This window comes from Ranitomeya imitator, chromosome 6, assembly GCF_032444005.1.
Source record: "Ranitomeya imitator isolate aRanImi1 chromosome 6, aRanImi1.pri, whole genome shotgun sequence".
Lineage (NCBI taxonomy): Eukaryota > Metazoa > Chordata > Amphibia > Anura > Dendrobatidae > Ranitomeya > Ranitomeya imitator.
In genome coordinates, this window is record NC_091287.1 from 393,268,406 (window position 1) to 393,340,494 (window position 72,089).

The window sequence follows — 72,089 nt, forward strand, 5'->3', positions numbered from 1 at the left end:
AGGGATTGCATACATTAGTTAGGACTGCTCTGATAAGGGTATACCGTGAAGATTGGTAGAGCAGCTTAGTATACTTTTTTTGCAAAAAACGTATCAACCAAATACCCTGTTTTTTACATCTTTTACTAGCACTTGCGGATTACTGCAACATTTTTTCAAACTGAGTGTTTTTGGTTTTACTATTCTCTTTTGTGTCTTCAGGTTTCTTGGTGGTGTGTGAACATGATCATACAGACTTGTTCACTGTGCAAGTAGTCCATGTGTTCCTGTTTCCTGGTCAGTGTAGTAGTAGTAGAAAGAACGGACCGCAGACAGGCTTCGAAGGCCTAACATAAAAAAATTGGGCTGGCTGTAGGCAATTTAAAATTGGTTCCAGGGGAACACGTGCAGCAGTGGTCTGGTCAGTGGAGGCCTAGTGGAAGGAGTGACCGCAGACAGGCTTCGAAGGCCTAACATAATAACAGATGGCTGTAGGCAATTTTACATTGGTTCCAGGGGTACACGAGCAGCAGTGGTGTGGTCAGTGGAGGCCTAGAGGAAGGAGTGACCGCAGACAGGCATCGAAGGCCTAACATAATAACAGATGGCTGTAGGCAATTTTAAATTGGTTCCAGGGGAACACGGGCAGCAGTGGCCTGGTCAGTGGAGGCCTAGTGGAAGGAGTGACCGCAGACAGGCATCAAAGGCCTAACATAATAACAGATGGGTGTAGGCAATTTAAAATTGGTTCCAGGGGAACACAGGCAGCAGTGGTCTGGTCAGTGGAGGCCTAGTGGAAGGAGTGACCGCAGACAGGCATCAAAGGCCTAACATAATAACAGATGGCTGTAGGCAATTTTAAATTGGTTCCAGGGGTACACGGGCAGCAGTGGTGTGGTCAGTGGAGGCCTAGTGGAAGGAGTGACCGCAGACAGGCATCAAAGGCCTAACATAATAACATATGGCTGTAGGCAATTTTAAATTGGTTCCAGGTGAACACGGCCAGCAGTGACCTGGTCAGCGGAGGATGATTGTAATGAGTGTCTGCCAGTTAGTAGTCCAAAACAATACATCAATGTGAATGTCTCACATTAAAATCCAGCGAAAACACTAAAGGGTGCAATCTTTAGGTACAGGGGTGGGATCCTCTGCGTTGTTTCTGACCTACTAATTTGGCGCAAAGTTTTTACTTGGGTAAATAGAGGACACTGCCCCTGACTATGTTAAGTACCATTATACATGTCAACACAATGGTATTGTCAGTGGCAGGAATGGAAGGATGTCAGCGCATAGTCTAAACATTGGTGGAAGTGTGAGAGATAATTTTGGAAGTGGCAGAGCAATGTTTGACCTGGGGGTGGGTGAACTCTCTTGTGGACGGCGGTACAGGCCCAGGGTCCCTCATGTTACAACAGTGTGTCTGACGTTGGGTGCGCACCACCACCGCCAGAGACACTTTATTGTACTATGAGGGACCCAGTGGCAGTGCCATCGACCAAAAGCGGGCACACCCACCTCTTCAGACAAACAGCACTCTCACGGGTGCTTGCGCCAAGTCGCGATACCACGGCCCTGTGTGGGGAGTTTGGCAATTTAGGGAGGTGTAAACATGTCGTATGCTGGACAATCAGCTGCAGCAAATTAGACATTCGAAAAGAAATTCACAGTAGTCCACAGGCATGACCTTTTCATAGGAAAGCTAGGTGTCTGCCGGGCAAGGTGGGGCAAAAGAATTCGAAATCCAGTTGTGGTTCATTTTAATGAATGTTAGATCATCAACATTTTGGGTAGCCAGACGAGTTCATTTTTCGGTTAATATTGAACCTGCAGCACTGAATACTCTTTCTGATAGGACACTAGCTGCCGGGCAAGCAAGCTTCTGCAATGCATATTCTGCCAATTCTGGCCAGGTGTCTAATTTTGATGCCCAGTAATCAAATGGGAATGACGGTGGAGGGAGAACATCGATAAGGGATGAAAAATAATTAGTAACCATACTGGACAAATGTTGTCTCCTGTCACTTTCAATTGATGCAGCAGTACCTGTCCTGTCTGCGGTCATAGCAAAATCACTCCACAACCTGGTCAGAAAACCCCTCTGTCCAACGCCACTTCTGATGTGTGCACCCCTAACACTCCTGGTCTGCTGCCCCCTGGAGCTCGTGTGAGAACGATCAGGGGCGCTGTATGCTAGCAATGCCTGAAGCAAACGGTCAACAAGAGTTGATTGTTTGGTTGCTAATATTAGTTCCAAGTTCTCATGTGGCATAATATTTTGCAATTTGCCTTTATAGCGAGGATCAAGGAGGCAGGCCAACCAGTAATCATCATCGTTCATCATTTTAGTAATGCGTGTGTCCCTTTTGAGGATACGTAAGGCATAATCCGCCATGTGGGCCAAAGTTCCAGTTGTCAAATCTGCGGTTGTGATTGGTTGAGGGGCAGTTTCAGGCAAATCTACATCACTTGTGTCCCTCAAAAAACCAGAACCCGGCCTTGCCACGCCACCAATTTCCAGTGCCCCCGGGAAAGCTTCCTCATTAAAAATATACTCATCCCCATCATCCTCCTCGTCCTCCACCTCCTCTTCGCCCGCTACCTCGTCCTGTACACTGCCGTGACCAGACAATGGCTGACTGTCATCAAAGCTTTCCTCTTCCTCTGGTGCAGACGCCTGATCCTTTATGTGCGTCAAACTTTGCATCAGCAGACACATTAGGGGGATGCTCATGCTTATTATGGCGTTGTCTGCACTAACCAGCAGTGTGCATTCCTCAAAACACTGAAGGACTTGACACATGTCTTGAATCTTCGACCACTGCACACCTGACAACTCCATGTCTGCCATCCTACTGCCTGCCCGTGTATGTGTATCCTCCCACAAAAACATAACAGCCCGCCTCTGTTGGCACAGTCTCTGAAGCATGTGCAATGTTGAGTTCCACCTTGTTGCAACGTCTATGATTAGGCGATGCTGGGGAAGGTTCAAAGACCGCTGATAGGTCTGCATACGGCTGGAGGGTACAGGCGAACATCGGATATGTGAGCAAAGTCCACGCACTTTGAGGAGCAGGTCGGAGAACCCAGGATAAGTTTTCAATAAGCACTGCACCACCAGGTTTAAGGTGTGAGCCAGGCAAGGAATGTGTTTCAGTTGGGAAAGGGAGATGGCAGCCATGAAATTCCTTCCGTTATCACTCACTACCTTGCCTGCCTCAAGATCTACTGTGCCCAGCCACGACTGCGTTTCTTGTTGCAAGAACTCGGACAGAACTTCCGCGGTGTGTCTGTTGTCGCCCAAACACTTCATAGTCAATACAGCCTGCTGACGCTTGCCAGTAGCTGGCCCATAATGGGACAACTGGTGTGCAACAGTGTCAGCTGCCGATGGAGTGGTTGGCCGACTGCGGTCTGTGAAAGAGCTGTCGCTTCTGCAGGAGGACGAGGAGGAGGAGTAGGGGGTGCGAACGCCTACAGCCAACTGTTTCCTAGACCGTGGGCTAGGCACAACTGTCCCGAAATTGATGTCCCCTGTGGACCCTGCATCCACCACATTCACCCAGTGTGCCGTGATGGACACGTAACGTCCCTGGCCATGCCTACTGGTCCATGCATCTGTAGTCAGGTGAACCTTTGTACTCACAGATTGCCTGAGTGCATGGACGATGCGCTGTTTAACATGCTGGTGCAAGGCTGGGATGGCTTTTTTGGAAAAAAAGTGTCGACGGGGTAGCTCGTAGCGTGGTTCAGCGTACTCCATCAGGGCTTTGAAAGCTTCACTTTCAACTAACCGGTAGGGCATCATCTCTAACGAGATTAGTCTAGCTATGTGGGCGTTAAAACCCTGTGTACGCGGATGCGAGGATAAGTACTTCCTTTTTCTAGCCAGAGTCTCATGTAGGGTGAGCTGGACTGGAGAGCTGGAGATCGTGGAACTTGCGGGTGTGCCGGTGGACATGGCAGACTGAGAGACGGTTGGAGACGGTATTATTTCCGCCGGTGCCCTAGATGCAATATTTCCTCCTACAAAACTGGTGATTCCCTGACCCTGACTGCTTTTGGCTGGCAAATAAACCTGCACAGATACTGCAGGTGGTGCGGAAAATGGTGGCCTTACAGTGACGGAAGGGATGTTGCGTTGCTGACTAGCTTCATTGGCCGAGGGTGCTACAACCTTAAGGGACGTTTGGTAGTTAGTCCAGGCTTGAAAATGCATGGTGGTTAAATGTCTATGCATGCAACTTGTATTGAGACTTTTCAGATTCTGCCCTCTGCTTAAGCTAGTTGAACATTTTTGACAGATGACTTTGCGCTGATCAATTGGATGTTGTTTAAAAAAATGCCAGACTGCACTCTTCCTAGCATCGGATCCCTTTTCAGGGATTGCAGACTGAGCTTTAACCGGATGGCCACGCTGTCCTCCAACAGGTTTTGGCTTTGACACGCGTTTTGGACCAGATACGGGCCTGGCAGATGGAACCTGTTGCGATTTTGATGCCTGCTGCGGCCCCTCCTCCACCTCCGCTTCTGAACTACTGCCGCCTGCACCCTGTTCCCCCAATGGCTGCCAATCGGGGTCAACAACTGGGTCATCTATTACCTCCTCTTCTAGCTGTGTGCAACTTCGTCTGTGTCACCGTGTCGGTCGGTGGTATAGCGTTCGTGACGGGGCAACATAGTCTCATTAGGGTCTGATTGTGGATCAGTACCGTGAGAGGGCAATGTTGTGGTCTGAGTCAAAGGACCAGCATAGTAGTCAGGCTGTGGCTGTGCATCAGTGCACTCCATGTCAGAATCTACTTGTAATGGGCATGGCCTGTTAAGTGTTTCACTTTCTAAGCCAGGGACGGTATGTGTAAAGAGCTCCATGGAGTAACCCGTTGTGTCGCCTGCTGCATCCTTCTCTCTTGTTGTTGTTTTTGCTGAAGAGGACAAGGAAGCGACTTGTCCCTGACCGTGAAGATCCACAAGCGACGCGCTGCTTTTACATTTACCAGTTTCAGAAGAGGAGGCAAAAGAGCTAGAGGCTGAGTCTGCAAGGTAAGCCAAAACTTGCTGTTGCTGCTCCGGCTTTAAAAGCAGTTTTCCTACTCCCAGAAAAGAGAGCGTTCGAGGCCTTGTGTAGCCAGACGACGAACCTGGCTCCACAGCTCCAGACTTAGGTGGAATATTTTTTTTCCCACGACCACCTGATGCTCCACTACCACTACCATCATTACCAGCTGACAATGAACGCCCACGGCCACGACCTCTTGCACCAGACTTCCTCATTGTTTTAAAAACTTAACCAAAGTAACTTTATTTGTTGCTGTCAAACAACTTACACGGTGACCTATAACTTCAGTATGATTTCAATATCCCTTTACAGGTTGGTGAGACCACAAGGAAAATCAGGCACAATGTTACACACTCTGTTTTCTGTGGCACCAAATCACAGAGATGCCACACACGCAGGACTGTCACTTAAGCACAAATGTCAATATTAATCTCCCACTGTTTTATTTATTTTTTTTTTTTTCAGGGAGACTTTAGAAACCAAATAAAATAAAATGATTTTTTTCAAGGACAATTTAGAAACCAAATAATAAAAAAAAAAAGGCTTTCTATGCCCCACTGAGTGAGAGATGGCACACACAGGAGTCAGGAGTGGCACACAAGCCCAGAGGCCAATATTTATCTCCCACTGATTGATGTAGTGATTTTTTCAGGTAGATTTTAGAACCCAAATCAAGCAAAAAAATAAATTGGCTTTCTATGGCCCACTGAGTGAGAGATGGCACACACAGGAGTCAGGAGTGGCACACAAGCCCTGAGGCCAATATTTTTCTCCCACTGATTGATGTAGTGAATTTTGCAGGTAGATTTTAGAACCCAAATCAAGCAAAAAAATAAATAGGCTTTCTATGGCCCACTGAGTGAGAGATGGCACACACAGGAGTCAGGAGTGGCACACAAGCCCTGAGGCCAATATTTTTCTCCCACTGATTTATGTAGTGATTTTTTCAGGTAGATTTTAGAACCCAAATCAAGCAAAAAAATAAATAGGCTTTCTATGGCCCACTGAGTGAGAGATGGCACACACAGGAGTCAGGAGTGGCACACAAGCCCTGAGGCCAATATTTATCTCCCACTGATTGATGTAGTGATTTTTTCAGGTAGATTTTAGAACCCAAATCAAGCAAAAAAATAAATAGGCTTTCTATGGCCCACTGAGTGAGAGATGGCACACACAGGAGTCAGGAGTGGCACACAAGCCCAGAGGCCAATATTTATCTCCCACTGATTGATGTAGTGATTTTTTCAGGTAGATTTTAGAACCCAAATCAAGCAAAAAAATAAATTGGCTTTCTATGGCCCACTGAGTGAGAGATGGCACACACAGGAGTCAGGAGTGGCACACAAGCCCTGAGGCCAATATTTTTCTCCCACTGATTGATGTAGTGATTTTTTCAGGTAGGATTTAGAACCCAAATCAAGCAAAAAAATAAATAGGCTTTCTATGACCCACTGAGTGAGAGAAGGCACACACAGGGATGGCACTCTAGCAGAAATGCCAATCTTAATCTCCCACAAAAAAAAAAAAACAGGGACTGTCCTACAATTACTATCTCCCTGCAGTAATCTCAGCCAGGTATGGCAGGCAGCAATAAGGAGTGGACTGATGCACAAATTAAATAAAAAGTGTGGACAAACAAACAAGATAGCTGTGCAGAACAACAGGATTTGTGCTTTGAAAAAAGCAGTTGGTTTGCACAGCGGCGTACACACAGCTATGCAGCTATCACGGAGCCTTCTAGGGCAGCCCAATGAGCTACAGCGCTGAGAAAAAAAAAATGTAGCTTCCACTGTCCCTGCACACCGAAGGTGGTGTTGGACAGTAGAAATCGCTACAGCACAAGCGGTTTGGTGGTTAATGGACCCTGCCTAACGCTATCCCTGCTTCTGACGAAGCGGCAGCAACCTCTCCCTAAGCTCAGATCAGCAGCAGTAAGATGGCGGTCGGCGGGAACGCCCCTTTATAGCCCCTGTGACGCCGCTGACAGCAAGCCAATCACTGCAATGCCCTTCTCTAAGATGGTGGGGACCAGGACCTATGTCATCACGCTGCCCACACTCTGCGTCCACCTTCATTGGCTGAGAAATGGCGCTTTTCGCGTCATTGAAACGCGACTTTGGCGCGAAAGTCGCGTACCGCATGGCCGACCCCGCACAGGGGTCGGATCAGGTTTCATGAAACCCGACTTTGCCAAAAGTCGGCGACTTTTGAAAATGAACGACCCGTTTCGCTCAACCCTAGTGCTCACCATACATCTAGATAAGTTCCTTAATCACTGATTCTCAAGCAAATTCACTAATTATTCCAGCAAAGTTTACATTCAAAATTCCAAATCGCGCACCTTCTTATCCGAGCCCCGCCATGTGCCCAAACAGTGTTTTTTCCCCATATACAGGGTATCAACATGCTCAGGAGAAATTGCACAACAAATATTGTAGACTGTTTTTTTCCTGTTACTCTTGTAAAAAATAAAAAATTGGGTCTGGATTAACATTTTTGTGAAAAAAAGTTAAAAGTTCATTTTTTCCTTATACATTCCAAAAATTCCTGTGAAGCACCTGAATGGTTAATAAACTTATTGAATGTGGTTTTGAGCACATTGAGGGGTGCAGATATTAGAACGGTGTCACTTTTGGGTATTGTCTATAATATAGGCCCCTCAAAGTCCCTGCAAATGTAATATGGTCCCTAAAAAAATGGTTTTGTAAATGTTGTAAAAATGAGAAATCACTGGTCAACTGTTAACCTTTATAACTTCCAAACACCCCAAAAAAGATTGTGTTTCAAATATTGTGCTTGTGTAAGGTAGACGTTTGGGAAATATTAGTTAATAACTAGGGTTGAGCGACTTTTGTTTTTATAGGATCGGGTCGGATTTCACGAAACCCGACTTTTTCAAAAGTCGGGTCGAGTGAAATCGGCCGATCCTATAGAAAAGTCGGCCGAAACATGAAACCCAATGCAGTGCATTGGGTTTCTAACGGTTCCCAGGGTCTGATGGAGAGGAAACTCTCCTTCAGGCCCTGCGATCCATATTAATGTGTAAAATAAAGAATAAAAATAAAAAATATTGCTATACTAACCCTCGGACGCGCCCTGGTTGTAACCGGGAGCCTTCCTTCCTAAGTATCAGCGCTCGTAGGACCTTTCGATGACGTCGCGGCTTGTGATTGGTCGCTTGAGCGGTCACATGGGCGTCACGCGACCAATCAGAAGCCGTGACGTCATCGAAAGGTCCTTCAAGCGCTGATTTTTAGGAAAGAAGGCTGCGGGTTACAACCAGGGCGCGTCCGAGGGTGAGTATATACCTATAAGGAATATACTGACTACTGGGAAAAAAAGCGACCAATCACGCGACCAATCAGAAGCCGTGACGTCATCGAAAGGTCCTTCAAGCGCTGATTCTTAGGAAGGAAGGCTCCCGGTTACAACCAGGGCGCGTCCGAGGGTGAGTATTGCAATATTTTTTATTTTTATTATTAATTTTACACTTAAATCTGAATTCCGATACCAATTCCCGATATCTTAAACATATCGGGAATCGGTATCGGAATTCCGATTCCAGATTCATAAGATCGCCGACTTCATGGCCGACCCCACACAGGGGTCGGGTCGGGTTTCATGAAACCCGACTTTGCCAAAAGTCGGCGACTTCTGAAAATGGCCGACCCGTTTCGCTCAACCCTATTAATAACTATTTGGTGTAATATAATGCTCTGATTTAAGGGCAAAAAAATTTAGATATTAATAAAGTAAAAGTCATATGAAAGAAATTTTATCACTATCATGAAGTACAAAATGTCATGAAAAAAAAGTTTTAGAAATAAACACAGAAAATATCAACATAAATTTACCATTATCATAAAGTATTATTATCATTAAGTATTATATATAAATTGACAAAGGTGAGATTTCAAAAATTTTGCCTTGTCACTGAGGGGTTAAACTGTTGATGTTATTGCATACCACAAAACTATCCTTTAAGGTGAAGTATTGGACAAGAATTTATCATGGTTTACTAAACAAAGAAATCTAAACATTGCCTGCTAGGAGATTCCACTACTGTAGCCTGGAATCTGAGAGTGTAGCTTTACTATTCATAGCTAGAACTGGCAGTTCTTCTATATGTGCTACAGGGCAAATTGCAGATTTAATGTCTAGATGCTGTATAATTCACTTCTTTTTTTAACAATATCTTTTTATTTGGTTTTAAGAAAATAACAACCAACTGTGCATACAATAGTTTAGACTGACAAACATTGAAATCTACATATGGATTAAACTTACAGAAAATAAAATACAACACAACATACAGGGTTGTATTCAACAGATTTCAAGGATTACAATTAGAGTTGAGCGACTTTTACTTTTTTTAGGATCGAGTCGGGTCGGGTGAAATCGGCCGATTATTTTGAAAAGTCGGGGGCCGACCGAAACACGAAACCCAATGCAAGTCAATAGGGAATCAAAGTCGGCAGTGAGTGTAGGACAGGAAAACACCTACAGTGCCCATTTTAATGTCAAAAACATCAATTCTAATTTCTTAAGCTTGTCAATCTTAATTTACTTTATAATAATAGTTAGGCATTGAAAACAGGGGGTCATTTGGCTAAAGTTGTGGGGGGGTAGGGCATGCTCAAGATTTTCGTGGGCCCAGGAAATGAGGAATACGTCATGGAGGTGGAGCAGGGAGAGGCAAGTATTTCAACTTTGCAAGTGCTGTGATCCTAAGCAAGCGGGGGGGGGCACTCGTTGGCACTTGGCACTGACACAGGGCCCTTCATAGTACGGTGGTGTGTTTGACGGCGGGTGGTGCCTCCCATTGCCAGAGACACTTTTGCGTACTATCAGGGGCCCTGTGCCAGTGACGTTGCCAACGAGTATGCCCCCCACCTGATGAAGGAACCTGCACTTTCATCTGCATCTTCCTCTTTGTCCCCATGTAAGGTGGTATAGTATGCGGGAAGGGGAACCAGACTTTCAGCAGGGTCAGATTCAGGCTGTGTAGAGTGCAAGGGTGATGGGCAGGATGAGGAGGAAACACAGATATAGGCCCAAATAATAAAGTAGGCTAAATGCAGTTCAAAATTCGTAACAGGACAAAACAGGCGGCATTGCTTTGTTCAGTGGAGGACAACTGTAATGAGTGGCACAGACACAGTTTGTAGGCCCACAATAAAAAAGTTGGCTAAATGCAGTTCAAATTTGGTAACAGGACTAACAGGCGGCATAACGTTGTTCAGTGGAGGACAACTGTAATGAGTGGCGCAGACACGGATAGTAGGCCCAAATACAAAAGTAGGCTAAAAGCAGTTCAAAATTGGTAACAGGACTAAACAGGCAGCATATCTAGGCACTGGGGAGGGCTCCTCTGCTGAGTAGCAGACAGTGGTAGTAGGCGCAAAGTATTAACTGGTCTAAATGGAGGTCAGGGCCCCTGTATATTTTAACTATCATCTATCATTTCAACAAATGTGTATTGGCAGTACCATTGAAGGATTTAACAGCACAGACTACACAGTGGTGGAGCAGGGAGAGGTAAGTACTGCAAGAGGTAGAACACTCTCTCGTGGGTGGCGGTACTGGCACAGAGCCCCTCATATTATGACGGTGTGTCTGACGTTGGTTGTGCACCACCACCGTCAGAGACACTTTTTTGTACTATGAGGGACCCTGTGCCAGTGCCATCGCCCAAGAGTGGGCGCACCCACCTGTCCAGGCAAATGGCACTCGCACACGTACTTGCGCCAAGTGGTGACCACGGCCCTGTGGGGATAGGCAGCCCATTTAGGGAGGTATAAAAATGGCCTATATTGGACATTCAGCAGCTGCATATGGCGGAATTGGAGAAGTCAGTAAGAGGAAGCCAAAAGCAAGACATTTTTCAGGCAAGCTACATGTCAGCAGGAGAAGGTGGGGCAAAATATTTTAAATCCATGATTGGTTCATTTTAATGAAGGTTAGATCATCAACATTCTGGGTAGCCAGACATGTCCTTTTTTCGGTCAGTATTGAACCAGCAGCACTGAAGACTCTTTCTGATAGCACACTAGAAGCAGGGCCAGCGAGTTCCTGTAATGCATATTCTGCCAATTCAGGCCAGGTGTCTATGTTAGATGCCCACTAATCAAAGGGGAATGACCTGTGAGGGAGAACATTGATAAGGGAGGAAAAGTAGTTTGTAAGCATACTGGACAAATGCTGTCTCCTGTCACTTTGAATCGATGTTGTGACAGCGGTCATTGCAAAATCACTCCACAACCTGGTCATAAAACCTCTCTGTCCAATGCCACTTCGGATTTGTGCACCTCTAACACCTCTGCCATGTTGCCCCCTATGGCTCGTGTGAGAACTATCACCATCGCTGTGTGCTGGGAATGCCTAAACCAAATGTTCTACAAGAGTTGCTTGTTTGGTAGCCAATATTTGCTCAAGGTTCTCATGTGGCATGATATTTTGTAATTTTCCTTTATATCGTGGATCCAGGAAGCAGGCCAACCAGTAATCGTCATCAGTCATCATTTTGATAATGCGGGGGTCCCTTTTTAGGATACGCAAGGCATACTCAGCCATGTGGGCCAATGTTCCGGGTGTCAATTCACTGCCTGTGCTGGGTTGAGGAGCACTTTCTTGCAAATCAACATCACTTGTGTCCCGCAAAAACCCTGTACCTGACCTTGCAACGCCACCAGTTTCTACTCCTATTGAGGAACAGGTGTAAAATGCTGCGGAATCCACACAAAGAATTGAGATGCTGTGGAAAATACAACGGAGCATTTCCGCACGGTATTTTCCGCACCATGGGTACAATTGATTTGGTTTTCCATAGGTTTATATGGTACTGTAAACATGATGGAAAACTGCTACGAATCTGCTGCAGCCAATCCGCTGTGGATTCGCAGCCAAATCTGCAAGGTGTGCACGTAGCCTAATTCTAACCCTAATTCTAACCCTAACCCTAATTGCAACCCTAACCCTAATTCTAACCCTAACCCTAGTTCTAACCCTAATTCTAACCCTAACCCTTCTTCTAACCCTAACCCTTGTTGTAACCCTAACCCTAGTTCTATCCCTAACCCTAGCGCTAACCCTAACCCTAACGCTAGCCCTAAACCTAACCCTAACCCTAGTTCTAACCCTAACCCTAGCCCTAACCCTAGCCCTAACCCTAGTTCTAACCCTAACCCTAGCGCTAAACCTAGCCTTAGCCCTAACCTTAACCCCAGCACTAACTATAACCCTAAGTCTAACCCTAACCCTAGTGGAAAAATAAAAGTAAATATATTTTCTTTATTTTATTAATGTCCCTACCTATGGGGGTGATAAAGGGGGGGTTACTTATTATTCTTTTCATTTTGATCGCTGTGATAGAACTTATCACAGCGATCAAAGTGTACCTGCAATGAATCTGCCGCCCGCCATTTTGGAAGATGGCGGCACCCATGGAGAAGATGGACGGACACCGGGAGGGACACCGGAGCTCGGTAAGTATGCGTGGGTGGGATCGGACTGCGGGGATAGATCGGACTGCAGGGGAATTGGACAGGAGGACAGCAGATGACAGCACGGAGGATGGAGGGGAGGGGATCGGTGGCGGTGGCAGATTGCGGTCTCCAGCCATGACTGATTCTATTGCAGCAACGGCCATGACTGGATTTTAATATTTCACCAATTTTCATTGGTGAAATGTTACTATCCCTCTGATTGTAAGTGAAAGTGAAACATAGTAACATAGTAACATAGTTAGTAAGGCCGAAAAAAGACATTTGTCCATCCAGTTCAGCCTATATTCCATCATAATAAGTACCCAGATCTACGTCCTTCTACAGAACCTAATAATTGTATGATACAATATTGTTCTGCTTTCAACAGCCAATCAGAGTGATCGTAGCCACGTGGGGGCAAAGCCACCCCCCTGAGCTCAAGTACCACTCTCCCTGTCCATGCAAGTCAGGTGAAATTACAGTTAACCCGTTCACCCGACCTGCAGGAGCGCGATCCGACCATGACGCATATGCTGCATCACAGGTCGGTTTGGCACAGGTTTTCATGACGCATGCGCTGCGTCAAAGGTCAGGAGGGGATTGAAAAAAGGAAAATTAATATTTTTTTACTGGCTGCTTAGAGATTAGATTCAACTGGTATCATGATAAAATGGTGTAATTTCACAATTCCAGTAAAGTTAAGGGTGGGCACAACTATATTCAGGACTATGGCAAAACTACAAGATTTTCTTTGACTTGCTAATAATTATGTACTCTTAGTTCCTCCAAATTGCCTGGCTTGAAAACCTATTAATGTTAGTAACATTTTTATATTATAAATGGTAGGAGTAGCATCAATAACAAAATAAGTATCCCTATTATTCGGTACCTTAAGGATAATTTTATTTTACATTATTTTTGAATATTATATAATGGACAGTGGTGACAAATTCAGTAATTTTTTCCCTTCGCATACAGCTAAAGAATTTAGTTAAATCATGACCTCCTTTGGAAGCGCCGCTGCATTTTGTGTTCACTTTAATGCTATTCTACTCTTAGAATGTGTTACGGGACTTTATTTGTAAATAGTAATCTTCCTGTCAAGTAGTAATTTCTCACAAACCCCCTGAGCTTTCTGCTCTGAAAGTGTTGCACATATCATTTTAGTACTTTTCTGTTTTGAAAAGTAAAACACTGTATTTCTTTGTATTGTATTTTAAATTCTCCTTTTTAAAATGAATGCATTAAAAGTGCATTTTGTCTTTATATATCAAACTGTATATTATAATTAAATATGCATTTTAGGATACCTAATACATTTGACAAAATATAAATTATTGCCAGCATCTTTTCTAATTAAGTTTAAAACATCCTTTAACATCTTTATTCATATTACCATGTTTTGAGCTTTGGGAAAATTAACTAAATCTTAAAAAGAAAAGTGAATTATAAACCTTACTAGCTAGGAACTGTCAGCTGTGAAAGAATTTTGCATCATTCTTTTTGAAAACCCACAAGAATCTGACACATTGAAAATGTATTTTGTGTTTTTATTGGTATGGAAAGGGCTTACAATAAATGAAATAAAACAACGCTTACTCAATGGAGGATTGGCTAATTATTTTTTTCTGCTGTTGAATTTCTTAAGATTGTATATGTAGTTGAGAGTTTTGTATGTCAGCTCTCTGAAAATTGGTATCAGATTACTTGCCCACATCAGGTTTTATTATTATTGCTACTATCAAGATATTTCTTTTGAAAAACCCAATAGAATATACTTTCTTTAGTGTTACATAAGACTTAATAGCTTCGTTGACAGCGTCATTTCTCTGGGAGCCATTACCTCCTTGGCTTTATGAATACATTGCTATGGTGCTTCAATTTAAAAGAAGTAACTAGTTTAAGAGGAGAAAGAGCTACAGGGAAGGGTAGAATAAACTTTTCAATTATTATTTAATGATTTTATTTTTCTGTATTACATCCTTATGAGTTGCGGTGCTTAAAAGTCCTTTGGACTTTTTTCTATTTATAGGTTACTGAAATATGTTTGGATGTGATCTCTAGATAGCATGTACTTCCAATGAAACATTAAAAATTAAATTTAGCAGCCTATAGATGTCATTTCGATGTATCTTAAGGAACTGAATTTTGCTTCAGAAATAGTTCACAATTAGAATTGTCAGTTTAGATCTCATTTACTAATCATTGGAGAAATAAGGGGTTTGCAATACAACCTTTTAGAGCATAGAGATAAATTAGAGTTACGGTATATTGATGTTAAGGGGTAATGCTTCTAAACATGCTTATATAATGCTTCATATTACATTAAAAAATGTTTGAAACTAGTGTTGAAATTATTAAAACTGGCCATACCAGCAAATTCAGTCTTAGAACAAAAAACACAAGTGAACTAATTGGGACACGTTATTAAATATGTCAAATAGCTCGACTGGATAAAACTAGAATTGACATAAGGAAATTGCATGTTATACGTTAGACACTTTATACAAATATTTTGCACGAAAATTATCATAGCATGAGCAAAACTGGCACATTGATATGGCAAGAAAGAAGGAAAATGGGCTAGAACTTATGTCAATCTTTGGGTCAATTTCAGCCAGAATTCTAATGTTTTTTGCATAGTAAATCTGTTTTACTCTCATACTTAAAGGGTCGAAAACATAAATGCATATGCACCCAATGTATTCAGGGGAGGAGGCATACGCCTTCCTTGACATGAACACTGGCAATTAGGGAGAGGATTCCACCTTCCAATCTCAGATTCATGTGGCATAATCTGGAACCCAATTTTGAGGAAGCCAACTCATGGTAGTCCAGACAAATTTCTACACCCAGCAATTTTTTTCTCAAAACCGCCCTTCATCATTTTCTAACTGGACCTCTGTACGTGCAGTAAAAATTATGTTTTGCGGCCCGGTTCTTCACTTTGGCAATATTTTAATGTTGATGTTTTGTATTACACTCCTATGTTCTGCATGGCCACGACCTGTAAACGTTTTGAGGCCTTCCACATTTTTTTTCATTATAATGATAATGCTCGGTGTCCTTCCTGAGATGAACCCTACTTTGATCAACTTTGGAAAGTTCAGCTGGTCACGTATACATAAGGCCTATGTTAGCAGTTCTGTCCGGCATCTGGTGGGGTCACTGTTGTGAATTCTGTGGCTGAATTCACTCCTGTGGTCACAAGTGGTACTGCAGCTTCTGAGCTTCCTCCCTCAGGTGTTCTGGTGAGCTCGTTGGCTACTTTGTTATTTAACTCCACCTGATTCTGTCTTCCTTGCTCCTTGTCAATGTTCCAGTGTTGGACCTGAGCTTCTGGATCTTTCCTGTGGCCTGCTGCTCTGCTTAGATAAGTGCTTCTTTGCTTTTGTTGCTACTTTTTCTGTCCAGCTTGTCTATTCGTTTTGCTGGAAGCTCTGAGATGCAAAGGGTGTACCGCCGTGCCATTAGTTCGGCACAGTGGGTCTTTTTGCCCCCTTTGCGTGGTTTTTTGCTTTAGGGTTTTTTGTAGACTGCAAAGTTCTCTTTGCTATCCTCGCTCTATCTAGAATATCGGGCCTCACTTTGCTGAATCTATTTCATCCCTACGTTTGTCTTTTCATCTTGCTAACAGTCATTATATGTGGGGGGCTGCCTTTTCCTTTGGGGTATTTCTCTGACGCAAGTCAGGCTTGTTTTTCTATCTTCAGGCTAGTCAGCTCCTCAGGCTGTGCCGAGTTGCATAGGTAGTGACAGGCGCAATCCACAGCTGCCTTTAGTTGTGTTAGGATAGGTTCAGGTATTGCGGTCTACAGAGATTCCACGTCTCAGAGCTCGTTCTATTGTTTTTGGTTATTGTCAGATCACTGTATGTGCTCTGATTGCTGGCACACTGTGTCACTGGATTGCTTTCATAACAGTACAAGGAGCCACACTAATGATTCTCAATAGAGGGAAAAAAGAAGTTCTGACATCATTTTTTTTTCTCAGCTCTGTGTTCAGTCTTTTTTTTCCCCTAGACATTTGGGTGTTTCAGGACACAGGTGTGGACATGGATATTCAGGGTCTGTGCTCTTCAATGGATAATCTCGTTACAAATGTACAAAGGATTCAAGATACTATTGATCAGAAATCTATGTTAGAACCAAGAATTCCTATTCCTGATTTGTTTTTTGGTGATAGAACTAAGTTTCTTAATTTCAAAAATAATTGTAAGCTATTTCTGGCCTTCAAACCTCATTCTTCTGGTAATCCTATTCAACAGGTTTTGATTATTATTTCTTTTTTGCGCGGCGACCCTCAGGACTGGGCATTTTCTCTTGCACCAGGAGACCCTGCATTGAGTAATGTCAATGCGTTTTTCCTGGCGCTCGGATTGCTTTACGATCAGCCTAATTCAGTGGATCAGGCTGAGAAAACTTTGCTGGCTTTGTGCCAGGGTCAGGATGATATAGAAGTATATTGTCAGAAATTTAGGAAGTGGTCAGTACTCACTCTGTGGAATGAATCTGCGCTGGCAGCTTTGTTCAGAAAGGGTCTCTCTGAGGCTCTTAAGGATGTCATGGTGGGTTTTCCTATGCCTGCTGGTTTGAATGAGTCTATGTCTTTGGCCATTCAGATCGGTCGACGCTTGCGCGAGCGTAAATCTGTGCACCATTTGGCGGTATTGTCTAAGATTAAACCTGAGCCTATGCAGTGCGATAGGACTATGACCAGAGTTGAACGGCAAGAACACAGACGTCTGAATGGTCTGTGTTTCTACTGTGGCGATTCCACTCATGCTATTTCTGATTGTCCTAAGCGCACTAAGCGGTTCGATAGGTCTGCCGTCATTGGTACTGTACAATCCAAATTCCTTCTGTCCATTACCTTGATATGCTCTTTGTCATCGTATTCTGTCATGGAGTTTGTAGATTCAGGCGCTGCCCTGAATCTGATGGATTTGGATTATGCTAAACGTTGTGGGTTTTTCTTGGAGCCTTTGCGGTGTCCTATTCCGTTGAGAGGAATTGATGCTACACCTTTGGCCAAGAATAAACCTCAGTACTGGACCCAGCTGACCATGTGCATGGCAGGAAGTTATTCGCTTTCTGGTGCTACATAATCTGCATGATGTGGTCGTGTTGGGGTTGCCATGGCTGCAAACCCATAATCCAGTATTGGATTGGAACTCTATGTCGGTATCCAGCTGGGGTTGTCAGCGGGTACATGGTGATGTTCCATTTTTGTCTATTTCATCATCCACTCCTTCTGAGGTCCCAGAGTTCTTGTCTGATTATCAGGATGTATTTGAGGAGCCCAAGTCCGATGCCCTACCTCCGCATAGGGATTGTGATTGTGCTATCAATTTGATTCCTGGTAGTATATTCCCTAAAGGTCGATTATTTAATTTATCCGTGCCTGAACACGCCGCTATGCGCAGTTATGTGAAGGAATCCCTGGAGAAGGGACATATTCGCCCATCGTCATCACCACTGGGAGCAGGGTTCTTTTTTGTAGCCAAGAAGGATGGTTCGCTGAGACCATGTATTGATTACCGCCTTGTTAATAAGATCACTGTTAAATTTCAGTATCCCTTGCCATTGTTATCTGACTTGTTTGCTCGGATTAAGGGGGCTAGTTGGTTCACTAAGATAGATCTTCGTGGTGCGTATAATCTGGTGAGAATCAGGCAAGGAGATGAATGGAAAACTGCATTTAATACGCCCGAGGGTCATTTTGAGTATCTAGTGATGCCGTTCGGACTTGCCAATGCTCCATCTGTGTTTCAGTCTTTTATGCATGACATCTTCCGTGAGTATCTGGATAAATTCCTGATTGTTTACTTGGATGACATTTTGATCTTCTCAGATGATTGGGACTCTCATGTGAAGCAGGTCAGAATGGTTTTCCAGGTCCTGCGTGCTAATTCTTTGTTTGTGAAGGGATCAAAGTGTCTCTTCGGTGTGCAGAAAGTTTCATTTTTGGGGTTCATCTTTTCCCCTTCTACTTTCGAGATGGATCCGGTTAAGGTCCAAGCCATCCAGGATTGGACTCAGCCAACATCTCTGAAAAGTCTGCAAAAATTCCTGGGCTTTGCTAATTTTTATCGTCGCTTCATCTGTAATTTTTCTAGCATTGCCAAACCATTGACCGATTTGACCAAGAAGGGTGCTGATTTGGTTAATTGGTCTTCTGCTGCTGTGGAAGCTTTTCAGGAGTTGAAGCATCGTTTTTATTCTGCCCCTGTGTTGTGTCAACCAGATGTTTCTCTTCCGTTCCAGGTCGAGGTTGATGCTTCTGAGATTGGAGCAGGGGCGGTTTTGTCACAGAGAGGTTCTGGTTGCTCAGTGTTGAAACCATGTGCTTTCTTTTCCAGGAAGTTTTCGGCTGCTGAGCGTAATTATGATGTGGGCAACCGAGAGTTGCTGGCCATGAAGTGGGCATTCGAGGAATGGCGTCATTGGCTTGAAGGAGCTAAGCATCGCGTGGTGGTATTGACTGATCATAAGAACATTACTTATCTCGAGTCTGCCAAGCGCTTGAATCCTAGACAGGCCCGTTGGTCGTTGTTTTTTGCCCGCTTCAATTTTGAGATTTCGTACCTTCCGGGCTCTAAAAATGTGAAGGCGGATGCTCTGTCTAGGAGTTTTGTGCCCGACTCTCCGGGTTCATCTGAGCCGGCGAGTATCCTCAAGGAAGGAGTCATTGTGTCTGCCATCTCCCCTGATTTGCGGCGAGTGTTGCAAAAATTTCAGGCGAATAAACCTGATCGTTGTCCGGCGGAGAAACTGTTCGTCCCTGATAGGTGGACTACTAAAGTTATCTCTGAACTTCATTGTTCGGTGTTGGCTGGTCATCCTGGAATCTTTGGTACCAGAGAGTTAGTGGCTAGATCCTTCTGGTGGCCATCTCTGTCACGGGATGTACGTACTTTTGTGCAGTCCTGTGGGATTTGTGCTAGGGCTAAGCCCTGCTGTTCACGTGCCAGTGGGTTGCTTTTGCCCTTGCCGGTCCCAAAGAGGCCTTGGACACATATTTCGATGGATTTCATTTCTGACCTTCCCGTTAGAGTTGAGCGACCTTGACCTTTTTAGAGTCGAGCCGGGTTTCGCGAAACCCGACTATCTCAAAAGTCGGGTCGAGTGAAATCGGCCGATTATGACGTAAAGTCGGGATCGACCGAAACACGAAACCCAATGCAAGTCAATGGGGCAGCATAGTCGGCAGTGAGTGGGGGCCAGGAAAACACCTAGAGTGCCCATTTTAATGTCAAAACTATCCATTCTTCTTAATGAAGCTTGTCAAGCGTAATTTACCTTATAATAATTGGAAGGCATTTGAAATTGGGGGTCATTTGGCTAAAGTTGTGGTGGGTAGGGCTGGTTCAAGTAATTAGTGGGCCCAGGAAATCTGGACCACGTCACGGCAGTGGAGCAGGGAGAGGTAAGTATTTCAACTTTGCAAGTGCTGTGAACCTGAGCAAGGAGGGGGGGCCCACTCGTTGGCATTGGCACTGGCACAGGACCCCTCAAAGTACAGCGGTGTGTTTGCACGGCGGGGGCGCCTCCCACCGGCAGCAACACTTTTGCGTACCATGAGAGGCCCTGTGCCAGTGACGTCGCCAACTAGTATTCCTCCCCCCACCTGATGAAGGAACCTGCACTTTCATCTGCACCTTCCTGTTTTTCCCCGTGTAAGGTGGTATGGTATGCGGGAAGGGGGACCTGACTTTCAGCAGGGTCACAATCTTGTAGTGTAGCGTGCACGGGAAATGTTGCGTTATGGGTCAATGTACCAGCAGACTCATCTATCACTGGCTGGGCAATGGGCAGGATGAGGAGGAAACACAGATATAGGCCCAAAGAATAAAGTGGGCTAAATGCAGTTCAAAATTGGTAACACAGGACTAATCAGGGGGCATTGCAGTGGAGGACAACTGGAATGAGAGGCTGACACAGAGAGTAGGCCCAAATCAGTAAGTAGTCGAAATGCAGTTCAAAATTGGCAACAGTAGTAAACAGGCGGCACAGCTTTGTTCAGTGGAGGAGAACAGCAAGGAGTGGCAGACACCGATAGTAGGCCCCAAACCAACTAGTAGGCCAAATGCAGTCTAACATTAACAACTACTTAACGAGCGCCTGAAAACGGAATTTCAGGACAGGAAACCAGGAGAACAGCAAGGAGCGGCAGACACCGATAGTAGGCCCCAAACCAACTAGTACGCCAAATGCAGTTGTTCCGTTTAACCACAATTTAATGAGAGCCTGAAGATAGAAGTTCAGGAAAGGCAACCTGGAGAACACCTTGGAGTGGAACACACCATCTCTCTACACCCCATACCCAATTTGTAGGTCTAATGCAGCGTAGTTTCCAACAACTACTAAACGAGAGCATGATGATCGAAGCATTGACGAGGAAACCTGGGGAACACCTTGGAGTGGAACACACCATCTCTCTACACCCCATACCCAATTTGTAGGCCTAATGCAGCGTAGTTTCCAACAACTACTAAACGAGAGCATGAAGATCGAAGCAATGGAGAGGAAACCTGGGGAACACCTTGGAGTGGAACACACCATCTCTCTACACCCCATACCCAATTTGTAGGCCTAATGCAGCGTAGTTTCCAACAACTACTAAACGAGAGCATGATGATCGAAGCATTGGCGAGGAAACCTGGGGAACACCTTGGAGTGGAACACACCATCTCTCTACAGTGGAACACACCATCTCTCTACACCCCATACCCAATTTGTAGGCCTAATGCAGCGTAGTTTCCAACAACTACTAAACGAGAGCCGGAAGATCGAAGCTCAGGAAAGGCAACCTGGGGAACACCTTGGAGTGTAACAAACCCTCTCTCTACACCACGGAAGGGCTGATTCTTAGGAAGGAAGGCTGTCGGAAAGAAGCAGGGCGCGTCCGAGGGTGATTATATTCTTATTAGGTATATACTCACCCTCGGACGCGCCCTGCTTCTTTATTTGTAATGAATGTTTATTTGCAAAGTGGTTTTGACTTACTCTATTTTTTTGGTAAATAATGATTTTATTATTTTCATTGTTTTGCATCTTCTTGGCAATAATATAAAGAAGACGCGACAGGACAACACTCGGTGGATGCCATATCTGTGTTTAAAATTAAAAAAACCTTTCAGTTAACTACTTGCAGGAGAAAGTTATTGTAGCTGGTGGCCATTTTTAGTACTGTACCAGATTTTTGTTGTATGTGTTTGTTTTTAATGTTAAAATGTCTGCATTTGATATCTCTCCAATATTTTCTTTTTTATAAGCAAAATACTTATTTTTATATTTTCTGATGTTGGTTCCAGGGGTACACGGGCAGCAGTGGTGTGGTCAGTGGAGGCCTAGTGGAAGGAGTGACCGCAGACAGGCATCGAAGGCCTAAAATAATAACACATGGCTGTAGGCAATTTTAAATTGGTTCCAGGGGTACACGGGCAGCAGTGGTGTGGTCAGTGGAGGCCTAGTGGAAGGAGTGACCGCAGACAGGCATCGAAGGCCTAAAATAATAACACATGGCTGTAGGCAATTTTAAATTGGTTCCAGGGGTACACGGGCAGCAGTGGTGTGGTCAGTGGAGGCCTAGTGGAAGGAGTGACCGCAGACAGGCATCGAAGGCCTAAAATAATAACACATGGCTGTAGGCAATTTTAAATTGGTTCCAGGGGTACACGGGCAGCAGTGGTGTGGTCAGTGGAGGCCTAGTGGAAGGAGTGACCGCAGACAGGCATCGAAGGCCTAAAATAATAACACATGGCTGTAGGCAATTTTAAATTGGTTCCAGGGGTACACGGGCAGCAGTGGTGTGGTCAGTGGAGGCCTAGTGGAAGGAGTGACCGCAGACAGGCATCGAAGGCCTAAAATAATAACACATGGCTGTAGGCAATTTTAAATTGGTTCCAGGGGTACACGGGCAGCAGTGGTGTGGTCAGTGGAGGCCTAGTGGAAGTAGTGACCGCAGACAGGCATCGAAGGCCTAAAATAATAACACATGGCTGTAGGCAATTTTAAATTGGTTCCAGGGGTACACGGGCAGCAGTGGTGTGGTCAGTGGAGGCCTAGTGGAAGGAGTGACCGCAGACAGGCATCGAAGGCCTAAAATAATAACACATGGCTGTAGGCAATTTTAAATTGGTTCCAGGGGTACACGGGCAGCAGTGGTGTGGTCAGTGGAGGCCTAGTGGAAGGAGTGACCGCAGACAGGCATCGAAGGCCTAAGATAATAACACATGGCTGTAGGCAATTTTAAATTGGTTACAGGGGTACACGGGCAGCAGTGGTGTGGTCAGTGGAGGCCTAGTGGAAGGAGTGACCGCAGACAGGCATCGAAGGCCTAAAATAATAACACATGGCTGTAGGCAATTTTAAATTGGTTCCAGGGGTACACGGGCAGCAGTGGTGTGGTCAGTGGAGGCCTAGTGGAAGTAGAGACCGCAGACAGGCATCGAAGGCCTAAAATAATAACACATGGCTGTAGGCAATTTTAAATTGGTTACAGGGGTACACGGCAGCAGTGGTGTGGTCAGTGGAGGCCTAGTGGAAGGAGTGACCGCAGACAGGCATCGAAGGCCTAAAATAATAACACATGGCTGTAGGCAATTTTAAATTGGTTACAGGGGTACACGGGCAGCAGTGGTGTGGTCAGTGGAGGCCTAGTGGAAGGAGTCACCGCAGACAGGCATCGAAGGCCTAAAATAATAACACATGGCTGTAGGCAATTTTAAATTGGTTACAGGGGTACACGGGCAGCAGTGGTGTGGTCAGTGGAGGCCTAGTGGAAGGAGTGACCGCAGACAGGCATCGAAGGCCTAAAATAATAACACATGGCTGTAGGCAATTTTAAATTGGTTCCAGGGGTACACGGGCAGCAGTGGTGTGGTCAGTGGAGGCCTAGTGGAAGTAGTGACCGCAGACAGGCATCGAAGGCCTAAAATAATAACACATGGCTGTAGGCAATTTTAAATTGGTTCCAGGGGTACACGGGCAGCAGTGGTGTGGTCAGTGGAGGCCTAGTGGAAGGAGTGACCGCAGACAGGCATCGAAGGCCTAAAATAATAACACATGGCTGTAGGCAATTTTAAATTGGTTACAGGGGTACACGGGCAGCAGTGGTGTGGTCAGTGGAGGCCTAGTGGAAGGAGTGACCACAGACAGGCATCGAAGGCCTAAAATAATAACACATGGCTGTAGGCAATTTTAAATTGGTTACAGGGGTACATGGGCAGCAGTGGTGTGGTCAGTGGAGGCCTAGTGGAAGGAGTGACCGCAGACAGGCTTCGAAGGCCTAACATAACAAAAATGTCAATACAATGGTATTGTCAGTGGCAGGCACTGAAGGATGTCAGCGCATAGACTAAACATTGGTGGAGCTGTGAGATAATTTTGCAAGTGGTAGAGCACTGTTTGAGCTGGGGGGGGGGAACTGTCTTGTGGCGGCGGTACAGGCCCAGGGCCCCTCATATTACAACGGTGTGTCTGACGTTGGGTGCGCACCACCACCGCCAGAGACACTTTATTGTACTAGGAGGGACCCAGTGGCAGTGCCGTCGACCAAAAGCGGGCACACCCACCTCTTCAGACAAACAGCACTCTCACGGGTGCTGTCGCCAAGTGTCGATACCACGGCCCCGTCTGGGGAGTTTGGCCATTTAGTGAGGTGTAAACATGTCGTATGCTGGACAATCAGGTGCAGAAAATTACGAGATTGGAAAAGGCATTCAGAATAGTCCACAGGCAAGACCTTTTCATAGGAAAGCTAGGTGTCAGCCGGGCAAGGTGGGGCAAAAGATTTCGAAATCCAGTTGTGGTTCATTTTAATGAAGGTTAGATCATCTACATTTTGGGTAGCCAGACGAGTCCTTTTTTCTGTTAGTATTGAACCTGCAGCACTGAATACTCTTTCTGATAGGACACTAGCTGCCGGGCAAGCAAGCTCCTGCAATGCATATTCTGCCAATTCTGGCCAGGTGTCTAATTTTGATGCCCAGTAATCAAATGGGAATGACGGTTGAGGGAGAACATCGATAAGGGATGAAAAATAGTTTGTAACCATACTGGACAAATGTTGTCTCCTGTCACTTTGAATTGATGCTGCAGTACCTGTCCTGTCTGCGGTCATAGCAAAATCACTCCACAACCTGGTCAGAAAACCCCTCTGGCCAACGCCACTTCTGATTTCTGCCCCTCTAACTCCTCTGGTCTGCTGGCCCCTGCAGCTCGTGTGAGAACGATCACAGGCGCTGTGTGCAGGGAATGCCAGAAGCAAACGGTCAACAAGAGTTGATTGTTTGGTTGCTAATATTAGTTCCAAGTTCTCATGTGGCATTATATTTTGCAATTTGCCTTTATAGCGAGGATCAAGGAGGCAGGCCAACCAGTAATCGTCATCATTCATCATTTTAGTTATGCGTGTGTCCCTTTTGAGGATACGTAAGGCATAATCCGCCATGTGGGCCAAAGTTCCAGTTCTCAAATCTGCGGTTGTGCTTGGTTGAGGGGCAGTTTCAGGCAAATCCACGTCACTTGTGTCCCTCAAAAAAACAGAACCCGGCCTTGCCGCGCCACCAATTTCCAGTGGCCCCGGAAAAGCTTCCTCATTAAAAATATAATCATCCCCATCATCCTCCTCGTCCTCCTCCTCCTCTTCGCCCGCTACCTCGTCCTGTACACTGCCCTGGCCAGACAATGGCTGACTGTCATCAAGGCTTTCCTCTTCCTCAGCTGCAGACGCCTGATCCTTTATGTGCGTCAAACTTTGCATCAGCAGACGCATTAGGGGGATGCTCATGCTTATTATGGCGTTGTCTGCACTAACCAGCCGTGTGCATTCCTCAAAACACTGAAGGACTTGACACATGTCTTGAATCTTCGACCACTGCACACCTGACAACTCCATGTCTGCCATCCTACTGCCTGCCCGTGTATGTGTATCCTCCCACAAAAACATAACAGCCCGCCTCTGTTCACACAGTCTCTGAAGCATGTGCAGTGTTGAGTTCCACCTTGTTGCAACGTCTATGATTAGGCGATGCTGGGGAAGGTTCAAAGAATGCTGATAGGTCTGCATACGGCTGGAGTGTACGGGCGAACGGCGGATATGTGAGCAAAGTCCACGCACTTTGAGGAGCAGGTCGGATAACCCCGGATAACTTTTCAGGAAGCACTGCACCACCAGGTTTAAGGTGTGAGCCAGGCAAGGAATGTGTTTCAGTTGGGAAAGGGAGATGGCAGCCATGAAATTCCTTCCGTTATCACTCACTACCTTGCCTGCCTCAAGATCTACAGTGCCCAGCCACGACTGCGTTTCTTTCTGCAAGAACTCGGACAGAACTTCCGCGGTGTGTCTGTTGTCGCCCAAACACTTCATAGCCAATACAGCCTGCTGACGTTTGCCAGTAGCTGCCCCATAATGGGAGACCTGGTGTGCAACAGTGGCAGCTGCGGATGGAGTGGTTGTGCGACTGCGGTCTGTGGACGAGCTCTCGCTTCTGCAGGAGGACGAAGAGGAGGAGGAGGGGGTGCGAACGGCTACAGCCAATTGTTTCCTAGACCGTGGGCTAGGCAGAACTGTCCCAAACTTGCTGTCCCCTGTGGACCCTGCATCCACCACATTTACCCAGTGTGCCGTGATGGACACGTAACGTCCCTGGCCATGCCTACTGGTCCATGCATCTGTTGTCAGGTGCACCTTTGTGCTCACAGATTGCCTGAGTGCATGGACGATGCGCTCTTTAACATGCTGGTGGAGGGCTGGGATGGCTTTTCTGGAAAAAAGTGTCGACTGGGTAGCTCGTAGCGTGGTACAGCGTAGTCCATCAGGGCTTTGAAAGCTTCGCTTTCAACTAACCGGTAGGGCATCATCTCTAACGAGATTAGTCTAGCTATGTGTGCGTTCAAACCCTGTGTACGCGGATGCGAGGCTAAGTACTTCCTTTTTCTAACCATAGTCTCATGTAGGGTGAGCTGGACTGGAGAGCTGGAGATCGTGGAACTAGCGGGGGTGCCGGTGGACATGGCAGACTGAGAGACGGTGGGAGATGGTATTGTTGCCACCGGTGCCCTAGATGCAGTGTTTCCTACTACGAAACTGGTGATTCCCTGACCCTGACTGCTTTGGCCTGGCAAAGAAACCTGCACAGATACTGCAGGTGGTGCGGAAAATGGTGGCCCTACACTGCCGGAAGGGATGTTGCGTTACTGACTAGCTTCATTGGCCGAGGGTGCTACAACCTTAAGGGACGTTTGGTAGTTAGTCCAGGCTTGCAAATGCATGGTGGTTAAATGTCTATGCATGCAACTTGTATTGAGACTTTTCAGATTCTGTCCTCTGCTTAAGGTAGTTGAACATTTTTGACAGATGACTTTGCGCTGATCAATTGGATGTTGTTTAAAAAAATGCCAGACTGCACTCTTTCTAGCATCGGATACCTTTTCAGGCATTGCAGACTGAACTTTAACCGGATGGCCACGCTGTCCTCCAACAGGTTTTTGCTTTGCCACGTGTTTTGGGCAAGATACGGGCCCGGCAAATGGAACCTGTTGCGATGTTGATGCCTGCTGCGGCCCCTCCTCCTCCGCTTCAGAACTGCTGCCGCCTGCACCCTGTTCCCCCAATGGCTGCCAATCGGGGTCAAGAACTGGGTCATCTATTACCTCTTCTTGTAGCTCGTGTGCAACTTCGTCTGTGTCACCATGTCGGTCGGTGGTATAGCGTTCGTGATGGGGCAACATAGTCTCATCAGGGTCTGATTCTTGATCAGCACCCTGCGAGGGCAATGTTGTGGTCTGAGTCAAAGGACCAGCCAGGGACGGTATGTGTAAAGAGCTCCATGGAGTAACCCGTTGTGTCGCCTGCTGCATTCTTCCCTGTTGTTGTTTTTGCTGAAGAGGACAAGGAAGCGACTTGTCCCTAGTAACATAGTAACATAGTTAGTAAGGCCGAAAAAAGACATTTGTCCATCCAGTTCAGCCTATATTCCATCATAATAAATACCCAGATCTACGTCCTTCTACAGAACCTAATAATTGTATGATACAATATTGTTCTGCTCCAGGAAGACATCCAGGCCTCTCTTGAACCCCTCGACTGAGTTCGCCATCACCACCTCCTCAGGCAAGCAATTCCAGATTCTCACTGCCTTAACAGTAAAGAATCCTCTTCTATGTTGGTGGAAAAACCTTCTCTCCTCCAGACGCAAAGAATGCCCCCTTGTGCCTGTCACCTTCCTTGGTATAAACAGATCCTCAGCGAGATATTTGTATTGTCCCCTTATATACTTATACATGGTTATTAGATCGCCCCTCAGTCGTCTTTTTTCTAGACTAAATAATCCTAATTCCGCTAATCTATCTGGGTATTGTAGTTCTCCCATCCCCTTTATTAATTTTGTTGCCCTCCTTTGTACTCTCTCTAGTTCCATTATATCCTTCCCTGACCGTGAACATCCACTAATGACGCGCTGCTTTGACATTTACCAGTTTCACGAGATGTTAGGACTGGCGGAACGCACCAAGACAGGTGACAAAGATGCGTTCGCAGTCCGGGGTCCACCGTGCAGGTGAGAACCTGCTGCTAGCAATTTGCAGACTATATAGCGGTACACTAAAGTAAACACGCGTGGGTTAAACCTCACCCAGCGTGAGGAAAGCGATCCTGTTAATTCACAGGACCGCAATACCGCACTAGAGTGCGAGCAAGTGGCCAGCGGACTTAACCCCAGAAGGGATTGAAGCCCGATTAGGCCCTTGCTGGCACAACACCGCAACTGGGTGTGTAGAGAACCTTCAGAAATATAAGCGCACAAGTGCGCGAGCGATGCCGCACTAACGGACGCCACTAACCACCCAGACTTGGGTATGGAAAGCGCAAGGCAGGCGCACGGCGCCGTACTGGCAGGCACAGCTACAGGACGCTGTGATGTGTGTTTAGTGTAGTAGGCTAAGTCGGGCGCTAGATAGCAGCCGTACACCTTCCGCGAACAGACATTCAATAGGGAAGGGGTAACCAAGAACGACTTGCACTCACACATACACACATATCAATTGTAAGACAATACTAGCGCATGGCCGTGCGGTCATGCGCAGTTTATATAGCCGCAGCACAGGAAATGGCTATAGAACTTTTGCCCTTCTAGGACCTGCCAAGAGGACCAATGGAATGTGCCGCAGAGCCTGAGCACATGACCCTCGATCTCCAACGGGAGATCTTGCCCTGGGCATGCTCAGTGTGTGCAGATAAGGACTTAGTCCCAGAGAAGTCCGCTCGCTGCTGACCAGAATAGGCTTCAAAGGCAGAAGCTGGAGAAGCAGCAATAACTCTTCTCACAGAGTCAGACTGAGCGAGACGCTGGGATCGACGTCCCTGCTGAGCAGACTCCACTACGGCTGGAGGGGAATGGGAGACCGCAGCGGAGACGGATCGAGATTCCACCTGTGCAGCAGAGGAAACTCGACTCCTAACATTACCCCCCCTCCTAGGGCCCCCCCCTCCTTGGGCCTCGCTACGCTCGAAGGCAGCAATGAGCTGTGGGGCCCGAATGTTTTCAGCAGGCTCCCAAGACCTGTCCTCTGGACCATAACCCTTCCAATCCACCAAATAAAACTTTTTGCCGCGTACCACCTTGCACCCCAAAATAGCGTTCACCTCGTAATCGTCCGTAGACGAACCCGATGTCCCGGCAGATGACTCGGAAAACCGGGACATGTATACGGGTTTCAAGAGGGACACATGAAAGGTGTCGGTGATACCCAAGCGTGGAGGAAGAGCCAGGCGGTAGACCACGGGATTAACCTGCTCGAGGACCTTGAATGGGCCCAAGTAGCGAGGAGCAAACTTAGTGGACTCAACTCGCAGCCTGATGTTACGGGCGGAGAGCCACACCAAGTCGCCAGGAGCAAAGACCGGGGCAGGGCGCCGATGTGCATCGGCGGAGGACCTCATTCTCTCCTTCGAGGCCCGAATGGCATCCTGAGTGCGGTCCCAAATGTCCCGTGCCTCCACTGCCCAGTCTGCCACCCTGGAGTCAGCAGAGGACACGGGCATAGGCACAGGAACCCGCGGATGCTGGCCGTAATTAAGGAGGAAAGGAGTCTGACCGGTGGAATCGGCTACAGCGTTATTAAGGGCGAACTCTGCCCATGGTAATAAAGATGCCCAGTCATCCTGCCTGGCAGAAACAAAATGTCGCAGATATGTGACCAGAGTCTGATTGGCCCTCTCTACCAACCCATTCGTCTCGGGATGATATGCGGAAGAGAGATTTAACTCAATGCTGAGAAGACGACAAAGCTCTCTCCAGAACCGAGACGCAAACTGGGGACCCCGGTCACTGACAATTTTGTCTGGCATGCCGTGTAGGCGGAAGATGTGTCTTATGAACAACGCTGCCAAGGCCCGTGCAGAAGGTAACCGTGGGAGCGGCACCAAGTGCACCATTTTCGAGAAATGATCGGTAATTACCCAAATGACGGTACAGCCGCGAGACTTGGGCAAACCCACTACAAAGTCCATCCCGACCATCTCCCAGGGCCTGTCTGCCACCGGCAAGGGATAGAGTAACCCAGACGGCCGTTGTCGAGGAGACTTATTTTTGGCGCATGAGACACACGCCAGAACGTAATCCCTGACATCTCGCAGCATATGCGGCCACCAGTACGTCCTCGCCAGCAGCTCAGATGTCCTTTTAGTCCCAAAGTGTCCACCCACCCTGGAGGAATGAGCCCAAGAGAGAACCTCCGGTCGCAAATTTATGGGCACAAAACTCTTGCCCGGAGGCACAGACTCAAGCGACACCGGAGCCACGGTTCTCAAGCTCTCAGAAGGAACAATAAGCCGAGGCTCTCCTTCCTCCTCCTCAGATGACACAACAGAGCGAGAAAGAGCATCAGCTCGAATGTTCTTCTCCCCAGCGACATAATGGAGGGTGAAGTGGAATCGGGAGAAGAATAAGGACCATCTGGCCTGGCGAGAATTTAGCCTCTGGGCTGTTTGCAAATATAGCAAATTTTTATGGTCTGTAAATACTTGAAAGGGAAAACGAGCCCCCTCCAAGAGATGTCTCCACTCAGAGAAAGCCAATTTCATCGCTAGCAACTCCCTGTCCCCGATGGAATAATTCCTCTCCGCTGGTGTGAAGGTCTTGGAGAAGAAAAAGCACGGATGCTTCCGACCTTGAGCATCCTTCTGGAAGAGGACTGCTCCAGCACCAACGGAAGAGGCATCCACCTCCATTATAAACGGCTTATCGACATCGGGACGATGTAGGATGGGAGCGCTAGCAAAATGAGACTTAGTAGAAGAAAAGGCCCTGGAGACCTCTTCAGACCACACTTTGGGATTTGCTCCCTTCTTGGTGAGGGCTACCAAGGGAGCTACCAAAGTTGAGAAATGGGGGATGAACTGGCGGTAATAATTAATGAACCCCATAAAGCGCTGCACCGCTTTAAGTGAATGGGGTTCTTGCCAGTCCATCACAGCCTGTAGTTTGGCAGGATCCATAGCCAATCCTTGGGCAGAGATGATATAGCCCAGGAAAGGTAAAGACTCCTGCTCAAACACACACTTCTCCAACTTTGCGTAAAGAGAGTTTGCCCGTAAGAGGTCGAAGACTCTGCCAACATCTCTCCGGTGGGAGTCAATATCTGGAGAGAAGATGAGAATATCATCCAGATAGACTACGACCGAGGTGGAAAGCATATCCCGGAAGATGTCGTTGACAAAGTCTTGGAAAACGGCTGGGGCATTACAGAGCCCGAAGGGCATCACCAGATACTCATAATGCCCATCTCTGGTGTTAAACGCCGTCTTCCATTCGTCCCCCTCACGAATGCGAATCAGGTTATAAGCTCCCCGCAGGTCTAATTTGGTAAATACCTTAGCTCCCCGTAGCCTATCAAAAAGCTCAGAAATCAGGGGCAGCGGGTACTTATTTTTAACGGTGATGGCGTTAAGACCCCTGTAGTCTATGCAAGGACGCAACTCTCCATTCTTCTTCTGTACGAAGAAGAACCCTGCCCCAGCTGGTGACACTGACTTCCTAATAAATCCTCTTGCCAAATTCTCCTGGATGTATTGGGACATAGCCTCCGTTTCCGGGAGAGAGAGGGGATAGACACGTCCCCGAGGAGGTTCTGCTCCAGGCAAGAGATCTATAGGACAGTCATAGGGACGGTGAGGCGGAAGGGTCTCCGCGGCTTTTTTGGAAAAGACGTCTGCATAAGACCAATAGTGTTTGGGGAGAGTAGAGAGATCTGCGGGTATCTCAGTGGTGGAAACCTGAACGCACTCTTTCACACATCTGCCCTTACAGGATTCACTCCAACCCAATATCCTCCCAGAGGTCCACTCAATATGTGGGGAGTGGAAACGAAGCCAGGGCATTCCCAGCAGAATCTCATCCATTCCCTCGGGAAGGACAAGAAGGGAAATAGTCTCCTGGTGGGATGGGGACATGGCTAACGTGAAAGGGACAGTCTGATGTGTGATCTGTAATGGAAGTGTCGACCCATTCACCACTCTCACGGTTACTGGTTTGGCTAGCATAGCCAGAGGTATTGCGTGGCGCTGAGCAAAAGCAGAAGACATAAAATTTCCCTCTGCTCCTGAATCCACACAAAGCTCTACTGTAAGAGTGGATGTGCCTAACAGGATTGTCCCTTTAAAGGACAATTTTGAGGAAAATGCCGCGGTGTCCAGTGAACCTCCTCCAATGGACACTAGACGCGATCGTTTTCCCGACCGCCGTGGACATTTATTAGCGAAATGTCCCGGTTGCTGGCAATTTTTACATAGCACAGGTACTCGAGCGGTCTGAGACCTAGATCCCGCTCGAGAAACCTCCATGGCCTCATGGGAGTCGGACGCCATAACAGGAGATTCTAGAGGTTTGGCAAAGATGGGAGCCAGCCGAAACCTCTGCCTACACTGGGTCCGCTCCAACCTCCGCTCGTTAAAACGGAGATCGATGCGGGTAGCTATAGTAATAAGCTCCTCCAGTGTGGCGGGAATCTCCCTGGTGGCCAAGGCGTCCTTCACATGATCTGCCAGTCCTTTCCAGAACACCGGAATAAGGACTTTATCCGGCCATTCCAGCTCAGAAGCTAGAGTCCGGAATAGGATGGCAAACTGGCTGACCATGGACGAAGCCTGAGTAATTGCCAACAATTGGAGCGCGGTATCGTGGGTGACACGAGGTCCCAGAAAGACCTGCCTCAGAGCGTCCAGGAAGATAGGAGCACTCTGCACCACACGATCACCACGTTCCCAAAGCGGCGTTGCCCACTCCAACGCCCTGCCCGACAAGAGAGATATAATGAATCCCACTTTCGCCCGTTCCGTAGGAAAACGTGCAGCCAGCAGCTCGAGATGTATGGAGCACTGGCTCACGAATCCCCGACATGGCTTACTGTCACCAGCAAACTTGTCTGGAAGCGGGAGACGGGATAAGGTCGGAGCAGGGGTGGCAGCGGACAAACTGGCTGCAGCTGCACTTGCAGCCTGAACAGCGACAGCAGTAACGTCCACAGCTGAGGTTGTGCGCTCGAGAGCCGCCAACCTACCCTCCAGCTGCTGGATGTACTGCTGTAGACGCTGACCGTCTGCCATTTACTAGCCAGACCCTGGCGCTAGTATTACGTTAGGACTGGCGGAACGCACCAAGACAGGTGACAAAGATGCGTTCGCAGTCCGGGGTCCACCGTGCAGGTGAGAACCTGCTGCTAGCAATTTGCAGACTATATAGCGGTACACTAAAGTAAACACGCGTGGGTTAAACCTCACCCAGCGTGAGGAAAGCGATCCTGTTAATTCACAGGACCGCAATACCGCACTAGAGTGCGAGCAAGTGGCCAGCGGACTTAACCCCAGAAGGGATTGAAGCCCGATTAGGCCCTTGCTGGCACAACACCGCAACTGGGTGTGTAGAGAACCTTCAGAAATATAAGCGCACAAGTGCGCGAGCGATGCCGCACTAACGGACGCCACTAACCACCCAGACTTGGGTATGGAAAGCGCAAGGCAGGCGCACGGCGCCGTACTGGCAGGCACAGCTACAGGACGCTGTGATGTGTGTTTAGTGTAGTAGGCTAAGTCGGGCGCTAGATAGCAGCCGTACACCTTCCGCGAACAGACATTCAATAGGGAAGGGGTAACCAAGAACGACTTGCACTCACACATACACACATATCAATTGTAAGACAATACTAGCGCATGGCCGTGCGGTCATGCGCAGTTTATATAGCCGCAGCACAGGAAATGGCTATAGAACTTTTGCCCTTCTAGGACCTGCCAAGAGGACCAATGGAATGTGCCGCAGAGCCTGAGCACATGACCCTCGATCTCCAACGGGAGATCTTGCCCTGGGCATGCTCAGTGTGTGCAGATAAGGACTTAGTCCCAGAGAAGTCCGCTCGCTGCTGACCAGAATAGGCTTCAAAGGCAGAAGCTGGAGAAGCAGCAATAACTCTTCTCACAGAGTCAGACTGAGCGAGACGCTGGGATCGACGTCCCTGCTGAGCAGACTCCACTACGGCTGGAGGGGAATGGGAGACCGCAGCGGAGACGGATCGAGATTCCCCCTGTGCAGCAGAGGAAACTCGACTCCTAAAACGAGAGGAGGCAAAAGAGCTAGAGGCTGAGTCAGCAAGATAAGCCAAAACTTGCTCTTGATGCTCCGGCATTAAAAGCGGTTTTCCTACTCCCAGAAAAGGGAGCGTTCGAGGTCTTGTGTAGCCAGACGACGAACCTGGCTCCACAGCTCCAGACTTAGGTGCAATATTTTTTTTCCCACGACCAGCTGATGCTCCACCACTACCACTACCCTCATTACCAGCTGACAATGAACGCCCCTGGCCACGACCTCTTCCACCATACTTCCTCATTGTTTTAAAAACGTAAACAAACTAACGGTATTTGTTGCTGTCACACAAATTACACGGTGAGCTATAACTTCAGTATGATTTAGCTACCCCTTTACAGGTGAGTGAGACCACAACGAAAATCAGGCACAATGTTACACACTCTGTTGTTGGTGGCAACAAATGAGAGAGATGCCACACATGCAGGACTGTCACTGAAGCACACATGTAAATATTAATCTCCCACTGATTTGATTTTTTTTTTTTTTCAGGGAGACTTTAGGAAAAAAAAAATAGAATAAAATGATTTTTTCAGGAAGAATTTAGAAACCAAATAAAATAAAATGATTTTTTCAGGGAGAATTTAGAAAACAAATAAAACAAAAAAAGGCTTTCTATGGCCCACTGAGTGAGAGATGACGCACACAGGAGTCAGGAGTGGCACACAAGCCCAGAGGCCAATATTTATCTCCCACTGATTGATGTAGTGATTTTTTCAGGTAGATTTTGGAACCCAAATCAAGCTAAAAAAATAATAGGCTTTCTATGGCCCACAATTGGAGAGAGAGAGAGAGATGGCACACCCAGGAGTCAAGACTGGCACACAAGCAGAAAGGGCAATATTAATCTCCCACTGATTTGTTTTTTTTTGTTTTTTTTTCAGGGAGACTTTAGGAAAAAAAAAATAGAATAAAATGATTTTTTCAGGAAGAATTTAGAAACCAAATAAAATAAAATGATTTTTTCAGGGAGAATTTAGAAAACAAATAAAACAAAAAAAGGCTTTCTATGGCCCACTGAGTGAGAGATGACGCACACAGGAGTCAGGAGTGGCACACAAGCCCAGAGGCCAATATTTATCTCCCACTGATTGATGTAGTGATTTTTTCAGGTAGATTTTGGAACCCAAATCAAGCTAAAAAAATAATAGGCTTTCTATGGCCCACAATTGGAGAGAGAGAGAGAGATGGCACACCCAGGAGTCAAGACTGGCACACAAGCAGAAAGGGCAATATTAATCTCCCACTGATTTGTTTTTTTTTTTTTTTTTTTTTTTCAGGGAGACTTTAGGAAAAAAAAAAAAAAGAATAAAATGATTTTTTCAGGAAGAATTTAGAAACCAAAGAAAATAAAATGATTTTTTCAGGGAGAATTTAGAAAACAAATAAAACAAAAAAAGGCTTTCTATGGCCCACTGAGTGAGAGATGACGCACACAGGAGTCAGGAGTGGCACACAAGCCCAGAGGCCAATATTTATCTCCCACTTTTTTTTTTTGTTCCAGGGAAAATTTATAAACCCAATAAAAAAAATAATAAATAGGCTTTCTATGGCCCACAATCTGAGAGACAGAGAGAGATGGCACGCTTAGGACTGGCACACAAGCCCAAAGGCCAATATTAATCTCCCTTTTTTTTTTAAGGGAGAATTTATAAAACCAAAAAAAAATAAATAAATAGGCTTTCTATGGCCCACTATTTGTGAGAGAGATGGCACGCTCAGGACTGGCACACAAGCCCAGAGGCCAATATTAATCTCCCACTTTTTTTTTTTTTTCCAGCGAAAATTTATAAACCCAATAAAAAAAATAAAAAAAAAATAGGCTTTCTATGGCCCACTATCTGAGAGAGAGAGATGGCACGCTTAGGACTGGCACACAAGCCCAAAGGCCAATATTAATCTCCCACTGATTGATTTATTGATTTTTTCAGGTAGAATTTAGAACCCAAATAAAGCAAAAAAAAAAAAAAAGGGCTTTCTATGGCCCACTGAGTGAGTGATGATGCACACAGGAGTCAGGAGTGGCACACAAGCCCTGAGGCCAATATTTTTCTCCCACTGATTGATGTAGTGATTTTTTCAGGTAGATTTTAGAGCCAAAATCAAGCAAAAAAATAAATAGGCTTTCTATGGCCCACTGAGTGAGTGATGATGCACACAGGAGTCAAGAGTGGCACACAAGCCCTGAGGCCAATATTTTTCTCCCACTGATTGATGTAGTGATTTTTTCAGGTAGATTTTATAACCCAAATCAAGCAAAAAAGTAAATAGGCTTTCTATGGCCCACTGAGTGAGAGATGACACAGACAGGGATGGCACTCTAGCAGAAATGTCAATCTTAATCTCCCACAAAAAAAAAAAAAAAAACAGGGAGTGTCCTTCAATTACTATCTCCCTGCAGTAATCTCAGCCAGGTATGGCAGGCAGCAATAAGGAGTGGACTGATGCACAAATTAAATAAAAAGTGTGTACAAACCAAAAAGATAGCTGTGCAGAAAGGAAGGAACAAGAGGATTTGTGCTTTGAAAAAAGCAGTTGGTTTGCACAGCGGCGTACACACAGCAATGCAGCTATCAGGGAGCCTTCTAGGGCAGCCCAATGAGCTACAGCGCTGAGGGGGAAAAAAAAAATGTAGCTTCCACTGTCCCTGCACACCGAAGGTGGTGTTGGGCAGTGGAAATCGCTACAGCACAAGCGGTTTGGTGGTTAATGGACCCTGCCTAACGCTATCCCTGCTTCTGACGAAGCGGCAGCAACCTCTCCCTAAGCTCAGATCAGCAGCAGTAACATGGCGGTCGGCGGGAACTCCCCTTTATAGCCCCTGTGACGCCGCAGACAGCAAGCCAATCACTGCAATGCCCTTCTCTAAGATGGTGGGGACCAGGACCTATGTCATCACGCTGCCCACACTCTGCGTTTACCTTCATTGGCTGAGAAATGGCGCTTTTCGCGTCATTGAAACGCGACTTTGGCGCGAAAGTCGCGTACCGCATGGCCGACCCCGCACAGGGGTCGGATCGGGTTTCATGAAACCCGACTTTGCCAAAAGTCGGCGACTTTTGAAAATTAACGACCTGTTTCGCTCAACCCTACTTCCCGTTTCTCAAAAGATGTCAGTCATTTGGGTGGTCTGTGATCGCTTTTCTAAAATGGTCCATCTGGTGCCCTTGGTTAAATTGCCTTCCTCCTCTGATTTGGTGCCTTTGTTCTTCCAGCATGTGGTTCGTTTGCATGGCATTCCTGAGAATATTGTTTCTGACAGAGGTTCCCAGTTTGTTTCGAGGTTTTGGCGAGCCTTTTGTGGTAGGATGGGTATTGACCTGTCTTTTTCCTCGGCTTTCCATCCTCAGACTAATGGCCAGACCGAACGAACCAATCAGACCTTGGAAACATATCTGAGATGTTTTGTTTCTGCAGACCAGGATGATTGGGTGTCCTTTTTGCCGTTGGCTGAGTTCGCCCTTAATAATCGGGCCAGCTCGGCTACCTTGGTCTCTCCATTTTTCTGCAATTCTGGGTTCCATCCTCGTTTCTCTTCAGGACAGGTTGAGTCTTCGGACTGTCCTGGTGTGGATTCTGTGGTGGACAGGTTGCAGCAGATCTGGACTCAGGTAGTGGACAATTTGACCTTGTCCCAGGAGAAGGCTCAACTTTTCGCTAATCGCAGACGCCGTGTGGGTCCCCGACTTCGTGTTGGGGATCTGGTTTGGTTATCTTCTCGTCATATTCCTATGAAGGTTTCCTCTCCTAAATTTAAACCTCGTTTTATTGGTCCGTATAGGATTTCTGAGATTCTCAATCCTGTGTCTTTTCGTCTGACCCTCCCAGACTCCTTTTCCATACATAATGTATTCCATAGGTCGTTGTTGCGGAGATACGTGGCACATATGGTTCCATCTGTTGAGCCTCCTGCCCCGGTTTTGGTGGAGGGGGAATTGGAGTATATTGTGGAGAAAATTTTGGATTCTCGCGTTTCTAGACGGAAACTCCAGTATCTGGTTAAATGGAAGGGTTATGCTCAGGAAGATAATTCCTGGGTTTTTGCCTCTGATGTCCATGCTCCAGATCTTGTTCGTGCCTTTCATGTGGCTCATCCTGGTCGGCCTGGGGGCTCTGGTGAGGGTTCGGTGACCCCTCTTCAAGGGGGGGGTACTGTTGTGAATTCTGTGGCTGAATTCACTCCTGTGGTCACAAGTGGTACTGCAGCTTCTGAGCTTCCTCCCTCAGGTGTTCTGGTGAGCTCGTTGGCTACTTTGTTATTTAACTCCACCTGATTCTGTCTTCCTTGCTCCTTGTCAATGTTCCAGTGTTGGACCTGAGCTTCTGGATCTTTCCTGTGGCCTGCTGCTCTGCTTAGATAAGTGCTTCTTTGCTTTTGTTGCTACTTTTTCTGTCCAGCTTGTCTATTCGTTTTGCTGGAAGCTCTGAGACGCAAAGGGTGTACCGCCGTGCCGTTAGTTCGGCACGGTGGGTCTTTTTGCCCCCTTTGCGTGGTTTTTTGCTTTAGGGTTTTTTGTAGACTGCAAAGTTCTCTTTGCTATCCTCGCTCTATCTAGAATATCGGGCCTCACTTTGCTGAATCTATTTCATCCCTACGTTTGTCTTTTCATCTTGCTAACAGTCATTATATGTGGGGGGCTGCCTTTTCCTTTGGGGTATTTCTCTGAGGCAAGTCAGGCTTGTTTTTCTATCTTCAGGCTAGTCAGCTCCTCAGGCTGTGCCGAGTTGCATAGGTAGTGACAGGCGCAATCCACAGCTGCCTTTAGTTGTGTTAGGATAGGTTCAGGTATTGCGGTCTACAGAGATTCCATGTCTCAGAGCTCGTTCTATTGTTTTTGGTTATTGTCAGATCACTGTATGTGCTCTGATTGCTGGCACACTGTGTCACTGGATTGCTTTCATAACAGGTCACATGTGTCTTTGTTCATCACTGCAGGTGGCATCCTTAATACAGAATACTGCAGACAGTCTGGAGACTGGGCTTCGGGAGCATTCTTCAGAAAATACTTAAGGTAAGGGTGTGAACATTTCTGCCCATCCCGGGGTCTAATCCCAGTAGACGGAAAAATAAGCCACATGTTTAGTGAGGAGGGAGTTGTGCACTGACATCGAGGGATGAGGATCTGTTGCTTAGGTCCTGGTGCCAATGTATGGATGGCCTATGGAGATTGGTTGCTGGCTGGGCCTGGATACTTGTTTAATTGTTGTGGGATCGATCATCTGAATTTGGGGAACTATCCAAAGGACTGTTGTTGCCGACTGGAGTTGGATACACATTCTATGAAGGTGGAATCTGACGTCTGGAAAAGCATGGATTGTGAATATAGACTATACTGACAGGTGACACAAAAGCTGTGGACTAACCGAAAGTTGGGAAACAGTGAGTAATGCCTGGTATAGGAGCAGAGGAACTAATGACCCTAAGTTGGGATCTTGTAGACTGGGGGCAAGACATTGTGGCCATCTACCCAGAATTGCTGTAAGACCATAGATGTAAGGAACACAAAATAGTTGCATTGTTAACTGCCTAGGTGATTATTACAACTCCCAACCTCAGAACATCATATTATTATGTGTATTTACTATGCATTGGTAATAATAGGGAATATTATGTAGCAGTATTCTTTTGCCTTTATATAGTAGTAATTTTAATAATACTGACCTTTTACAGTGTGTTTTAAGATTAGCTTTACAATAATTATACTGTTTATGTATAATTCCTTTTTAACTGGTAGTGATGAGGGGTCATATGGGGAGACATGTACTTCATGTCTTGAGTCCTTGAAGCATTAAGACTCTAGCAACGTCACAAACTATGGCACCACCTATTGGAAGAACAAAAGATCTCTCTTCCCATTTTGGTACTCAAGGGAAAAGAAGGCTGGATTGTTATTTCCATCATAATTTATCAATGTTATGGAAAAATAAGAAGTGCTTCACACCTTTTATAAATTAATCTCCTTAAAATGGAATTAATGCAACCATGAATATTTCTTCATTAGCACATTCATTTGTGTCTTCAAGTTCCTTCACTGGCATTTTTAAATGTACAAGGAAGTGACGACTGATATGCCATCTAATACAGCACTTTATATTCTACACTAGCTGTTTCTTTTTAAATCATCATGACCATAACCTCCATCAGCACATAAATGCAGCACCAAGTGCATTGATCAATTGTATTGTCAGGTCAGCCCCATTTACAATTGTATCGCATGAACCTACAACTTCCAGTATGTACTTAACAATGGTAAGGAAATTCCAAGAGTTGTTGTATCCAGCCATCGTCAAACTGTGAATCATATGGGAACCACAGTACTGATGAGTAGCAGGCAGTATCGCAAACAGATACATATCCAGGTACATTAAAGATGATATCTTCTTTTATTGGAGTCATTCTCTTTCTTCTCCATCTTATCCAAATGCCATGATGACTTTTCACAACCACAGCTCTTTGCCAACTTCCATTTTCTATGGTATTCTGCAGGACATCCCAACATGATGCCCTTAAAAGTAACTGTGATTATAATGGTCCTGAATAAAAATATCTACTGTATGCTGTCTTCCCCTGAATAAATGATTACCCTTTACTTGTCTCCTTACAGACAGAAAATATGACTTTTACAGTCTCCCTCTTAAGGTTCATGTCCTCCATCTCTCCTTCCCATGCTGTGCCTCATTTTCAGACTATCCCTTTTCATTGTGTCCCCGTCTATACTGTGCCTACCTCTTCACACTCCCCCTTCTGCATACTGTCCAATACATACTGTGCCCTCATATTTCCCTCTCTATATTGCTTTCCACACATCCCAGTCTCAATACTGTGTCCCCTCAAACTGTGTCCTCCATACTATCCCCTCACACATTTCTACCTAATGTGTTCCCTTCACACATTTCAGTCTGTTTCCTCACACATTTCCCCTCCATTCTCAAACTGTCTCCTCACACATTTCTCCTTCTCTTCTTCACATACTATCTAGTCAGACATTGCCCTTATTCCAAATACTGTCTTCTCACACATTCCCCAATTCTTCTACCTAAACTGATTCCTCACACATTACCTTCTCTCCTTATAATGTTTCCTTACACATTTACACCTCTCCACATACAGTTCAGACCAAAAGTTTGGACACACCTCATTTAAAGATTTTCTGTACTTTCATGACTATGACAATTGCACATTCACACTGAAGGCATCAAAACTATGAATTAACACATTTGAAATTATATACTTAACAAAAAAGTGTGAAACAACTGAAAATATGTCTTATATTCTAGGTTCTTCAAAGTAGCCACCTTTTGCTTTGATGACTGCTTTGCACACACTTGGCATTCTCTTGATGAGCTTTAAGAGGTAGTCACCGAATGGTCTTCCAACAATCTTGAAGGAGTTCCCAGACATGCTTAGCATTTGTTGGCCCTTTTGCCTTCACTCTGCTTTCCAGTTCACCCCAAACCATCTCGAATGGGTTCAGGTCTGGTGACTGTGGAGGCCAGGTCATCTGGCGTAGCACCTCATCACTCTCCTTCTTTGTCAAATAGCCCTTACACAGCCTGGAGGTGTGTTTAGGGTCATTGTCCTGTTGAAAAATAAATGATGGTCCAACTAAACGCAAACCGGATGGAATAGCATGCCACTGCAAGATGCTGTGATAGCATGCTGGTTCAGTATGCCTTCTATTTTGAATAAATCCCCAACAGTGTCAACAGCCAAGCACCCCCACACCATCACACCTCCTTCTCCATGCTCCACTTTGGGAATCAGGCATGTAGAGTCCATCCACTCACCTTTTCTGTGTCGCACAAAGACAAGGTGGTTGGAACCAAAGATCTCAAATTTGGACTAATCAGACCAAAGCACAGGTTTCCACTGGTCTAATGTCCATTCCTTGTGTTCTTCAGCCCAAACAAATCTCTTCTGCTTGTTCCCTGTCCTTAGCAGTGGTTTTCTAGCAGCTATTTTACCTTGAAGGCCAGCTGCACAAAGTCTTCTCTTAACAGTTGTTGTAGAGATGTGTCTGCTGCTAGAACTTTGTGTGGCATTGACCTGGTCTCTAATCTGAGCTGCTGTTAACCTGCAATTTCTGAGGCTGGTGACTCGGATACATTTATCCTCAGAAGCAGAGTTGAGTCTTGGTCTTCCTTTCCTGGGGCGGTCCTCATGTGAGCCAGTTTCTTTGTAGCACTTGACGGTTTTTGCCACTACACTCGGGGTGCCTGACCCCAACACTATACTGTCGCTTCAAAAGATTCCACTTGACATTAAAAAGCCTGTTTCTTAAGTTTCATTAAAGCATTTAACATACCTATATTCACCACCTATGCATTGCAGAAGAGTGAAAATAGCAGAATGATCCACTGCCTTAACACATTTCTGACATCGCCGTGATCCAGAGGTTCTGGCAGTCAGGGCTTCAATTGTAATTGTGTCTGAAAGATTCAAGTATAAGTCATGGCGCCAGCATGGTACTTCTTTGAGCCCACTTCTTTGAGTTTGACAGCTGATTTAGAGAATGGTCAAATCTGACTCGGGTGACAAAATTCAGCTGCCTGGAAAACACCTTAGATTGTCACAACATGTGGCCTGATGGAGCTCTTATTATGGCTATGCTCAGGACAACTATCCCTCATGCCCTCCCCTCCCCCTTGACATCCCATTACTTTGGATTTTGTTTTTTTCCTTGTATAAGTTAAAAGTTGCTAAATGTAGCATCTTTTCTAAGCCACATTGTCTACAATTGTAAAAATATGGGTAACCATTCCTTATTTATGTCATTTAAAATGTTCTAGTATGTGATATATTATTTCAGTGGCAATCAAACACATGTAACCAAGCAAAAGGCAATAGGAAGATTTACATTATCTAACAAATATAAAATGTGACATTTATAATTAGGTTTAGTATATATTTAACAGGTTTTATGTCATGAAAGAAGAAAAAATATTGAGTTCTAAATTGTTTTTAGTGATCATGGAACCATCAAAATATTTCTAAATGTTAACTATCAAATATACACAGCGTGGTAATTATGTTTTCACATTTAAAGTGGAAAGATATCTATGTAACATTAAATACATGAACTGTGTTCTCAATAACATGAAACTCCAATATAGTCTCACTTTTTTTTTATTTACTGCCAATGTTAGTTTGCTCCCAGGAGATGCTATTGTTGTATCCTGGTAAACTCCTGTCACAATTCATTATAATCAGTGGACATTGAGTCTACTAGTTAGCCAATCTGCTAAATTCTTTAGGGGATATAATAAGAAAACAACTTATGTTTCTTATTTGTTAAGAACTAATAAGTAATACTACTAACGTGGAACATTCATGATTTTGTTTACTCAGTAAAAACATTTAAAAAAATTTTTGTCCTATTTTTTGCAAATTGTCTTTTCAAATATGTAGCAAAATACCATAATTAATTGTATAAATCAAGCCTAATCCAATGGGCTTGAGATATGTTGAGTTTACTGGCCATTGACCCAAAATGCCAATGTTTTATTCACAAACCATTTAGGTGTCACTTTTGCCTTGTGACACGGTGCTCCATCATGCTGGAAAAGTATTGCTCACCAACAAATTACTCCTGGATCATTGGTAGAAGTTGCTGTTAGAAGATGTTTAGATATGATTTTGTATTCAAGCCAGATTTCTTTGGCAAAATTATGAGTAATTCCCACACATGAATGGTCTCAACCCCACACATGAATGGTCTCAAGATGCTTTAATGTTTGTGTGACACAGGACTCATGATAGTACTCACCTTGTCTTCTTATTCTTCCAGATGTCTCAAACATTCTGTATAGTGTTGAACAAGCGTGTTCATCACTGCTCTACATTTGATCGAGCCTCGAAATGCTCGGGCACGCTAGTTACTCAATGAAGAATTGCGGATGTTCAAGCACCCTTCTTGAGTCCCCACCCAAAATATTTGGCGCCTGTTAGACAGCCAATGAACATGCTGGGGTTGCCCCTATACAAAGTAATGCGGTAGGTATGTTGGATACTGGCACTACTGTGTTTGGCCAGCCGCATCACATCATTTGGTCTTATATAAGACTCGATGTCCCGATACTCGGCACACTGGGTTCACAAAGCAGTTTAGGTAGAGTTGATATAGAAGGGAGAGTGTAGTTTAGTGCAGGGATATTGTCAGGGTTTAATAATATTGCTATTGCAGTCATTGTGTCACGGGGTTTACCACGACAGAGAGAAGCCAGAAGAGAGCAATGCCTGATTTCTCCTACTCCTACGCTGAATAGAAGCACTTCATTTTCTTATTAAATGGTATAAATTTCTTTAGGCACTGCAGGAGTTAATTTGCTCTGTTGCGAGCTATTGGAGCTAAGGCGCTAAGTTGTGAACTATTAGATGTTCTCATCCCCTTTTTAATCTGGGTCTTGACTAACACACATCATCAGAGGTAGCTCATGCCACATGGCTTGGAGGATAGTTGTTTGTGGTTATTGGAGTAGGCGCTTGGTAGATTTATCTGCAACTGTTGCTTGGTTTTGTGAGTGTGATAATTCCCTTTCTCCTCCTACTTTGGTTTAACCCCATCCTCCACTCCCCGGTGCATAACTCTGTTATATGTGAGTGTATATTTTTATGTTTGGTATTTTCTGCTACCCCTGTTTGTATTACCTTGTTAGTATGGTTGGTGTACAACAGTGCACTATTGCTCCCATCTTCTCTGGGTGGGGGAAGGGTACACACTAAAGGAAGATTCAGGAGCTAAGGCAAGGTACATGGCCCCATCATCATCACCTTCTGAAGTGTCCATGGGAACAGGTTGAGCCAGGGAGCCCTCCTATCTTTAGGGACAGAGAAGGAGCCACTGGTCCGGGGTCACCCAACAACAGAGTCATTACAAATTGTATATTGTTCCTGCAGCATTCAAAAAATAGCTATTTTCACGGCTAAATATTTTCCTTTCTGCGGTAAAATTGTTGTTACCTGCATTCATTAAATTGTTATTGCAGTACATGTATACTGGTCCTGCAGCATTAATGCAGTACTTTTCAAAGCTAAATATTTTCATCTCATTAGCAAAACTGCTGTTTCCTGCATTTAGTGGAGAGAAAGTTTAGGATTAGAGGTATCTAGGCAGGTTTGATACTGCTATTGCAGTACTTCCCTACCACTGCTGCCCTCTTTAAACAACAGTCCGTGTCAGGGCTCAATATTTCCATTTCTGTAGTAAAGCCACTGTTATCTGCATTCAGTGTAGGGAGAGCTTAAGATTAGAGGTATCTAAGCTGGGTTTAATATTGCTATTGTACCATAGTACTCGCTGTCCGCTGCTGCTGCACTGTTAAAACAACAGTCTGTGTCATGGCTGAATATTTTTAGCCCTTTAAGTACCGGAAAGTTTGCAGGCATATTTACCTAATTTAAACTGTGCAAGGCATGTAGTAAGGGATGGGGGGAGGGGGGGGGTGGACGTGCTGCTGAAGGCACACACAGATGCTGAGGCTGTGGTCCAGGTGAAACCATGCCTGCTGTGGGAGCACAAAAAAACATGCTCAACCACGAGATCTAGTTTTCTATTACTTTGCGGGGAGAAACAGGATATCACTCTTGAAGCCAGAACAAGTGATCGGTTGGATGGCAGAAAATACTTCTAGCATCACTCTGTTTTACACATGGTCCAGGAATCTGTGCCACAATCCGCACCCCGATCCTCCTTCATCCCATCATGGCAATTCCCAGTAGACAAATGATCCCATACTCGGACCCTCCAAGGAGCTCTTTACTTTTACATTTTTTGATTCTGGCCTCTCGTCCTGCATGTTTCAAGAGGGACATGAGGAGCTTGTGTGTAGTGATGCCCAAATATTTGGACACCTACAGTCAGAAGAAGACAATGGTGGGGAACAGCAATAAGTGTCCAAAGAGATAGATAATGATGAGCTACAGTTGCCAACGAGTGATGCTGTTAAATCAATGAGCCAGGAGGACTGTTGTGAATTCTGTGGCTGAATTCACTCCTGTGGTCACAAGTGGTACTGCAGCTTCTGAGCTTCCTCCCTCAGGTGTTCTGGTGAGCTCGTTAACTGCTTCATTACTTAACTCCGCCTGATGCTGCTATCCTTGCTCCTTGTCAATGTTTCAGTGTTGGATCTGAGCTTCTCCTGATTGTTCCTGTGACCTGCTGCTCTGTATAGCTAAGTGCTTTTTGCTTTTTGTTGCTTTTTTTCTGTCCAGCTTGTCTTTTGTTTTGCTGGAAGCTCTGAGACGCAAAGGGTGTACCGCCGTGCCGTTAGTTCGGCACGGTGGGTTTTTTTTGCCCCCTTTGCGTGGTTTTGCTTTAGGGTTTTTTGTAGACTGCAAAGTTCGCTTTACTGTCCTCGCTCTGTCCTAGAATATCGGGCCCCACTTTGCTGAATCTATTTCATCCCTACGTTTTGTCTTTTCATCTTACTCACAGTCATTATATGTGGGGGGCTGCCGTTTCCTTTGGGGAATTTCTCTGGGGCAAGTCAGGCCTATTTTTCTATCTTCAGGCTAGCTAGTTTCTTAGGCTGTGCCGAGTTGCCTAGGTAGTTGTTAGGCGCAATCCACAGCCGCTTTTAGTTGTGTTTAGGATAGGATTAGGTGTGCAGTCTACAGAGTTTCCACGTCTCAGAGCTCGTTCTTGTATTTTTGGGTATTTGTCAGATCACTGTGTGCGCTCTGATCGCTAAGCACACTGTGTTTCTGGATTGCCTTCATAACACCTGTCATTAGCAAACATAACAGTACAAGGAGCCAAACTAATGATTCTCAATAGAGGGAAAGAAAAAGTTCTGACATCATTTTTTTTTTTTTCTGCTCTGTGTTCACTTTTTTTTTTTCCCCTAGACATTTGGGTGATTCTGGACACAGGTGTGGACATGGATATTCAGGGTCTGTGCTCTTCAATGGATAATCTCGTTATAAATGTACAAAAAATTCAAGATACTATTGATCATAAATCTATGTTAGAACCAAGAATTCCTATTCCTGATTTGTTTTTTGGAGATAGAACTAAGTTTCAAAAATAATTGTAAGCTATTTCTGGCCTTGAAACCTCATTCTTCTGGTAATCCTATTCAACAGGTTTTGATTATTATTTCTTTTTTGCGCGGCGACCCTCAAGACTGGGCATTTTCTCTTGCGCCAGGAGACCCTGCATTGAGTAGTGTCGATGCGTTTTTCCTGGCGCTGGGATTGCTGTACGATGAGCCTAATTCAGTGGATCAGGCTGAGAAAAATTTGCTGGCTTTGTGCCAGGGTCAGGATGATATAGAAGTATATTGTCAGAAATTTAGGAAATGGTCAGTACTCACTCAGTGGAATGAATCTGCGCTGGCAGCTTTGTTCAGAAAGGGTTTCTCTGAGGCTCTTAAGGATGTCATGGTGGGATTTCCTATGCCTGCTGGTTTGAATGAGTCTTTGTCTTTGGCCATTCAGATCGGTCGACGCTTGCGCGAGCGTAAATCTGTGCACCATTTGGCGGTACTGCCTGAGGTTAAACCTGAGCCTATGCAGTGCGATAGGACTATGACTAGAGTTGAACGGCAGGAATACAGACGTCTGAATGGTCTGTGTTTCTACTGTGGTGATTCCACTCATGCTATTTCTGATTGTCCTAAGCGCACTAAGCGGTCCGCTAGGTCTGCCGTCATTGGTACTGTACAGTCCAAATTCCTTCTGTCCATTACCTTGATATGCTCTTTGTCGTCGTTTTCTGTCATGGCGTTTGTGGATTCGGGCGCTGCCCTGAATCTGATGGATTTGGATTATGCTAAACGTTGTGGGTTTTTCTTGGAGCCTTTGCGGTGTCCTATTCCATTGAGAGGAATTGATGCTACACCTTTGGCCAAGAATAAACCTCAATACTGGGCCCAGCTGACCATGTGCATGGCTCCTGCACATCAGGAAGTTATTCGCTTTCTGGTGTTGCATAATCTGCATGATGTGGTCGTGTTGGGGTTGCCATGGCTACAAACCCATAATCCAGTATTGGATTGGAATTCCATGTCTGTGTCCAGCTGGGGTTGTCAGGGGGTACATGGTGATGTTCCATTTTTGTCGATTTCATCATCCACCCCTTCTGAGGTCCCAGAGTTCTTGTCTGATTATCAGGATGTATTTGAAGAGCCCAAGTCCGATGCTCTACCTCCGCATAGGGATTGTGATTGTGCTATCAATTTGATTCCTGGTAGTAAATTCCCTAAAGGTCGATTATTTAATTTATCCGTGCCCGAACACGCCGCTATGCGCAGTTATGTGAAGGAATCCCTGGAGAAGGGACATATTCGCCCATCGTCATCACCACTGGGAGCAGGGTTCTTCTTTGTAGCCAAGAAGGATGGTTCGCTGAGACCGTGTATTGATTACCGCCTTCTTAATAAGATCACTGTTAAATTTCAGTATCCCTTGCCATTGTTATCTGACTTGTTTGCTCGGATTAAGGGGGCTAGTTGGTTCACTAAGATAGATCTTCGTGGTGCGTATAATCTGGTGAGAATCAGGCAAGGAGATGAATGGAAAACTGCATTCAATACGCCCGAGGGTCATTTTGAGTATCTAGTGATGCCGTTCGGACTTGCCAATGCTCCATCTGTGTTTCAGTCTTTATGCATGACATCTTCCGTGAGTATCTGGATAAATTCCTGATTGTTTACTTGGATGACATTTTGATCTTCTCAGATGATTGGGAGTCTCATGTGAAGCAGGTCAGAATGGTTTTTCAGGTCCTGCGTGCTAACTCTTTGTTTGTGAAGGGATCAAAGTGTCTCTTCGGTGTGCAGAAAGTTTCATTTTTGGGGTTCATCTTTACCCCTTCTACTATCGAGATGGATCCAGTTAAGGTCCAAGCCATCCAGGATTGGATTCAGCCGACATCTCTGAAAAGTCTGCAAAAGTTCCTGGGCTTTGCTAATTTTTATCGTCGCTTCATCTGTAATTTTTCTAGCATTGCCAAACCATTGACCGATTTGACCAAGAAGGGTGCTGATTTGGTTAATTGGTCTTCTGCTGCTGTGGAAGCTTTTAAGGAGTTGAAGCGTCGTTTTTGTTCTGCCCCTGTGTTGTGTCAGCCAGATGTTTCTCTTCCGTTCCAGGTCGAGGTTGATGCTTCTGAGATTGGAGCAGGGGCGGTTTTGTCACAGAGAGGTTCTGATTGCTCAGTGATGAAACCATGTGTTTTCTTTTCCAGGAAGTTTTCGCCCGCTGAGCGTAATTATGATGTGGGCAATCGAGAGTTGCTGGCCATGAAGTGGGCATTCGAGGAGTGGCGTCATTGGCTTGAAGGAGCTAAGCATCGCGTGGTGGTATTGACTGATCATAAGAACTTGACTTATCTCGAGTCTGCCAAGCGCTTGAATCCTAGACAGGCCCGTTGGTCGTTATTTTTTGCCTGCTTCGACTTTGTGATTTCGTACCTTCCGGGCTCTAAAAATGTGAAGGCGGATGCTCTGTCTAGGAGTTTTGTGCCCGACTCTCCGGGTTTATCTGAGCCAGCGGGTATCCTCAAGGAAGGAGTCATTGTGTCTGCCATCTCCCCTGATTTGCGGCGGGTGCTGCAAAAATTTCAGGCGAATAAACCTGATCGTTGTCCAGCAGAGAAACTGTTTGTCCCTGATAGGTGGACTAATAAACTTATCTCTGAACTTCATTGTTCGGTGTTGGCTGGTCATCCTGGAATCTTTGGTACCAGAGAGTTAGTGGCTAGATCCTTCTGGTGGCCATCTCTGTCACGGGATGTACGTACTTTTGTGCAGTCCTGTGGGATTTGTGCTAGGGCTAAGCCCTGCTGTTCTCGTGCCAGTGGGTTGCTTTTGCCCTTGCCGGTCCCAAAGAGGCCTTGGACACATATTTCGATGGATTTCATTTCTGACCTTCCCGTTTCTCAAAAGATGTCAGTCATTTGGGTGGTCTGTGATTGCTTTTCTAAAATGGTCCATCTGGTGCCCTTGGCTAAATTGCCTTCCTCCTCTGATTTGGTACCTTTGTTCTTTCAGCATGTGGTTCGGTTGCATGGCATTCCTGAGAATATTGTTTCTGACAGAGGTTCCCAGTTTGTTTCAAGGTTTTGGCGAGCCTTTTGTGGTAGGATGGGCATTGACCTATCCTTTTCCTCGGCTTTCCATCCTCAGACTAATGGCCAGACCGAACGAACCAATCAGACCTTGGAAACATATCTGAGATGTTTTGTTTCTGCAGACCAGGATGATTGGGTGTCCTTTTTGCCGTTGGCTGAGTTCGCCCTTAATAATCGGGCCAGCTCGGCTACCTTGGTTTCTCCATTTTTTTGCAATTCTGGGTTCCATCCTCGTTTCTCTTCAGGACAGGTTGAGTCTTCGGACTGTCCTGGTGTGGATTCTGTGGTGGATAGGTTGCAGCAGATCTGGACTCAGGTAGTGGACAATTTGATCTTGTCCCAGGAGAAAGCTCAACTTTTCGCTAATCGCAGATGCCGTGTGGGTCCCCGACTTCGTGTTGGGGATCTGGTTTGGTTATCTTCTCGTCATATTCCTATGAAGGTTTCCTCTCCTAAATTTAAACCTCGTTTTATTGGTCCGTATAGGATTTCTGAGGTTCTCAATCCTGTGTCTTTTCGTTTGACCCTCCCAGACTCCTTTTCCATACATAATGTATTCCATAGGTCGTTGTTGCGGAGATACGTGGCACCTATGGTTCCATCTGTTGAGCCTCCTGCCCCGGTTTTGGTGGAGGGGGAATTGGAGTATATTGTGGAGAAGATTTTGGATTCTCGTGTTTCTAGACGGAAACTCCAGTATCTGGTTAAATGGAAGGGTTATGCTCAGGAAGATAATTCCTGGGTTTTTGCCTCTGATGTTCATGCTTCCGATCTTGTTCGTGCCTTTCATGCGGCTCATCCTGGTCGGCCTGGGGGCTCTGGTGAGGGTTCGGTGACCCCTCCTCAAGGGGGGGGTACTGTTGTGAATTCTGTGGCTGAATTCACTCCTGTGGTCACAAGTGGTACTGCAGCTTCTGAGCTTCCTCCCTCAGGTGTTCTGGTGAGCTCGTTAACTGCTTCATTACTTAACTCCACCTGATGCTGCTATCCTTGCTCCTTGTCAATGTTTCAGTGTTGGATCTGAGCTTCTCCTGATTGTTCCTGTGACCTGCTGCTCTGTATAGCTAAGTGCTTTTTGCTTTTTGTTGCTTTTTTTCTGTCCAGCTTGTCTTTTGTTTTGCTGGAAGCTCTGAGACGCAAAGGGTGTACCGCCGTGCCGTTAGTTCGGCACGGTGGGTTTTTTTTGCCCCCTTTGCGTGGTTTTGCTTTAGGGTTTTTTTGTAGACTGCAAAGTTCGCTTTACTGTCCTCGCTCTGTCCTAGAATATCGGGCCCCACTTTGCTGAATCTATTTCATCCCTACTTTTTGTCTTTTCATCTTACTCACAGTCATTATATGTGGGGGGCTGCCTTTTCCTTTGGGGAATTTCTCTGGGGCAAGTCAGGCCTATTTTTCTATCTTCAGGCTAGCTAGTTTCTTAGGCTGTGCCGAGTTGCCTAGGTAGTTGTTAGGCGCAATCCACAGCCGCTTTTAGTTGTGTTTAGGATAGGATCAGGTGTGCAGTCTACAGAGTTTCCACGTCTCAGAGCTCGTTCTTGTATTTTTGGGTATTTGTCAGATCACTGTGTGCGCTCTGATCGCTAAGCACACTGTGTTTCTGGATTGCCTTCATAACACCTGTCATTAGCAAACATAACAGAGGACCACAGTGCGGAAACGGAAGACGAGGTGGTGGATGATGAAGTCACCAACCCAAACTGAGAAGGTGCTATGCAGAACAAGGTCAGCAGTGCAGAGGGGATAGGATCCACAGCCCAGTAATTTTGATAAGTCAACAAGTCAGGAGGACCAGAGTGGAAGACGAGGTGGTGTATGATAAAACCACTGACACAACCTGGAAAGGTGCCATGCAAAGCAAAGCCCACAGTGCAGAGGAAGCAGGATATGCAACACTGCAAGAGTCAGGAAAAGGCAGTGGGATTACCAGTTAGAGAAGGCATGAAAATGTTCCCCAGAACACCTACAAGCATCAAGTTCTCAGGCCAAGGGATAAGTGTTCCCCAGTTTGGCACATTTTTAAAGAAAATTAAGGTTACGAACCCGAACTCGTCAGTAGGGTTGAGCGAAACGGGTCGAACATTTTCAAAAGTCGCCGACTTTTGGCGAAGTCGAGTTTCATGAAACCCGATCCGACCCCTGTGCGTGGTCGGCCATGCGGTACGCGACTTTCGCGCCAAAGTTGCGTTTCAATGACGCGAAAAGCGCCATTTCTCAGCCAATGAAGGTAAACGCAGAGTGTGGGCAGCGTGATGACATAGGTCCTGGTCCCCACCATCTTAGAGAAGGGCATTGCAGTGATTGGCTTGCTGTCTGCGGCGTCACAGGGGCTATAAAGGGGAGTTCCCGCCGACCGCCATGTTACTGCTGCTGATCTGAGCTTAGGGAGAGGTTGCTGCCGCTTCGTCAGAAGCAGGGATAGCGTTAGGCAGGGTCCATTAACCACAAAACCGCTTGTGCTGTAGCGATTTCCACTGCCCAACACCACCTTCGGTGTGCAGGGACAGTGGAAGCTCCTTTTTTTTTTTTTTCCTCAGCGCTGTAGCTCATTGGGCTGCCCTAGAAGGCTCCCTGATAGCTGCATTGCTGTGTGTACGCCGCTGTGCAAACCAACTGCTTTTTTCAAAGCACAAATCCTCTTGTTCCTTCCTTTCTGCACAGCTATCTTGTTTGTTTGTCCACACTTTTTATTTAATTTGTGCATCAGTCCACTCCTTATTGCTGCCTGCCATACCTGGCTGAGATTACTGCAGGGAGATAGTAATTGAAGGACAGTTCCTTTTTTTTTTTTTTTTTTTTTTGTGGGAGATTAAGATTGACATTTCTGCTAGAGTGCCATCTCTGTCTGTGTCATCTCTCACTCAGTGGGCCATAGAAAGCCTATTTATTTTTTTGCTTGATTTGGGTTCCAAAATCTACCATAAAAAATCACAACATCAATCAGTGGGAGAAAAATATTGGCCTCAGGGCTTGTGTGCCACTCCTTACTCCTGTGTGTGCCATCTCTCACTCAGTGGGCCATAGAAAGCCTATTAATTTTTTTGCTTGATTTGGGTTCTAAATTCTACCTGAAAAAATCAATAAATCAATCAGTGGGAGATTAATATTGGCCTTTGTGCTTGTGTGCCAGTCCTAAGCGTGCCATCTCTCTCTCTCTCAGATAGTGGGCCATAGAAAGCCTATTTGTTTATTATTTTATTGGGTTTATAAATTTTCCCTGGAAAAAAAAAAAAAGTGGGAGATTAATATTGGCCTCTGGGCTTGTGTGCCAGTCCTGAGCGTGCCATCTCTCTCACAAATAGTGGGCCATAGAAAGCCTATTTATTTTTTTGGTTGATTTGGGTTCATAATTCTACCTGAAAAAATCAATCAATCAATCAGTGGGAGATTAATATTGGCCTTTGGGCTTGTGTGCCAGTCCTAAGCGTGCCATCTCTCTCTCTCAGATAGTGGGCCATAGAAAGCCTATTTATTATTATTTTTTTTATTGGGTTTATAAATTTTCCCTGGAAAAAAAAAAAATGGGAGATTAATATTGGCCTCTGGGCTTGTGTGCCAGTCCTGAGCGTGCCATCTCTCTCACAAATAGTGGGCCATAGAAAGCCTATTTATTTTTTTGGTTGATTTGGGTTCATAATTCTACCTGAAAAAATCAATCAATCAATCTGTGGGAGAAAAATATTGGCCTCAGGGCTTGTGTGCCACTCCTTACTCCTGTGTGTGCCATCTCTCACTCAGTGGGCCATAGAAAGCCTATTAATTTTTTTGCTTGATTTGGGTTCTAAATTCTACCTGAAAAACTCATTAAATCAATCAGTGGGAGATTAATATTGGCCTTTGGGCTTGTGTGCCAGTCCTAAGCGTGCCATCTCTCTCTCTCTCAGATAGTGGGCCATAGAAAGCCTATTTGTTTATTATTTTATTGGGTTTATAAATTTTCCCTGGAAAAAAAAAAAAGTGGGAGATTAATATTGGCCTCTGGGCTTGTGTGCCAGTCCTGAGCGTGCCATCTCTCTCACAAATAGTGGGCCATAGAAAGCCTATTTATTTTTTTGGTTGATTTGGGTTCATAATTCTACCTGAAAAAATCAATCAATCAATCAGTGGGAGATTAATATTGGCCTTTGGGCTTGTGTGCCAGTCCTAAGCGTGCCATCTCTCTCTCTCAGATAGTGGGCCATAGAAAGCCTATTTATTATTATTTTTTTTATTGGGTTTATAAATTTTCCCTGGAAAAAAAAAAAAATGGGAGATTAATATTGGCCTCTGGGCTTGTGTGCCAGTCCTGAGCGTGCCATCTCTCTCACAAATAGTGGGCCATAGAAAGCCTATTAATTTTTTTGCTTGATTTGGGTTCCAAAATCTACCAAAAAAAATCACTAAATCAATCAGTGCGTCATCTGTCACTCAGTGGGCCCTAGAAAGCCTATTTTTTGTTTTATTTGTTTTCTAAATTCTCCCTGAAACAATCATTTTATTTTCTTTGGTTTCTAAATTATTCCTGAAAAAAATCATTTTTTTTGTATTTTTTTTTCTCTCAAGTCTCCCTGAAAAAAAAAAAAAAAAAAAAAAAATCTGTGGGAGATTCATATTGCCCCTTCTGCTTGTGTGCCAGTCTTGACTCCTGGGTGTGCCATCTCTCTCTCTCTCCCCAATTGTGGGCCATAGAAAGCCTATTAATTTTTTTGCTTGATTTGGGTTCCAAAATCTACCAAAAAAATCACTAAATCAATCAGTGGGAGATTAATATTGGCCTCTGGGCTTGTGTGCCACTCCTGACTCCTGTGTGCGTCATCTGTCACTCAGTGGGCCCTAGAAAGCCTATTTTTTGTTTTATTTGTTTTCTAAATTCTCCCTGAAACAATCATTTTATTTTCTTTGGTTTCTAAATTATTCCTGAAAAAAATCATTTTTTTTGTATTTTTTTTTCTCTCAAGTCTCCCTGAAAAAAAAAAAAAAAAAAAAATCTGTGGGAGATTCATATTGCCCCTTCTGCTTGTGTGCCAGTCTTGACTCCTGGGTGTGCCATCTCTCTCTCTCTCCCCAATTGTGGGCCATAGAAAGCCTATTAATTTTTTTGCTTGATTTGGGTTCCAAAATCTACCAAAAAAAATAACTAAATCAATCGGTGGGAGATTAATATTGGCCTCTGGGCTTGTGTGCCACTCCTGACTCCTGTGTGCGTCCTCTCTCACTCAGTGGGCCCTACAAAGCCTTTTTTTTTTTTTTTTTTCCTAAATTCTCCCTGAAACAATCATTTCATTTTATTTGTTTTATAAATTCTTCTGTAAAAAATAATTTTTTTTTAAATTTTTTTTTTCTGAAGTCTCCCTTTTAAAAAAAACAAACACAAATCAGTGGGAGATAAATATTTACATTTGCGCTTCAGTGACAGTCCTGCGTGTGTGCCATCTCATTTGTTGCCAACAACAACAGAGTGTGTAACATTGTGGCTGATTTTCGTTGTGGTCTCACCCACCTGTAAAGGGGTAGCTAAATCATACTGAAGTTATAGCTCACCGTGTAAGTTGTGTGACAGCAACAAATACCGTTCGTTTGGTAATGTTTTTAAAACAATGAGGAAGTCTGGTGGAAGAGGTCGTGGCCGGGGGCGTTCATTGTCAGCTGGTAATGAGGGTAGTGGTAGTGGTGGAGCATCAGGTGGTCGTGGGAAAAAAAATATTGCACCTAAGTCTGGAGCTGTGGAGCCAGGTTCGTCGTCTGGCTACACAAGGCCTCGAACCCTCCCTTTTCTGGGAGTAGGAAAACCGCTTTTAAAGCCGGAGCATCAAGAGCAAGTTTTGGCTTATCTTGCTGACTCAGCCTCTAGCTCTTTTGCCTCCTCTCGTGAAACTGGTAAAAGTAAAAGCAGCGCGTCGTTAGTGGATGTTCACAGTCAGGGACAAGTCGCTTCCTTGTCCTCTTCAGCAAAAACAACAACAGAGAAGAATGCAGCAGGCGACACAACGGGTTACTCCATGGAGCTCTTTACACATACCGTCCCTGGCTTAGAAAGTGAAGCAGTTAACAGTCCATGCCCATTACAAGTTGAATCTGACATGGAGTGCACTGATGCACAGCCACAGCCAGACTACTATGCTGGTCCTTTGACTCAGACCACAACATTGCCCTCGCAGGGTGCTGATCAAGAATCAGACCCTGATGAGACTATGTTGCCCCATCACGAACGCTATACCACCGACCGACACGGTGACACAGACGAAGTTGCACACGAGCTACAAGAAGAGGTAATAGATGACCCAGTTCTTGACCCCGATTGGCAGCCATTGGGGGAAAAGGGTGCAGGCGGCAGCAGTTCTGAAGCGGAGGAGGAGGGGCCGCAGCAGGCATCAACATCGCAACAGGTTCCATCTGCCGGGCCCGTATCTTGGCCAAAACGCGTGGCAAAGTCAAAACCTGTTGGAGGACAGCGTGGCCATCCGGTTAAAGCTCAGTCTGCAATGCCTGAAAAGGTATCCGATGCTAGAAAGAGTGCAGTCTGGCATTTTTTTTAAACAACATCCAATTGATCAGCACAAAGTAATCTGTCAAAAATGTTCAACTACCTTAAGCAGAGGGCAGAATCTGAAAAGTCTCAATACAAGTTGCATGCATAGACATTTAACCACCATGCATTTGCAAGCTTGGACTAACTACCAAACGTCCCTTAAGGTTGTAGCACCCTCGGCCAATGAAGCTACTCATCAACGCAACATCCCTTCCGGCAGTGTAGGGCCACCATTTTCTGCACCACCTGCAGTATCTGTGCAGGTTTCTTTGCCAGGCCAAAGCAGTCAGGGTCAGGGAATCTCCAGTTTCGTAGTAGGAAACACTGCATCTAGGGCACCGGCGGCAACAATACCATCTCCCACCGTCTCTCAGTCTGCCATGTCCACCGGCACCCCCGCTAGTTCCACGATCTCCAGCTCTCCAGTCCAGCTCACCCTACATGAGACTATGGTTAGAAAAAGGAAGTACTTAGCCTCGCATCCGCGTACACAGGGTTTGAACGCCCACATAGCTAGACTAATCTCGTTAGAGATGATGCCCTACCGGTTAGTTGAAAGCGAAGCTTTCAAAGACCTGATGGACTACGCTGTACCACGCTACGAGCTACCCAGTCAACACTTTTTTTCCAGAAAAGCTATCCCAGGCCTCCACCAGCATGTTAAAGAGCGCATCGTCCATGCACTCAGGCAATCTGTGAGCACAAAGGTGCACCTGACAACAGATGCATGGACCAGTAGGCATGGCCAGGGACGTTACGTGTCCATCACGGCACACTGGGTAAATGTGGTGGATTCAGGGTCCACAGGGGACAGCAAGTTTGGGACAGTTCTGCCTAGCCCACGGTCTAGGAAACAGTTGGCTGTAGCCGTTCGCACCCCCTCCTCCTCCTCCTCCTCCTCGTCCTCCTGCAGAAGCGAGAGCTCGTCCACAGACCGCAGTCGCACAACCACTCCATCCGCAGCTGCCACTGTTGCACACCAGGTCTCCCATTATGGGGCAGCTACTGGCAAACGTCAGCAGGCTGTATTGGCTATGAAGTGTTTGGGCGACAACAGACACACCGCAGAAGTTCTGTCCGAGTTCTTGCAGAAAGAAACGCAGTCGTGGCTGGGCACTGTAGATCTTGAGGCAGGCAAGGTAGTGAGTGATAACGGAAGGAATTTCATGGCTGCCATCTCCCTTTCCCAACTGAAACACATTCCTTGCCTGGCTCACACCTTAAACCTGGTGGTGCAGTGCTTCCTGAAAAGTTATCCGGGGTTATCCGACCTGCTCCTCAAAGTGCGTGGACTTTGCGCACATATCCGCCGTTCGCCTGTACACTCCAGCCGTATGCAGACCTATCAGCGTTCTTTGAACCTTCCCCAGCATCGCCTAATCATAGACGTTGTTACAAGGTGGAACTCAACACTGCACATGCTTCAGAGACTGTGCGAACAGAGGCGGGCTGTTATGTTTTTGTGGGAGGATACACATACACGGGCAGGCAGTAGGATGGCAGACATGGAGTTGTCAGGTGTGCAGTGGTCGAAGATTCAAGACATGTGTCAAGTCCTTCAGTGTTTTGAGGAATGCACACGGCTGGTTAGTGCAGACAACGCCATAATAAGTATGAGCATCCCCCTAATGTGTCTGCTGATGCAAAGTTTGATGCACATAAAGGATCAGGCGTCTGCACCAGAGGAAGAGGAAAGCCTTGATGACAGTCAGCCATTGTCTGGTCAGGGCAGTGTATAGGACGAGGTAGCGGGCGAAGAGGAGGTGGAGGATGAGGAGGATGATGGGGATGAGTATATTTTTAATGAGGAAGCTTTCCCGGGGTCATTGGAAATTGGTGGCGTGGCAAGGGCGGGTTCTGGTTTTTTGAGGGACACAAGTGACGTAGATTTGCCTGCAACTGCCCCTCAACCAAGCACAACCGCAGATTTGACAACTGGAACTTTGGCCCACATGGCGGATTATGCCTTGCGTATCCTCAAAAGGGACACACGCATTACAAAAATGATGAACGATGACGATTACTGGTTGGCCTGCCTCCTTGATCCTCGCTATAAAGGCAAATTGCTAAATATTATGCCACATGAGAACTTGGAACTAATATTAGCAACAAAACAATCAACTCTTGTTGACCGTTTGCTTCTGGCATTCCCTGCACACAGCGCCCGTGATCGTTCTCACACGAGCTCCAGGGACCAGCAGACCAGAGGTGTTAGAGGGGCAGAAATCAGAAGTGGCGTTGGCCAGAGGGGTTTTCTGACCAGGTTGTGGAGTGATTTTGCTATGACCGCAGACAGGACAGGTACTGCAGCATCAATTCAAAGTGACAGGAGACAACATTTGTCCAGTATGGTTACAAACTATTTTTCATCCCTTATCGACGTTCTCCCTCAACCGTCATTCCCATTTGATTACTGGGCATCCAAATTAGACACCTGGCCAGAAATGGCAGAATATGCATTGCAGGAGCTTGCTTGCCCGGCAGCTAGTGTCCTATCAGAAAGAGTATTCAGTGCTGCAGGTTCAATACTAACAGGAAAAAGGACTCGTCTGGCTACCCAAAATGTAGATGATCTAACCTTCATTAAAATGAACCACAACTGGATTTCGAAATCTTTTGCCCCACCTTGCCCGGCTGACACCTAACTTTCCTATGAAAAGGTCTTGCCTGTGGACTCTTCTGAATGACTTTTCCAATCTCGTAATTTTCTGCACCTGATTGTCCAGCATACGACATGTTTACTCCTAACAAAATGGCCAAACTCCCCACACGGGGCCGTGGTATCGCCACTTTGCGCCAGCACCCGTGAGAGTGCTGTTTGTCTGAAGAGGTGGGTGTGCCCGCTTTTGGTCGACGGCACTGCCACTGGGTCCCTCATAGTACAATAAAGTGTCTCTGGCGGTGGTGGTGCGCACCCAACGTCAGACACACCATTGTAATATGAGGGGCCCTGGGCCTGTACCGCCGGCCACAAGACAGTTCCCCCCCCCAGCTCAAACAGTGCTCTACCACTAGCAAAATTATCTCTCACAGCTTCACCAATGTTTAGTCTATGCGCTGACATCCTTCAATGCCTGGCACTGACAATACCATTGTTTTGACATTTTTGTTATGTTAGGCCTTCGAAGCCTGTCTGCGGTCCGTTCTTTCTACAACTACTACAATGACCAGGCCACTGCTGGCCGTGTTCCCCTGGAACCAATTTAAACTTGCCTACAGCCAGCCCAATTTTGTTATGTTAGGCCTTCTTAGCCTGTCTGCCGTCACTCCTTCCACTAGACTTCCACTGACCAGACCACTGTTGCCCGTGTACCCCTGGAACCAATTTTAAATTGCCAACAGCCCAATGTTATGATGTTAGGCCTTTGATGCCTGTCTGCCGTCACTCCTTCCACTAGGCCTCCACTGACCTGTCTACTGCTGCCCGTGTTCCCATGGAACCAATTGTAAATTGCCTACAGCCAGCCCATTTTATTACGTTAGGCCTTCGAAGCCTGTCTGCGGTCCCTCCTTCCACTAGGCCTCCACTTACCTGTCTACTGCTGCCCGTGTTCCCCTGGAACCAATTTTAAATTGCCTACAGGCAGCCCAATTTATTATGTTAGGCCTTCGAAGCCTGTCTGCGGTCCCTCCTTCCACTAGGCCTCCACTTACCCGTCTACTGCTGTCCGTGTTCCCCTGGAACCAATTTTAAATTGCCTACAGCCAGCCCATTTTATTATGTTAGGCCTTCGAAGCCTGTCTGCGGTCCCTCCTTCCACTAGGCCTCCACTGACCTGTCTACTGCTGCCCGTGTTCCCCTGGAACCAATTTTAAATTGCCTACAGCCAGCCCATTTTATTATGTTAGGCCTTCGAAGCCTGTCTGCGGTCCCTCCTTTCACTAGGCCTCCACTGACCTGTCTACTGCTGCCCGTGTACCCCTTGAACCAACATCATAAAATAAAAAAAAAAGTATTTTGCTTATAAAAAAGAAAATAGTGGTGAGATATCAAATGCAGACATTTTAACATTAAAAACAAACACACAACTAAAATCTGGTACAGTACTAAAAATGGCCACCAGCTACAATTACTTTATCCTGCAAGTATTTAACTGAAAGGTTTTTTAAATTGAAAACACAGATATGGCATCCACCGAGTGTTGTCCTGTCGCGTCTTCTTTATATTATTGCCGAGAAGATGCAAAACAATGAAAATAATAAAATCATTAATTACCAAAATAATAGAGAAAGTCAACATCACATTGCAAATAAACATTCATTCCAAATAAAGAAGCAGGGCGCGTCCGAGGGTGAGTATATACCTAATAAGAATATAATCACCCTCGGACGCGCAATGCTTATTACCAACAGCCTTCCTTCCTAAGAATCAGCCCTTCCGTGGTGTAGAGAGACATTGTGTTACACTTCAAGGTGTTCCCCAGGTTGTCTTTCCTGAGCTTCGATCTTCCGGCTCTCGTTTAGTAGTTGTTGGAAACTACACTGCATTAGGCCTTCAAATTGGGTATGGGGTGTAGAGAGAGGGTGTGTTACACTCCAAGGTGTTCCCCAGGTTGCCTTTCCTGAGCTTCGATCTTCCGGCTCTCGTTTAGTAGTTGTTGGAAACTACGCTGCATTAGGCCTTCAAATTGGGTATGGGGTGTAGAGAGAGGGTGTGTTACACTCCAAGGTGTTCCCCAGGTTGCCTTTCCTGAGCTTCGATCTTCCGGCTCTCGTTTAGTAGTTCTTGGAAACTACACTGCATTAGGCCTTCAAATTGGGTATGGGGTGTAGAGAGAGGGTGTGTTACACTCCAAGGTGTTCCCCAGGTTGCCTTTCCTGAGCTTCGATCTTCCGGCTCTCGTTTAGTAGTTCTTGGAAACTACACTGCATTAGGCCTACAAATTGGGTATGGGGTGGAGAGAGATGGTGTGTTACACTCCAAGGTGTTCCCCAGGTTTCCTTGCCATTGCTTCGGTCTTCCGACTCTCGTTTAGTAGTTGTAGAAAAGTACACTGCATTAGGCCTACAAAATGGGTATGGGGTGGAGAGAGATGGTGTGTTACACTCCAAGGTGTTCCCCAGGTTGCCTTTCCTGAGCTTCTATCTTCAGGCTCTCATTAAATTGTGGTTAAATGGAACAACTGCATTTGGCGTACTAGTTGGTTTGGGTCCTACTATCGGTGTCTGCCACTCCTTGCTGTTCTCCTGGTTTCCTGTCCTGAAATTCCATTTTCAGGCTCTCGTTAAGTAGTTGTGAATGTTAGACTGCATTTGGCCTACTAGTTGGGTTGGGGCCTACTATCGGTGTCTGCCACTCCTTGCTGTTCTCCTCCACTGAACAAAGCTGTGCCGCCTGTTTACTACGTTTGCCAATTTTGAACTGAATTTCGACTACTTACTGATTTGGCCCTACTCTCTGTGTCAGCCTCTCATTCCAGTTGTCCTCCACTGCAATGCCCCCTGGTTATTCCTGTGTTACCAATTTTGAACTGCATTTAGCCCACTTTATTCTTTGGGCCTATATCTGTGTTTCCACTTCATCGTGCCCATTGCCCAGCCAGTGATAGATGAGTCTGCTGGTACATTGACCCATAACGCAACATTCCCCGTGCATGCTACACAACAACATTGTGACCCTGCTGAAAGTCAGGTTGCTCTTCCCGCATACCATACCACCTTACACGGGGACAAAGAGGAAGGTGCAGATGAAAGTGCAGGTTCCTTCATCAGGTGGGGGGAGGAATACTAGTTGGCGACGTCACTGGCACAGGGCCTCTCATAGTACGCAAAAGTGTTGCTGCCGGTGGGAGGCGCCCCCGCCGTGCAAACACACCGCTGTACTTTGAGGGGCCCTGTGCCAGTGCCAATGCCAACAAGTGGGCCCCCCCTGCTTGCTCAGGATCACAGCACTTGCAAAGTTGAAATACTTACCTCTCCCTGCTCCACTGCCGTGACGTGGTCCAGATTTCCTGGGCCCACTAATTACTTGAACCAGCCCTACCCCACACAACTTTAGCCAAATGACCCCCAATTTCAAATGCCTTCCAATTATTATAAGGTAAATTACGCTTGACAAGCTTCATTAAGAAGAATGGATGGTTTTGACATTAAAATGGGCACTCTAGGTGTTTTCCTGGCCCCCACTCACTGCCGACTATGCTGCCCCATTGACTTGCATTGGGTTTCGTGTTTCGGTCGATCCCGACTTTTCGCCATAATCGGCCGATTTCACTCGACCCGACTTTTGAGATAGTCGGGTTTCGCGAAACCCGGCTCAACTCTAAAAAGGTCAAGGTCGCTCAACTCTACTCGTCAGTACACATGACGTCACTATTGTGTTAGAGGAATCACGTGGTATGGTCTCTGTTGTGAATTCTGTGGCAGAGCTCCCTCCTGTGGTCACAAGTGGTACTTCGGCTGGTTCTCTTTGTGAGCTTCCTTTGGTGGAGGAAAGTGGTACTGCGGCTTCTGAGTTTCCTTTATCAGGTGATGTGGTGAAGTCGTTAGGTGCTGCTCTATTTAACTCCACCTAGTGCTTTGATCCTGGCTTCCAGTCAATGTTCTAGTATTGGACCTGTTTCCTCCTGGATCGTTCCTGTGGCCTGCTGCTCTGCATAGCTAAGTTCCTCTTTGCTATTTGTTTGCTGTTTTTTTCTTTCCAGCTTGTCAATTTGTTTTTTTCTGCTTGCTGGAAGCTCTGGGACGCAGAGGTTGTACCTCCGTGCCGTTAGTTCGGTACGGAGGGTCTTTTTTCCCCCTTTGCGTGGTTTTTGTAGGGTTTTGTGTTGACCGCAAAGTTACCTTTCCTATCCTCGCTCTGTTCAGAAAGTTGGGTCTCACTTAGCTAAATCTATTTCATCTCTACATTTGTCTTTTCATCTTAACTCACAGTCATTATATGTGGGGGCTGCCTTTTCCTTTGGGGTATTTCTCTGAGGCAAGGTAGGCTTATTTTCTATCTTCAGGCTAGCTAGTTTCTCAGGCCGTGCCGAGTTGCATAGGGAGCGGTAGGCGCAATCCACGGCTGCCTTTAGTGTGGTTGGAGAGGATTAGGGATTGCGGTCAACAGAGTTCCCACGTCTCAGAGCTCGTTCTTGTTTTTTGGGTTATTGCCAGGTCACTGTATGTGCGCTGACCTCTATGTCCATTGTGGTACTAAATTACCTTTCATAACAGTACTGGAAGCCAAAGTACTAATGATTCCCAATAGAAGGAAAAAAGAAGTTCTGAGACCTTTTTTTTTCTTTGCACTGTGTTTTGCCTTTTTTTTCCCTAGACATTTGGGTGGTTCAGGACACAGGTGTAGCAATGGACATTAAAGGTCTGTCTTCATGTGTGGATCAGCTCACGGCAAGAGTACAAAGTATTCAAGACTTTGTGGTTCAGAATTCTATGTTAGAACCGAGAATTCCTATTCCTGATTTGTTTTTTGGAGATAGAACTAAATTTCTGAGTTTCAAAAATAATTGTAAACTATTTCTGGCTTTGAAACCTCGCTCCTCTGGTGACCCAGTTCAACAAGTTAGGATCGTTATTTCTTTTTTGCGTGGCGACCCTCAGGACTGGGCATTTTCTCTTACGTCAGGAGATCCTGCATTAAGTAATATCGATGCTTTTTTCCTGGCGTTCGGATTGCTGTACGATGAGCCTAATTCTGTGGATCAGGCAGAGAAGAATTTGCTGGCTCTGTGTCAGGGTCAGGATGAAATAGAGGTATATTGTCAGAAATTTAGAAAGTGGTCCGTACTCACTCAGTGGAATGAAGGTGCGCTCGCAGTTATTTTCAGAAAAGGTCTCTCTGAAGCCCTTAAGGATGTCATGGTGGGATTTCCTATGCCTACTGGTCTGAATGAGTCTATGTCTTTGGCCATTCAGATCGGTCGACGCTTGCGCGAGCGTAAATCTGTGCACCATTTGGCTGTATTACCTGAGCTTAAACCTGAGCCTATGCAGTGCGATAGGACTGTGACCAGAGTTGAACGGCAAGAACACAGACGTCTGAATGGGCTGTGTTTCTACTGTGGTGATTCCACTCATGCTATCTCTGATTGTCCTAAGCGCACTAAGCGGTTCGCTAGGTCTGCCACCATTGGTACGGTACAGTCAAAATTTCTTCTGTCTGTTACCTTGATCTGCTCTTTGTCATCGTATTCTGTCATGGCATTTGTGGACTCAGGCGCTCCTCTGAATTTGATGGACTTGGAGTATGCTAGGCGTTGTGGGTTTTTCTTGGAGCCCTTGCAGTGTCCTATTCCATTGAGAGGAATTGATGCTACGCCTTTGGCCAAGAATAAGCCTCAGTACTGGACCCAGCTGACCATGTGCATGGCTCCTGCACATCAGGAGGTTATTCGCTTTCTGGTGTTGCATAATCTGCATGATGTGGTCGTGTTGGGGTTGCCATGGCTACAAGTCCATAATCCAGTATTAGATTGGAAATCCATGTCTGTGTCCAGCTGGGGTTGTCAGGGGGTACATGGTGATGTCCCATTTCTGACTATTTCGTCATCCACTCCTTCTGAGGTTCCTGAGTTCTTGTCTGATTACCGGGATTTATTTGATGAGCCCAAGTCCGATACCCTACCTCCGCATAGGAATTGTGATTGTGCTATCGATTTGATTCCTGGTAGTAAATTCCCAAAAGGTCGACTGTTTAATTTATCTGTGCCTGAGCACGCCGCTATGCGGAGTTATGTGAAGGAGTCTTTGGAGAAGGGGCATATTCGCCCGTCATCGTCGCCATTAGGAGCAGGGTTCTTTTTTGTAGCCAAGAAGGATGGTTCACTGAGACCTTGTATAGATTACCGCCTTCTAAATAAGATCACGGTTAAATTTCAGTGCCCCTTGCCATTGTTATCTGATTTGTTTGCTCGGATTAAGGGGGCTAGTTGGTTCACCAAGATAGATCTTCGTGGTGCGTATAATCTTGTGCGTATTAAGCAAGGCGATGAGTGGAAAACTGCATTTAATACGCCCGAGGGCCATTTTGAGTATCTAGTAATGCCATTCGGACTTGCCAATGCTCCATCAGTGTTTCAGTCCTTTATGCATGACATCTTCCGAGAGTACCTGGATAAATTCCTGATTGTGTACTTGGATGACATTTTGATCTTCTCGGATGATTGTGAGTCTCATGTGAAGCAGGTGAGAACGGTGTTTCAGGTCCTGCGTGCTAATTCTTTGTTTGTGAAGGGATCAAAGTGTCTCTTTGGTGTTCAGAAGGTTTCATTTTTGGGGTTCATCTTTTCCCCTTCTACTATCGAGATGGACCCTGTTAAGGTCCAAGCCATCCATAATTGGACTCAGCCAACATCTCTGAAAAGTATGCAAAAGTTCCTGGGCTTTGCTAATTTTTATCGTCGCTTCATCTGCAATTTTTCTAGTATTGCTAAACCATTGACCGATTTGACCAAGAAAGGTGCTGATTTGGTCAATTGGTCTTCTGCTGCTGTGGAAGCTTTTCAAGAGTTGAAGCATCGTTTTTCTTCTGCCCCTGTGTTGTGTCAACCAGATGTTTCGCTTCCGTTCCAGGTCGAGGTTGATGCTTCTGAGATTGGAGCAGGGGCTGTTTTGTCGCAGAGAAGTTCTGATTGCTCGGTGATGAAACCATGCGCCTTCTTTTCCAGGAAGTTTTCGCCTGCTGTGCGAAATTATGATGTGGGCAATCGAGAGTTGCTGGCCATGAAGTGGGCATTCGAGGAGTGGCGTCATTGGCTTGAAGGAGCTAAGCATCTCGTGGTGGTCTTGACTGATCATAAGAACTTGACTTATCTCGAGTCCGCCAAGCGGTTGAATCCTAGACAAGCTCGTTGGTCGTTGTTTTTTGCCCGTTTTGACTTTGTGATTTCATACCTTCCGGGCTCTAAAAATGTGAAGGCGGATGCTCTGTCTAGGAGTTTTGTGCCCGACTCTCCGGGTGTATCTGAGCCGGCGGGTATCCTCAAAGAGGGAGTAATTGTGCCTGCCATCTCCCCTGATTTGCGGCGGGTGCTGCAAAAATTTCAGGCTAATAAACCTGATCGTTGCCCAGCGGAGAAACTGTTTGTCCCTGATAGGTGGACGAATAAAGTTATCTCTGAGGTTCATTGTTCGGTGTTGGCTGGTCATCCTGGAATCTTTGGTACCAGAGAGTTAGTGGCTAGATCCATTTGGTGGTCATCTCTGTCACGGGATGTGCGTACTTTTGTGCAGTCCTGTGGGATTTGTGCTCGGGCTAAGCCCTGCTGTTCTCGTGCCAGTGGGTTGCTTTTGCCCTTGCCGGTCCCGAAGAGGCCTTGGACACATATCTCTATGGATTTTATTTCAGATCTTACCGTCTCTCAAAAGATGTCAGTCATTTGGGTGGTCTGTGATCGCTTCTCTAAGATGGTCCATTTGGTACCCTTGTCTAAATTGCCTTCCTCCTCTGATTTGGTGCCATTGTTTTTCCAGCATGTGGTTCGTTTACATGGCATTCCAGAGAATATCGTTTCTGACAGAGGTTCCCAGTTTGTTTCGAGGTTTTGGCGAGCCTTTTGTGGTAGGATGGGCATTGACTTGTCTTTTTCCTCGGCTTTCCATCCTCAGACTAATGGCCAGACCGAACGAACCAATCAGACCTTGGAAACATATCTGAGATGCTTTGTTTCTGCTGATCAGGATGACTGGGTGTCCTTTTTGCCTTTGGCTGAGTTCGCCCTTAATAATCGGGCCAGCTCGGCTACCTTGGTTTCACCGTTTTTCTGCAACTCTGGGTTCCATCCTCGTTTCTCTTCAGGGCAGGTTGAGTCTTCGGACTGTCCTGGTGTGGATACTGTGGTGGACAGGTTGCAGCAGATTTGGACTCATGTAGTGGACAATTTGACTTTGTCCCAGGAGAAGGCTCAACATTTCGCTAATCGCAGACGCTGTGTGGGTCCCCGACTTCGGGTTGGGGACTTGGTTTGGTTATCTTCTCGTCATATTCCTATGAAGGTTTCCTCTCCTAAGTTTAAACCTCGTTTTATTGGTCCGTATAGGATTTCTGAGGTTCTTAATCCTGTGTCTTTTCGTCTGACCCTTCCAGATTCTTTTTCCATACAGTACATAACGTATTCCATAGGTCATTGTTGCGGAGATACGTGGCACCTATGGTTCCATCTGTTGATCCTCCTGCCCCGGTTTTGGTGGAGGGGGAGTTGGAGTATATTGTGGAGAAGATTTTGGATTCTCGTATTTCAAGGCGGAAACTCCAGTATCTGGTTAAGTGGAAGGGTTATGCTCAGGAAGATAATTCCTGGGTCTTTGCCTCTGATGTCCATGCTCCCGATCTTGTTCGTGCCTTTCATATGGCTCATCCTGGTCGTCCTGGGAGCTCTGGTGAGGGTTCGGTGACCCCTCCTCAAGGGGGGGTACTGTTGTAAATTCTGTGGCAGAGCTCCCTCCTGTGGTCACAAGTGGTACTTCGGCTGGTTCTCTCTGTGAGCTTCCGTTGGTGGAGGAATGTGGTACTGCGGCTTCTGAGTTTCCTTCCTCAGGTGATGTGGTGAAGTCATTAGGTGCTGCTCTATTTAACTCCACCTAGTGCTTTGATCCTGGCTTCCAGTCAATGTTCTAGTATTGGACCTGTTTCCTCCTGGATCGTTCCTGTGGCCTGCTGCTCTGCATAGCTAAGTTCCTCTTTGCTATTTGTTTGCTGTTTTTTTCTTTCCAGCTTGTCAATTTGTTTTTTTCTGCTTGCTGGAAGCTCTGGGATGCAGAGGGTGTACCTCCGTGCCGTTAGTTCGGTACGGAGGGTCTTTTTGCCCCCTTTGCGTGGTTTTTGTAGGGTTTTGTGTTGACCGCAAAGTTACCTTTCCTATCCTCGCTCTGTTCAGAAAGTTGGGCCTCACTTTGCTAAATCTATTTCATCTCTACATTTGTCTTTTCATCTTAACTCACAGTCATTATATGTGGGGGCTGCCTTTTCCTTTGGGGTATTTCTCTGAGGCAAGGTAGGCTTATTTTCTATCTTCAGGCTAGCTAGTTTCTCAGGCCGTGCCGAGTTGCATAGGGAGCGTTAGGCGCAATCCACGGCTGCTTTTAGTGTGGTTGGAGAGGATTAGGGATTGCGGTCAACAGAGTTCCCACGTCTCAGAGCTCGTTCTTGTTTTTTGGGTTATTGCCAGGTCACTGTATGTGCGCTGACCTCTATGTCCATTGTGGTACTGAATTACCTTTCATAACAGGTCTCCTTACTTGCACCAATGTGACATTCAAAAAACCCTGGTGACATGTAAAAGTCAGCTTGGCACAGTTTTACACAGACACTCCCCTATGCATATGGGCCAAGACAGGCATGTGGATTGGGAGGATATGGTCCAAGCAGCCTCTGATGTGGCACGACACTCACTCACAACCCTAAGGGTATGTGTCCACGTTCAGGATTGCATCAGGATTTGGTCAGGATTTTTCGCAGGTAAAATCTGCACCAAATCTGCACATGAGGTCACTGGCAGGTCACCTGCATCGCCGCATTGTAAGGACATGCTGCGCTCTGAAAAGACGTGCCGCATGTCCATTTACGCGGGTCTGCCGCATGCGTCTTTTAATGTATAGTGGAGACGGGATTTCATGAAATCCCCTCCACTATGCTGTACCATCTGGACGCTGCGTGTTTGACGCTGCGGCTCTACGCAGTGTCAAATACACAGCGTTTCCTGAAGCATACCCTTACAGACCCTTTCACTAGCACCAGTGAAACAGAGCACTACTAGCCTGGTAGGACTGCCACCAGTTCCTAGTTAGATATAAGCCGGGTCTGTTAATGAGATTATATACAGTTAGGGCCAGAAATATTTGGACAGTGACACAAGTTTTGTTATTTTAGCTGTTTACAAAAACATGTTCAGAAATACAATTATATATATAATATGGGCTGAAAGTGCACACTCCCAGCTGCAATATGATAGTTTCCACATCCAAATCGGAGAAAGGGTTTAGGAATCATAGCTCTGTAATGCATAGCGTCCTCTTTTTCAAGGGACCAAAAGTAATTGGACAATGGACTCTAAGGACTGCAATTAACTCTGAAGGCGTCTCCCTCGTTAACCTGTAATCAATGAAGTAGTTAAAAGGTCAGGGGTGGATTCCAGGTGTGTGGTTTTGCATTTGGAAGCTGTTGCTGTGAGCAGACAACATGCGGTCAAAGGAACTCTCAATTGAGGTGAAGCAGAACATCCTGAGGCTGAAAAAAAAGAAAAAATCCATCAGAGAGATAGCAGACATGCTTGGAGTAGCAAAATCAACAGTTGGGTACATTCTGAGAAAAAAGGAATTGACTGGTGAGCTTGGGAACTCAAAAAGGCCTGGGCGTCCACGGATGACAACAGTTGTGGATGATCGCCGCATACTTAATTTGGTGAAGAAGAACCCGTTCACAACATCAACTGAAGTCCAGAACACTCTCAGTGAAGTAGGTGTATCTGTCTCTAAGTCAACAGTAAAGAGAAGACTCCATGACAGTAAATACAAAGGGTTCACATCTAGATGCAAACCATTCATCAATACCAAAAATAGACAGGCCAGAGTTAAATTTGCAGAAAAACACCTCCAGAAGCCAGCTCAGTTCTGGAAAAGTATTCTATGGACAGATGAGACAAAGATCAACCTGTACCAGAATGATGGGAAGAAAAAAGTTTGGAGAAGAAAGGGAACGGCACATGATCCAAGGCACACCACATCCTCTGTAAAACATGGTGGAGGCAACGTGATGGCATGGGCATGCATGGCTTTCAATGGCACTGGGTCACTTGTGTTTATTGATGACATAAGAGCAGACAAGAGTAGCCGGATGAATTCTGAAGTGTACCGGGATATACTTTCAGCCCAGATTCAGCCAAATGCTGCAAAGTTGATTGGACGGTGCTTCATAGTACAGATGGACAATGACCCCAAGCATACAGCCAAAGCTACCCAGGAGTTCATGAGTGCCAAAAAGTGGAACATTCTGCAATGGCCAAGTCAATCTCCAGATCTAAACCCAATTGAGCATGCATTTCACTTGCTCAAATCCAGACTTAAGACGGAAAGACCCACAAACAAGCAAGACCTGAAGGCTGCGGCTGTAAAGGCCTGGCAAAGCATTAAGAAGGAGGAAACCCAGCGTTTGGTGATGTCCATGGGTTCCAGACTTAAGGCAGTGATTGCCTCCAAAGGATTTGCAACAAAATATTGAAAATAAAAATATTTTGTTTGGGTTATGTTTATTTGTCCAATTACTTTTGACCTCCTAAATGTGGAGTGTTTGTAAAGAAATGTGTACAATTCCTACATTTTCTATCAGAGATTTTTGTTCAACCCTTCAAATTAAACGTTACAATCTGCACTTGAATTCTGTTGTAGAGGTTTCATTTCAAATCCAATGTGGCGGCATGCAGAGCCCAACTCGCGAAAATTGTGTCACTGTCCAAATATTTCTGGCCCTAACTGTATGGCCAGGGACCAGCTCAAGTAGCATGGAAAGTTAAATCTGAGAACATGGACTTGTGGATCAAGATTAAAGAGCATTCCAAGGTTAAATAATATATTTAATCGCATATGGGCACACTAAACAATAAACTGTATACACAATGGTTATGCATATACAATGGTCAGATATGCAAATGCAGGTGAGAGTACAAAAGTTATAAGCTGATGCATTGTCAAATTTCTGATTTATTTTCAAACGTGTGCAGGGAAGCACACATGAGTCCCATAGCATCACCCATGTCCTGACCAATGCAGTTAATGGGAAGGTCCACTGTATACTCAATGGTAATGCATATACAATAGTCAGATGTGCAAATTCAGGTGAGAGTACAAAAGTTATAAGCTGATGCCTTGTCAAATTACTGATTTATTTTTCAAACATGTGTGCAGGGAAGCATGGGGGCATGGGCTGCCAGCTGATTCAGTTCCTTCCAGTCTGTTAAATGATGTGCCCCCACTTTAGAAGTGAACAGCAAGCTTGACAAAGAGAGAAAGAGCACATGGCCGTGCATGAACATTTATGCCCTTGGTTGGTCTCCTCTGGGTGTTTGAAGCTAAAACTCCTAAAACCTAGGAAGGAGGCTAACTTCCCAACTGAAGGTTATAGGACAGCGGATCCGGTGCTACGAGACCCGCAGTTACACAGTGTGGGCTCTGCAGGAAGTCATCTTGTATGACTTGAGTAAGGGTACCGTCACACTATACGATTCACCTACGATCACAACCAGCGATACGACCTGGCCGTGATCGTTGGTAAGTTGTAGTGTGGTCGCTGGGGATCTGTCACACAGACAGCTCTCCAGCGACCAACGATGCCGAGGTCCCCGGGTTACCAGGGTAAACATCGGGTTACTAAGCGCAGGGCCGCGCTTAGTAACCCGATGTTTACCCTGGTTACCAGCGT